The sequence below is a fragment of the Anguilla anguilla genome, chromosome 8 (genome assembly GCF_013347855.1).
Source record: "Anguilla anguilla isolate fAngAng1 chromosome 8, fAngAng1.pri, whole genome shotgun sequence".
Taxonomy (NCBI): Eukaryota; Metazoa; Chordata; class Actinopteri; order Anguilliformes; family Anguillidae; genus Anguilla; species Anguilla anguilla.
Window position 1 is genome coordinate 46,635,179 of NC_049208.1, and position 71,699 is coordinate 46,706,877.

Consider the following 71,699-nt stretch of genomic DNA (forward strand, 5'->3'; position numbering starts at 1 on the left):
AATGGTGTGAGTACTGGGGTGCAGGTTGGGTGGTGCATTTTGGGTGGTGTGGGTCAGGTGGTGTGGGTTGGGCGGTGCAGTTTGGATGGTGTGGGTTGGGCAGTGAAGGTTGGATGGTGTGGGTTGTGGGGTGCAGGTTGGGCGGCGCAGGTAGGATGGTGTGAGTTGTGGGGTGCAAGTTTGGTGGTGCAGGTTGGGTGGTGTGGGTTGAGCGGTGCAGGTTGGATGGTGTGAGTTGTGGGGTGCAGGTTTGGTGGTGCAGGTTGGGTGTTGCAGATTGGATGGTGCAGGTTGGGTGGTGTGGGTTGTGTGGTGTAGGTTGAATGGGGTGATTTCTAGGGTGCAGATTGTGGGGTGCAGGTTGTGCGGCACAGGTTGTGGGGTGCAGGTTGTGGGGTACAAGATGGGCGGTGCAGGTTGTGGGGTGCATGTTGGGTGGTGCAGATTGGGTACTCGCCCTGTCTCCCAGGTGGTTCATGCCCAGCTTATAGGAGTGCGTGCCCTGCTCATACTCCAGGTTGTGGGCCTCGATCAGCAGCGTGTTCTTCTCCCAGACTGACCTGCGCTGCTCCTCCTCCTCCTACAGGTTCAAAGGTGACTGTGTTCTGTTAATGACACTGGTTTTTGTTTTCAACTTAAAATCAGCACCCAGTTCAGACCCAAGACACCAAGAGCATGAGATAACTGCATATTTAAATGCTCTAATTAATTAAGTGAAGAGCAACAATGAAAACCAGCAGAGCCTGTGCATCTCTAGGGCCCAGGTTACAGACCCCTGTGCTACACCCTGACGAGATATAACTGATGCTATCACAGACAAACCACTAACTGGATTTCACGTTCTTTTTGTCTTACTTTTCCTTAACTACAGAATGCTTTGTAGTTAAGTAACAGAAGTGTCTGAGGATTCTAACATACATTTTGATTCTACATGGTATATTTCAGAAGTTACGTCAAACTGTAATATTTGCCGTCAATGGAGACCCCACTTTTAATGTTTAGATTGCAGAGTTGAAAATCTGGTCAATCTATAGCACGACCGTCCAGTCTCACCTGAAAAGGGTCAATGTGGATGCGGGTTTTTGTTTTAGCCCAGCTTTACGACACCTGATGCAACTCAACAAATCATGGTCTTCAATCAAGACCTAATGTAGAATCAGGTGATTTAGTACTGGGCTAAAGCAAAATGTGAGGCCACTCTGGCACTTTTTGATTGGACCCCTGGTCTACAGTAATATCTGTGTCGTTATTCAGATCAGTAGCCGCTGTGTTGAAACCCACTGTTGAAGTTCAAGTTGATATCTTTGACTCCCCAGACAGGAAAGACTGCGATCCTCTGACGTCCAGCCAAGACGGTATGTTGCCGGGCAACGGTCACACCCTTTACCGGAATCACGTTCCCTGTTCGGTGCATAACTCAGTGCAGTGGCGTCACTAGGGTCGGTGCTGGTGGGTATGGCTGCAAAGGATTGCATGTCATGCATTCAAACGACAAAGCGCTTCTCGTCACATTAATACAGCTAATAAAATAAACAGGTAGTAATTTGCATCGGAGGAATTAGCTGTTTCAACTCGTGATGGTGTCACCCAGTGCGGTCCGTACGCACTGCACCCTCCTGGTCAGGCCCCTAAACTCAGGAGAGATCGATAACGCAGTGAGGAAAAGGGCAAATTAATCCTCACGCTTAATTTTACATTTTATACTTCCAGAGAAACTTCCCCAGCAGGGTACAACAGAAGTCATGTGACTCACAGGGAAGGAGCGGGATCCCAGAGGCTCAAAATTGCCTGTCCCATCAAATCAATATTCCATCCCCCCCAAATTCAAGGACCCATAAAAAATTATAGTTGGCTATATCACAACTGCCTCAGACCATCCTTAAAGCTGTATAAAAATGGCTGCAGCGCCCCTGAAAATGACTGCTCTCCCCAGGGAGAGGCCCTAAAGAAGAGTTTTTAAGGGAATTTACAGCAAAGGGAGCAGAACTCCGGTCCTGGATTGCCGGTCTGCGTGCTGGTTTTTGTTCCAACTGTAACCCAGGGTTCCAAGACACAAATTGAATAGATAGTGAAACAAAGAAAATTTGTAAATAACCAGTAGCAAGTAAATAAATAAATTATCATTCAAAATAGAGACAAAACAAAATGATTATTAATAAGGAAAAATACATTATCTTTACGTGCAGAAAGATAAGTTGATAGAAGGATTAGACAACCAATGCGGATAACGATACTTGTTGTAAATTTTGTGATTGGTCAGTCTAATGACAAGCCCGCCCTAACTTCCTCTGGTCAAGATGGCTTGAGTGACAGCAGACGTGCAAAAGATTCTCTGAACAGATTAAGCTAATTCGAAGTGAATTACAAGTGAATTTAGGATACAATTGCAGATATTTTATGGACGAGTGACAGTAACTTGAAAAGAACCAGAGATTTATAAAGAAATAACGAAGGTTTGCAACGTTTTTCTATCGCCCTGGGCGACGATCGCGTGAAAGAAAATTTTCTGCCTTCGCCATAAAGATCGTTGAAAACTGAACTTTGAACAACTTTGGACATATTCACTTGGTGAGTCCCCATTCTAAGACTATCTATCTTATTTCACTGCTGTAGTATCAGTTAGTTTGGGTGTGTTCAGAAACGATAACGTTAAATGTAGTCGTAATACAAAAAAATCCGAAAATGAAGGTCGCTAAGTAGCTAGCTTCATGTGATTTAAAGCTCTGGTAGTAGTAGCTAGCTAAGTTGGGTAGCTATAGCAACTCGCGGCTAAACAGGCAAATGTGTATAATTGTTGTGTGGGGGGGGTAGGCCGGGCTAACAGCAGGGCTGTTTCCTGCTTTGTGACAGTGGTGGTAGACAAACCAGGCAGTTCGCCACATAGCAAGCTGAAAATATATTGAAGCGGGGACAATGTGATGTAACGCTAACTTGCTGCTAGCTATCTTTGCAGGGCGGCTATCTAGCTAACGTTAGCTAGAATAAGGGCATTGAGAATTCTCCGGTTGTGTTCTGAAAGTGTATCTCCTGTGTAATCGCATATCGAAGCCACATCGGCGTAGGCTTACTCTCTGTTTAACGTTACTTAAAACGAGTGTATGTCGTGGTACCGTCTGTTAGAAAGCTAACGTAACTAACTAACTAGCTAGCTAGCTAGTGCTGCGAGGAAACGTCAGTGGGTGAGCTTGGAAGCACTGCAAGATATGAGTAGTGAATTGAGTGAGCTAATGGTGGCTAATTCTACTTCCAGTTAATCGGAGTCTAGATATGCTGACAGAATGAGAACAGGTTGACAATTGATATGGGCTTTCACCAAGTTTATTTAACAGAGTAAATGGGAAGTTGCAAGTGTTATACAATTTAGATGTTCACAGTGTATACTATGTCTTAATAATCTGAATGTACAGACTACTGATGAGTCTTTTGGCTTTGTGTTGCAAGGCCGGGTTTTTCTTTTTGTGTGTGTTGGTTTTTGGTTGTTGTTCGATTTGAACTGCTGTGCTGGATCCTGGATTCGTCTGCCCCTGCTTGCCTTCCCCGGAGAGCTACAGCGGCGCGCGGACTGGCGAGCCACCCATGTGATCGACCTGCAATTTTAAAGAGAAGAAAAGAGTTAAATTGTGCCTTCTACAACGGTGGTAGGACAAGTATTTGAATTCTACGAACTGGAACTCAGCAACAAGTGGTCCAACAACCACACGGACTGATTTGCAGTTAGGCCTAGTATTTTAGAAAAGTGTTTTGGTGTTATAGTGTGATAAGTTTCCTTTACATAGGTACTTTCAATAGTACTACATAAGGGTTTTGGTTTCAAAATAAAAGACCTGGTTCCCAAATAAAAGTCCTAAAGTCAAATTAGTGACAAATTATACTAGAACCAAATAACTAAAAATATGGGTTAGACCGAAACACATCAAAGAAATACTAAAAGTATGGTTAAGGTATAAAAATGGGAAAAATAGTCAAAAATTAGTGGAACCAGAGAAAATATAAATACAGACACAAAGTAAAAGGTCTTGGGACCAACTTGTATTTTTTTTTCTTTTCCCATTTTGTATATATGTGTACTGTTGTTGTTTAATGCTTTCTACTTTGTAACAAAAACAAGGTACAGAGAACCAAAAAGGGAAAATTTAATTTTTAAAAATCATTCTCTTACCTTTGAAATATAGATCCTGCTTCCATGTGCTTCATTCTTGATGTGCAAACCGCCTCTCTCTCGAGTTGAATCTGTTGTCTTCTGATCTGGTCCATACTTACCTGATTTTATCCATTCTAGTAACGGTGTTAGCATTGAAACACTTGTTACAGAGGAAATCATTTGGCGAGCCAGCCAGGAGAGAGATTGGCTGTGTCCCAAACCGCAAACTTCCATGCTCCACACTACCGTGCTCCGGAATACCCACTCCAGGCAATGCTTGGGACTACGCACTCCAAACCATGGAAGTGCAGTAGCGTGGAGAAACAGTTAAATGAGTGGGATGCACTTCGTGATGACATCTGACCCATAACCTTTAACCTTTGCCGTAACTATCGGTAAAATTCCGGTAATAAACCTGAGGGGAATAACGTGAGAGTGAGAGGACATATTATCGACCATCTGAAATGGTACCTCATTTATTTCATATTTAATCAAGCGGACCGGACTCCGTTACCTATTTAAATGCAAGTCTTGTAAAAATTACACATAACTGTCTAAATGGGAAAAAATCCAACTTAATACATATACATTTTAGTTATATTGATATACTAATTAATTCCATAATCGCGAACATTAAGTAGTGCAAATGTCGCTTCTTCTTAATGGCTATTTTGCTTCCTGCTACTTGGGTTACAACTGAATATGTAACGGATCGCTAGAAATGCTAGTAGGGACCAGCCTTTTTCATATTAACCTGAAATACACAAGACGGGACACTTCTACAATATGATCTCAAGTAAAGACAAGTTCCATTAATCTCTATGCAGTGGCAGATACACGTCCCCGTAGCAACTAAAGCTAGCACTGGGCGACCTCTGACATATTTCCCGGCACAGAAAAAAATTGCGAAAGTACTGAAAAAATTACCTCCGGAGGATAACAAGGACGTTTTTTTCTAGGTACAGGTTGTTAGTTATATTTCGCCTATTTTATATAGACTACAGTTGAAAATCTGATGTTTTTCTGTCTACCTAGCGAACCCGGTCGATAGATGCTCACACTAAAGTAGTAGGCTACTGAAATATTATGATCTAGACTAACCAGTAGGCTAATATCAGCAACTTTTTGCGAGCTAGCCACTTCAATTAAATTCTTCTTTTTGCTGTCAGAAGAGCAGTGGAAGGCAACGATAGCTTGGAAAATATTAATTGCAGTTTGGATAGCTTTCAGTGCACTGTCAACCCCATAATAAAGTTGCCATTTCATTGTAAACAGTCGTGTCTGTTTTTTCATTATTTTCGCGCTGTATACTTTCGCGCTGGGTACTCAGTTAGGCAACATTTATGGAGCCGGTCATGTTTGTGGTGGCTACTCCATAGGCAAGGGGTGTATTTCAAATTAAATGAAAAGATGGGCAGTGGCGAGGATAAAACGGCAGTTTGTAATTCAAAACGGGACCCGACGATTAGCACCGATGTATTCAATATAGCTCGTTACACTCGTTAAAAGTACATATCTTTAAACTAAAAAAAACAACTGATACTTTACATATTGCGTTATTCATTAACACTGTACCACTTTATTTATATACCAACTCCTGTGTACCATTTCCCTATGACATGATTTCAGTTTCCAATCCGAGAGAGTAGCCTACACTAGACTGTCATCCGCCATTACCGTTGTTTTTGACCGTTTTCGCGAAAGGAATTATGGTATTTTTTCCCAGGCGGAGCATGCACGGATGCACACTTCAAATTTTGATCAAATGGAGTGCGCATCCGGGTACTTTATCCGTGCTCCGCACTACCGAACTTTGGTTTGGACTCGCACTCCAAGATGGAGGCATGCTCGCTATGTGCACTCGGAGCATGGAAGTATGCCGTTTGGGACACGGCAATTGTGTTTGCACCAAGAGTGATCCCACCAAAAAAATGCCAAAAGTAGATAAAAGCCATTTAAAAGACTTTCACAATGGATATACTGAAAATTGAAAAAGCAGACATCCCTAACTCTGTAATTGTTAGTGGCATTACCCAAACTAGCCTAGACACAGAGCTTGAGGAAAGTTTAGTGATCCATGGCCCTATTAATCGCCACTTGCTAATTGATGACCCAAACTCAGAATACCACCGTCATGTAATTATTGAGTTTGATGGCAGCTCTGCCATGCAGACATTAAGGCCCCGACTGCCCCTAGTTTACAAGAGCCCCCGTGACCCTGAAGCCACGTTCCCAACAGGAACAGATGGTGTCGATTCCCCCGTGATAATCCACCCAGCCCTCCCCATGAACACAGTTAACCCTCCTAGTGTACAAAAGATGGTAATAGAACACATTGTGAAGAACGAAGCTGCCGTCTCCCACCAGGTCTCGTTTCGTCTTCGAGTCTACTCTGGGAAGAGCCCCCGCCCTAATGGTGAACCAGACTACGACACCTGGCGTGCGAGTGTTGAATTCCTGATGACTGATCCATCCATTTCTGACCTGCATAGAACACAGAAAATCATAGACAGTTTACTGCCTCCTGCCACAGACGTTATCAAGCAGGTGAGTCCTCGAGCCTTACCCACAGTGTATCTTGAGCTCCTAGATTCAGTCTATGGCTCAGTAGAAGATGGAGATGATTTGGTTGCCAAGTTCATGGGCACCTTGCAGAATGAGGGTGAGAAGCCCTAAAGCTACCTGCACAGATTGCGAGTTATCCTGAGTACAGCCATCAGAAGAGGTGGCATTGCAGAGGAGGAGCGAAGTCGCTGTCTTCTGAGCGAAGTCGCTGCCGAGGCTGTTGGAACCATGAGCTGATCACAGACCTACAACTGGAACGGAAAAAAACACAACTACCTTCCTTTGCTGAATTGGTGTTCCTCATCAGGATGGAAGAAGACACGCTTCAAAGGAAGATCGCATGAGGAAACACCGTGGCCTATACAAGCAAGTTCCCATTGCTCCCAAGCTACGAACTGCAGCACACCGCCAAACAGCCCACTCCTGTGATGCTTCCGATGCCGCAGATGCTGAAACTGACACCCTAGAGGGGCAAGTCGCAGAACTGCAAGCTCAAGTTACCGCAATGCAAACACCGCTTTAACCAAAGACTAAGACCAAACACCACGATGCGACTGAGATCAATGCACTGAAGAGACAGGTCACAGAGATCCAAGCCCAAGTTGCTGTTGTGAAGGCGGCTCCTCAGAAAGTTACAGTCAACAGTCCTGAAGATGAAACCACTGCACTAAAGAGACAAGTCGCCGAGCTCCAAGCTCAGATGACCACACTTCGAGCGCAGAACCATCAGATAGGGAGGAAACCACGCTCAAAGGAGCCCGTAACCAAAGTTGAACCCCAACCTACTGATCAGGGAACAGTAGATCAGCCAAATCGCAGTGGGCCAACCTCAAACAGGCCTCGCCCTTGGTACTGTTTCCGTTGTGGACAAGATGGGCATATCGCGTCAGGCTGTGAGAATGAACCAAACCCTGCCCTGGTCGAAGAAAAGAGACACCAGTGTAAAGAGAAGCAACTTCAATGGGATTGTTTAAACTACCGACAGTCTCTGTTGAAGGGCAAACCGGGACTAAAAAAAGAGAAACATGCCCTAGAAGAATTGAAAGAGTGATCAACAAGTGTGCCCAAAATGGAACGTCATCCATTGAACTGCCAAAAGGACTAGTAGGAATGAAGTGCACAGCTCAGATCATTATAGGAGGAAAAGAGATCAACTGCCTTCTAGATACCGGATCTCAAGTCACCACGATCCCCCTGTTGTTCTATGAGAACAACTTGTCAAGCCACCCCATGAAGTCGCTGTATGATCTGCTAGAAGTCGAAGGAGCAAATGGACAGGCTGTGCCTTACCTTGGATATGTGGAGCTGAGCCTGACGTTTCCCAGAGAGTTTCTGGGAACTGAAGTTGAAGTACCTACGTTAGCACTAGTGGTTCCAGATATGACCAACATGCCCCAGATCCTCATTGGTACTAACTATCTAGACACCCTGTATACCAATTACACTCAGAAGAACACAGCCAGTCCTCGGTCAGCACTTCACGGTTATAGAGCAGTTCTTAAGACTCTTGAGATAAGACAGAAACAAGCATGCACTGGTACCCTGGGGAGGGTAACTGTGAAGGGAAACACACCAGAAGGCGTGTCAGCGGGCTGCACAGTGGTCCTTGATGGGCTAATTCACGTGAATGGTGGCTACACAGAGAAATGGGTCACCGTAGAGCCAACGTCAAGGTGCTCCCTGCCTGGAGGGTTGCTGGTGGGCAGCTGCTTGCACACCTTACCTGTAAAATGCCCCAGCCACTTGCCAGTCCTGCTCAAGAACGAGACAAAAAATGACATTGTGATCCACCCCAGGACCGTGTTAGCCGAGATGCACTCTGTCCAGCGAGTGATGGAGAAGGAGCCCCCTACAACCTCAAGTAACTCCATTGACAGAACGACCAAACCTGTCAAACCCAAGATGAAATTCGACTTTGGTGACTCTCCCGTACCATCTGAGTGTAAAGACAGAATAACAGAGCAGTTGAACTCTATGCCTGAAGTGTTCACCTTAAACGATCTTGACTATGGCCATACCGATAAAGCGAAACATCACATCAAACTCAGTGATGAGACTCCCTTCAAAAATAGAGCCAGACCTATTCATCCTCAGGATGTGGATGCCGTAAGGAAGCACCTTCAGGAGTTGCTGGCAGCCAGCATCATCCGTGAATCAGAATCTCCCTTTGCATCACCTATAGTTGTGGTTCGGAAGAAGAATAACTCAGTACGCCTGTGCATTGACTTCAGGAAGCTAAATTCCCAGACTGTAAAAGACACATATGCTCTGCCCAATCTGGAAAAGGTCTTCTCAGTGTTGACTGGCTCGAAGTGGTTCTCAGTTCTCGACCTGAAGTCGGGTTATTACCAGATCGAGATGGAAGAGGCTGATAAGCAAAAAACTGCCTTTGTGTGTCCTCTCGGGTTCTGGGAATTCAATAGAATGCCACAAGGGATCACGAATGTGCCCAGCTCGTTCCAGAGGCTAATGGGGAGGTGTATGGGGGATCTCAACAGGAAAGAAGCACTCATTTTCATTGGCGACCTCATAGTCTTCTCTGACACCCTCGAGGAACACGAATCCCGACTGATACAAGTCCTTCGACGGTTGAAGGAATATGGACTGAAACTGTCTCCGGAGAAATGCATGTTTTTCCAAACATCTGTCAGGTACTTGGGCCACATAGTGTCCCAGCATGGAGTCGAGACAGACCCAGGGAAGATCGAAGCTTTAAAGACTTAGCCAAGGCCCACAAACCTTCAAGAGTTGAGATCCTTCCTACGGTTTTCCGGGTACCACCAAAGGTTCGTTCAAGACTATGCCAAGATCACCAGACTTCTAAATGACCTCACCACAGGATATCCCCCTCTCCGAAAGAACAATAAAAAAGGGAAGGAGAGGAGCAGCCAGTACTTTGATCCCAGAGGGTCTTTTGGCGACAGATGGACACCATCTTGTCAACAGGCATTCGAGACTCTCATTGAAAAGCTCACCTCTGCTCCTGTCTTGGGGTTCGCAGACCCCAAACGTCCGTACATAATGCACACAGACGCCAGCACCGCTGGGCGCAGCACTATACCAGGAGCAGGATGGAAAGAAAAGAGCGATAGCCTTTGCAAGCAGAGGGCTGACCAAGAGCGAAGCCAAATACCCCGCTCGCAAACTTGAATTCCTAGCTCTCAAATGGGCTGTCACTGCAAAGTTTAGTGACTACCTTTATGGGACGGACTTCACGGTCATAACCGACAGTAACCCCCTAACCTATATCCTGACATCAGCCAAACTGGATGCCACAAGTTATAGGTGGCTGTCAAGTCTGTCAACATACTCCTTCAAACTCCAGTACAGAGCGGGAAAACAGAATCAGGATGCGGATGGACTTTCTCGACGACCCCATGGTGAGCTCACGGACGACCGGGCGTCACAGAAAGAGAGAGAGAGAATCAAGCAATTCACCCTTCACCATATGACAAATACAGAGCATACTGATGTCGTCCTTCCGAAGGTAGTGACCGCCATTTGTGAAAAACATCTTGTCCATCAACTTAATGCAAACTTTGGATCCTCGCACCCATCCGTGACCTTAGTGGAATCCCTTGCTCTCCACTCTGATGCCTTACCTAGTGGTTTCCAACATGAAGATAACCACGGTCTCCCTGTGATCCCTCATCTGTCTGAAGAGGACTTGACGGAGCAGCAAAGGGCAGATCCAGATCTTAGGGCAGTCATAGAGCACCTGCAGTCTCGAGAAAAGCCCTCTCCTACCCTGTTACGGAATGAAATATACCTGCGTTGCGATAACCAGGTGTACAATATCAGACGTAACACTAAGCCACTTAATCAACAACCACAACCCGAAAGGAGTACCAGTGAAGCAGTATTATAGAAATGATTAAATGTATATTTATTAATATGTACACATTTAATGATTAGTTCTCTCTATCTATAACTAAAGTCCTTTAAAAAACAGTAGTAGGCTGCGAGGTCTCACCGGGCAGCCAGCTAGCAGTTCCAGACCCTCGAAGATGACAGGGGAGGTCTTCTCCTCGGAGTTCCCAAATTAATTACGATTAGTAATAATAATAATTAATTATAATAGTTAATTAACAACTAGGCGGTCAAACAAAGTAACGCATTAACAAAGCTGTAATTAACAATGTCGTAAAGGGAACTGATGGCATTCAGATGGCAACAGCTATATATAGTCCGGCATCTCCTAAAAGCTTCTCGGCGACGGTAGTCAGAATCTGTAAACGTGTCTCCCCAGTGACGTTGCCTAGCGATGTCCTCATCGCGTCACGTAGACAGCAGGGTTCCCCTGGAAACCACGTGTCTCGCTCCAGCAGGGCCGTGACGTCATCTCCACTTAAAGGGGACACACAAAGCACGCAAAACCAAAAGGAAAAAGGAAGCAGTGCTAATACAAAATAGAGGGACGTAACATACCCTAAGAAAAGAACTCCCTGACATAGGCTTGTGGTTGCGAGAATGGAACCGGTTGGTTGAGAGATGGAGTACTATATAGAAGAAGACAAGACAGAGGGGACCTAACATATCAACTGGCGCTCCCCACAGATCTAAGAGCTACTGTGCTGAAAAGTTTACATGATGACTTGGGCCACTTAGGTGTGGAACGAACTCTCGACCTTACAAGATCCGGATTTTATTGGCCAAGAATGTCTGCAGACGTAGATGAAAAAATAAAGACGTGAACACTGTGTCCGCAGGAAAACTCCTCAGGTCCTTCCAGTCCTTCCACTGACCATTCAGAGTCAGGTTGAGATGGGAGGAGGCGTGGCTAATGATCCCGAGGACCAATAGAAAGAAGTTCTTCAGGACATGCATCCTAACGCTACTTTTTGAAGAAGGGAGTAGGTGGGTGGGGGAGGGGGGAAGTGAGTTCAAGGCAAACAAAAGATAAAAAAAAAACAGACATACATCCAGTACAAAAAGAAGTCACAAAATTTCCAAGGCATTGCCAACATATTGACTCCAGCAAATTGTACAGAATCTTTTTGAAGATGTCAGTCAGGACCTCAGTCAGCTGCCCAGCGCAGGCCCTGAGCACGCGTCCGGGGATGCCATCAGGGCCAGCAGGCTTGCGTGCATTGATCCTGCTCAGTGCAGCACACGTCGGTGGGGGCGAGTGTAAGCGGCTGGTGGTCTGTAGGGAGTACAGCCTTGATGGTCGCCTCCTGGATGTCCCTGTTAAAGCGAGCGTAGAAGTTATTAAGCTCATCAGGGAGGGAGGTGTCGCTGGTTGGGGGGGAGGTGTAGGTGGGTTTGTAGTCCGTGATGGCCTGGATGCCCTGCCACATGCGTTGGGGGTTGGAGATGCAAGTGAAGTGCTCCTCACTCCTTAGCTTGTGGCTGTGCTTGGCCCTCTTGATGCCCCTTTTCAGGTTAGCCCTTGCTGAACTGTAGGCCTGCGCGTCACCTGATCTAAAAGCAGCGTCGCAGTGTTATGTGGGTGGGGTTGATTCACGGCTGCGTTTAATTGGCTGAGCTGACTGATTTGAAGCGTAACTGCCTCCCAGCTCCGCGGCAGAGCGCTTGGAGATACGCTCCGAGCGTCGAGCTCCTTGTAAAACACATTGTCTGTCAGCTGCGTACTCTTTCCGGACCAGGGCGTGTCAAGGGGTCACCTGTTCTTAACGATCCAGAACTTCTTGCAGGTGGGAGTGATGCCATAGCCGACCACCAGCACGGCATGGTTCAGGTCGTCCCGGCTAAACTTGGGGTCGTGGTAAACACCTGCAGAGGAGACGGCGGGACAGGTGAGCTGCTCTTACCTGTGGTAAACTGCCACTACACTGTTGTGTCCTTACCCACAAAGCCACTTTTGCGTCATTACCCACGATGGCACTTTTCTGTCATTATCCACAATGCCACTTTTGTGTCATTACCCACAATGTCACTTTTACTTTCTGACCCATGGACTTTCCACTTCTGCATTACACCGGAGAGTTTGTTTTAGTTTCAGAGCTTGAAAGATTTCATCCAATTGTGCGGGGGGTCAGAAAGAGGTCAGCCAATAAGAACCGCCGAGATCTCACACTGTACCAGTGAAACCTTCAACTGCCCGACTGGCTCTACAGTTCAGCCAATCACTTGCAGGGAGACAATATACTTCCAGGTCAACGGGTCAGTGCTTCCCCATGGTTCCCTCCCAGCAGAAGGCTCTGGCCTTACCGCTCTTGTAGAAGATAAAGTTTGTGGATCTGGCTTGGATCCCCATGGAAACGGGCCCATGCACGACCACGACTGCCCGCAAGACCCGCTCGTTCCCCTCAGGGAGCTCCATAAAGTCCCAGATCTGGGCCACCCTGTCTGATCTGTTAAAGGCAAACTTCTGCTCCTGAGGAGGCATACACAGACACACACACACACACACAGGCACATACACCCACACACACCCATAAACAGGCACATATACAAACACACGTACACACACAGGCACACACACACTCACATACATACACACATACACACACACATAAACAGGCACACACACATACACGCGCACACGCACCCGCACAGGCACACACGCACACACACACACACACACACACACACACACACATAAGACCACAGGTGGGCAATGGGAGCCGTATCTGTTTCTGGTTTTCTTGCAGGTTCTGGCCTAAATTATTCAATCAGCCCTGACATTAGCTACATTTGTTGAAATGTGGTGTGTAAATTACTGTTTTTGTGTCACTAAGTGAAACATTTGCTGTGATCTAATTTACAAGAGAACCAGTGTTGGTGTATGCAGCCATTTATCTAATTTAGCCAGAGTGGAAACAGAAACCTACATATAGACCAGCTCTCCAGGCCCAGAACTGCCCACCCAGCACTAAACTCAGCCCCAAGGTTTTAAGGTATTTTCTACTAGAGATCTCCCATCCAAGCACAAAACAAGCCAATACCCACTTAGCTACAGCAGTTTGACTCAATAAGGGTACCGGGCAGTACGGCTGAGGTTCGTATTTCTTAAAAAAAAATAAAAAAAAAAAGCTGTTTGGTTACAGTGCCCTGTGAGTATGTTTTATGAGGAAGTGGGGGTTTATGTACCAAGCCCATGTAGGGATATTTCCTCTCAGAGCTGATGCCTTTCTTCATTGCGTACTTGTAGGCGTTGGTCATGTAGCCGCCCATGCAGCCGTAGTTGCTCCTGACGCAGTCCACCAGGTTCTGGGGGCTGAGGGGCACCAGCTTCCTCCGGCTCCTCATTAGCTGACCATCCAGAGCCCCCGCGGCGCTGATGGGCCAACAGGACCAGCAGGAGCCCTGGGGAGGAACCGTGGCGCTGTCATTCCACCCGTGTCCACCAGAGGGGAGCGTTACTCCTGATCGCGGTTTATCTTTGGAACATGTGGGCGTTTCCTGTTTTTTAAACAGCGTTTGTGAAATGTATTTTTATCCTACATTGACTTTTCACATCAGATCGTGTGAACATGACGGATCTTTAATCTGATGGGTTGATCCTTCGCGGACGTGAAAAATCACCTCCCATTGAAATGGACTGAGACGATTAGAGTAGCTCCTTATCGGAGGATGTGTGGCTTCACCCTTAGCCTTACAAATTTTCAGTGGTTTGAATAAGGCAATGATTGACAACTCGTTGTTGCTCCGCCCATTACGGGGGTTCGTGAAGTGTCACTCTCCCATCGCTAGTTTCAGCACTCTCAGAGCGTTCTGTCTCTAAATACACTAAATAATCCAAGTTATCTGACACAGGTGTACAGAACATCACTAGGAGCTATCTATTGACAAGTCTGCCATGATTGTTCAGACTGAAAGGAGGAGACCAAACAGGTTGGGCGGTGCAGGATGAGTGGTGTAGGTTAGGTGGTGTGGGACGGGCGGTTCAGGTTGGGTGGTGTGAATTGTGGGGAGCAGGTTGAGCAGTGCAGGATTGGCGGTGCAGGTTGGATGGTGTGAGTTGTGGGGTGCGGGTTGGGTGGTGCAGGTTGGATGGTGTGAGTTGTGGGGTACAGGTTGGGTGGTGCAGGATCAGTGGTATGGGTTGGGTGGCGTGGGACGGGCGGTGCAGGTTGGATGGTGTGGATTGGGCGATGCAGGTTGGGTGGTGTGAATTGTGTGGTGCAGGTCGGGCAGTGCAGATTAGATAGTACAGGTTTTGCAGTACAGGTTGGATGGTGTGGATTGGGCAGTGCAGGTTGGGTGGTGTGAGTTGTGGGGTGCAGGTCAAGTGGTGCGGGTTGAGTGGTGCAGGTTGGATGGTGTGGATTAAGCAGTGCAGGTTGGATGGTGTGGTGTGGGTTGGGCAGTGAAGTTTGGATGGTGGGGGTTGCGTGGTGTGGGTAGGGCGGTGCAGGTTGGATGGTGCAGGTTGGGCGGTGCAAGTTGGATGGTGCAATGTGAATGGTGTGAGTTGAGAGGTGCAGATTGGATGGACGTTGGATGTGTGAGTTGTCGGTGCAGGTTAGGCGGTGCATTTTGGGTGGTGTGCGTCAGGTGGTGTGGGTTGAGCAGTGAAGGTTGGATGGTGTGGGTTGGGCTGTGCAGGTTGGATGGTGCAGGTTGGGGGGTGCAGGCTGGGTGGTGTGGGTTGTGGGGTGTGGGTTGGGCAGTGAAGTTTGGATGGTGTGGGTTGGGTGGTGTGGACTGGGCACTGCAGATTATATGTGTGGGCTGGGCGATGCAGGTTGGGCAGTGCAGGTTGGGTGATGCAAATTGGGTGGTGCAGATTGGATGGTGGAGGCTGGATGGTGTGAGTTGTGGGGTGCAGATTGGGTGGTGCAGGTTGGATGATATGAGTTGTGGGGTGCAGGTTGGATTGCCTGGTTGGTCGGTGCAGGTTGGATGGTGCAACTTGTATTGTGTGAGTTGAGAGGTGTAGATTGGATGGTGGAGGTTGGATGGTGTGAGTTGGTGTGTGCAGGTTGGGTGGTGCATTTTGGGTGGTGTGGGTCAGTTGGTGGGGGTTGGGCGGTGCAGTTTGGATGGTATGGGTTGGGTGGTGTGGGTAGGGCGGTGCAGGTTGGATGGTGCAGGTTGGGCTGAGCAAGTTGGATGGTGCAATTTGGATGGTGGAGGTTGGATGGTGTGAGTTGTCGGGTGCAGGTTGGGTGGTGCATTTTGGGTGGTGTGGGTTGGGTGGTGCTGGTTGGATGGTGTGGGTTGTGGGGTTCAGGTTGGGCGGCGCAGGTTGGATGGTGTGGGTAGTGGGGTGCAGGGTTGGGTGGTGCAGGTTGGATGGTGTGAGTTGTGGGGTGCAGGTTGGGCGGTGCAGGTTGGATGGTGTGGGTTGTGTTGGTGCAGGTTTGGTGGTGCAGGTTGGGTGGTGTGGGTTGTAGGGTGCAGGTTGATGGTGTGGGTTGTGGGGTGCAGGTTTGGCGGTGTGTGTTGAGCCGCGTTTCCACCGCAGGAACTAGGGTCTAAATTTAGTTGTGGGGGCTTTATTTTACCCCCCAAAAAGTTCCTGCTCGGGGGGTAGTACTTTCCGAAAGTACAGGAACCTTTTGGGTGGAGCTTGCAGCGCTGAACATTTCTGATTGGTCGAGTACTCGCAGCATTTTTTTGTGTTTATTTTCAGCCGCCATGTTTAAAAATATGCAGCCGCAAACCAGTTATGTTATGCGGCGCAGTAGCCTAGTTTTGGTTATAGCCTGCCAACGTCTTGGAATTATAACGTGTGCTCTTCTGTTTTTTTTCTTGCTTTAGTATTCGTTTTATATTTTTTTATAAAAAGCATTCGTGCTGGGACAGCATAGCCTGTTACGTACCAAAACATTCAAACGGATTAATTCGGTTGCTGAATGTTTTTCGGTTTTCTTTGTTAGCCCGTTGTAATTGACTCAAAGCGTTTGATACAGTTATGTGAGGTATGCGGTAGTTCTGCGTAATTCACATTGGTGATACAGTAAAAGCAAACTGGAAATCACCTTCCGCACTTTTTGTCAGGGTAAAATAACAGGTTAATTCTAGTAATCGTCCCTTTAGCTTTTTCAGACTGCCGTAATTTTACTCTGCCATTCTTCAATTCCACAAAAAGACCAGGAAGACTATGGACTAATTTATGGTGCATGGTTCGCATCTGGAGGGCACACTTCGCTGCTCGGCTAGCAGTAACTTTGAAGGAAAGCAAACGGTGGCTGTAGCCTACCACTACTAATTTACATTTTCACGCAAGTCCGAGTTTTCGTTCTATTCTTGTCATTTTGCGATTAGCCTATATGAAATTGACGATGAGAAAGTAATCAAACAGCAAATTGTTTACAACGTGTGCATGTTTTCTGCTGTTGTTGCCAGTTATACATATAAATGTGAATGCATTCTGTCGCTTCGGATGTCAAGACATGAAAGCGAATGTTCGCATAAAAACATAATGAATGTGTTTGAGAGGATATATAAAACAGTTACAATCTGACTATTGGCCTGTTATATCCTATTTGTTGCATAACAACGGTCCAAGTTCAACTACCAACGACAGTTTTGCTTGACAACGGTAAAATATGCCCAAACGGCTGTAGAAGAATATTTCAATTCCAGGTGATTAAATCGATAAAAAAAATAAATACAAAAGTAACCATATATAATCATTGGTAACCCGTTGTATATAAGTGGAATAAACCCCTCCGGGCTGTCCCGGTTATTAGAAAGTAATGTAGGCTACTTCGGTGGTAGTATGGGGTTACAGAAGAAATCATAGGACAGATGGACCGACGACAACGTCGCTTTTTCATACGTCAGTGGGCTAATTTGCCTAATCTTCGCAGGACTTTAGACCGCGGTGGAAACGCAGACAACCATGGGCTGAAGGAACCTTTTAGTTCCTTGAAAAGTAGTTCCTGGGACTAAAAGTACTTTTGGTGGAAACGCGGCTTTGGATGGTGCAGATTGGATGGTGTGGGTACTGGGATGCAGGCTGGGGTGCAGGTTGGATGGTGTGAGTTGTGGGGTGCAGGTTTGGTAGTGCATGTTGGGTGATGTAGGTTGTGGGGTGTAGGTTGGATGGTGTGGGTTGTGAGGTGCAGGTTGGGCGGCGCAGGTTATGGGATGTAGGTTGGGTGGTGCTGGTTTTGGGGTGTAGGTTGGATTGTGTAGGTTGTGGGGTGGAGGTTGAGCGGTGCAGGTTGGATGGTGTGAGTTGTGGGGTGCAGGTTTGGTGGTGCATGTTGGGTGGTGTGGGTTGTGGGGTGCAGGTTTGGCGGTGCAGGTTGGGTGTTGCAGATTGGATGGTGCAGGTTGGGTGTTGTGGTTCGTGGGGTGTAGGTTGAATGGTGTGAGTACTGAGCTGCATGTTAGGTGGTGCAGGTTGGGCGGTTATGTTTGAGTGGTGCAGGTTGAATGGTGTGAGTTCCGGGGTGCAGGTTGGGTGGGCATGTTGAGCGGTGCATGTTGGGAGGTGTAGGTTGGGTGGTACAGGTTGTGGGATGCAGGTTTGGTGGTGTGGGTTGTGGGGTGCAGGTTGGGTGGTGTGGGTTGTGGGGTGTATGTTGGGAGGTACATATTGGGAGGTGTAGGTTGGATGGTGCAGGTTGGGTGGTGCAGGTTGTGGGGTGCAGGTTGGGTACTCACCATGTCTCCCAGGTGGTTCATGCCCAGCTGATAGGAGTGCATGCCCTGCTCATACTCCAGGTTGTGGGCCTCGATCAGCAGCGTGTTCTTCTCCCAGATTGACCTGCGCTGCTCCTCCTCCTCCTACAGGTTCAAAGGTGACTGTGTTCTGTTAATGACACTCTACGCCAGGGATCTGCGACCCTGGTCCTGGAGAGCCACAAGATGTGCTGGTTTTTGTTTTCAACTTAAAATCAGCACTCAGTTCAGACCCAAGAGCATGAGATAACTGCATATTTAAATGCTCTAACTAATTAAGTGAAGAGCAACAATGAAAACCAGCAGAGCCTGTGCATCTCTAGGGCCCAGGTTACAGAACCCTGTGCTACACCCTGGCGAGATATAACTGATGCTATCACAGACAAACCACTAACCGGATTTCACGTTCTTTTTGTCTCACTTTTCCTTAACTACAGAATGCTTTGTAGTTATGTAACAGAAGTGTCTGAGGATTCTAACACACATTTTGAATCTGCATGGTACGTTTTCATAAGTTATATCAAATTGTAATATTTGCCGTCAATGGAGACGTCGCTTTCAATGTTTAGATTGCAGAGTTGAAAATCTGGTCAGTCTATAGCACGGCTGTCCAGTCTCATCTGAAAAGGGCCAATGCGGACGCAGGTTTTTGTTTTAGCCCAGCTTTACGACACCTGATGCAACTGAACAAATCATGGTCTTCAATCACGACCTAAAGTAGAATCAGGTGATTTAGTACTGGGCTAAAGCAAAATCTGTGGCCACTCTGGCACTTTTTGATTGGACCCCTGGTGAGCCAGTGCCTGTGGCAGCCATGCATACCCAAACCACAGCACTCCCACACCCACCACTTCCTTGGCCTACTCGACCATTTGGGATTACTAAGCTTACCAGTGCTCTCTTTCTTCTCAACGATGTTCCAAACAGTTCATTTTGGTAAGCCTAAGGTTTGGCCTATGTCTCTGACTGTTGTTTTCTTCTTCATAATTCTCAGGCTCATAATGGGTTTCTTGGCACAGCTCTGGTCCTTATGCTGAAAACACCAATAACAGAACCCATAGCAATCAAAAGCCTAGAATCAAAACTAAATGCTGTTCACTCCAATGTCCTGCACAGTCCCCAGATCTCAATCCAATAGAGCACCTTTGGGATGAGGTGGAATGAGAGGTTTTCAGCATGAAATCTGCAGGAACTGTGTGATGCTATCGAGTCAGCCTCCACCAAATCCCAAAGGAATGTTTCCAGCAACTGGTCGAATCCGAGTCAATAGGAATTTAAGCCGTTCAACCCGATGCTAGATACAGTAGGTGTACCACAGTGCTGTCACCAATAACTATGACTCCAAAGGCAATTGAAAACCTAGAAGCAAGACTAGATACTGAAACTTATCTTATACCTGCACTAAGGAAGTTATTGAGCACACCAGACTCATCAGAAACACCCGTGAAGCCATTTGTCCCAAACATTGTGGTGCCCTAACTCAGGGGGGTGGGGGGGAGGGTTATGTAAAAAAAAAAAAAGTTCTGTAATTTCTACATGGCGAAACCAAGATGTTTAACAATACCCTTTAAAAAAACAGAGAATATGTTCTTTAACCACATGTGAATTGTCCGATGACAAATCTAAAATGCAGAGTTCAGAGCCAAATCAAAGAATAAAATATGTAGCTCACTGTATACATATATATCATTTATGACCACCTTGTTCAACAGCACAACTTCAGTGTCCTGTTGGGAATTAAACCTTTAAGCAACTTTAAGCGATTCTGTTGTTTACATAATCCTCAATGTGTAATGTTTCCCCGTCAGATTCTGTCCAAAGTACCATCTTACAACTGCATCACGCCCGCACACACACATGTATACGTACGCACACGCACACACACACGCATACACACACTCTCTCACCCACACACACACACACACAAACACACACACGCATACGCGCACACACACATACGCACGCACGCACACACGCATACACACACACTCTCTCACACACACGCACACACGCATACACACACACTCTCTCACACACGCACACATGCGTGCGCACGCATGTACACATACACGCACACACACACACTCACGACAAAGTACACAAAGTAACACCTACAGCATTTTACAATGAACATTTTGTAAAAGCAATGTTTATTTGTATGCATTTAAAAAACTTTGACCTGTAAGTACGAAATTCTTTAATACAATTCCAAAACGTGCAGGTTAAACCTGTTCAACCTGTTACACTTTTAAAGAGCAATCATTGCAGATATTTATACATTTCAATAAAGATTGCAATTAGCATGCAGATCAGAGGTGGGCAATGAGGGCCGTATCGGTTTCTGTGCTTCTGGCCTTAATGACTTAATCAGCTCTAATATTTACGCCAATTTAACATTTTAGCTGTGCTTCTTGATACGTGCACGAATGACAACCTAAGTCTGTTCTTGTGTTTCTACACAAATTGTTCGCTGTGATCTAATCTACACATGAAACCAGTGTTGGCGCATACAGCCAGTTAGCTCATTTAAGCAGGGTAACTGGTGGAAACAAAGACCTGCATGCACACACCAGCCCTCCATAACCAGAATTGCCCACATCTGATGTAGATATATGCATATTTCATGCAGTTTGCTTTCTGTTGTCTAAATTAAGATTAAGAGGTGATTAACAGCCTGAGATTAGCTTTAGCGTAGTCTGGTACACTGATGGTTTCACATGGTGGGATATATGGGCAAGTTAGCAATTCCACACTGGTTATTCCTGTTCCTGGCCATTCGGACGAATCCGCTTTCACCCCAATCTGTTCCCCAGCTAGAAAACAAGCAAACACGTGAGAAGTCATTATTCAATACATCCATCCATTATCTAACCCGCTTACTCCTGGTCAGGGTCGTAGGGGGGTGTTGTAGCCTATCCCAGCATGCATTGAGTGAGAGGCAGGAATAGACCCCAGTACAATTCAGTACCCGGAGAATCTGAACAAAACTAAACCGCACAAATAACAATTTTCATTGTTCAGTGCTTAAGCATTTTATAAAACAAAGACAAAGAGGAAATCTAGCAATAATGTAATTTTTCTGTGATTTCCAGGCTAATGAAATCAGACAATTGGACTAGCATTTAACAGCTGTTGGCAAAAAAAAGCCATGGATGATGTAATGTCAGTAAATGGTCACTAGATGACAACATTTATAGTGAGGAAGGCGCTGCATCCGTTCATCCTGTTGTGAGGATTCTTTTTTTCTTCTCTAACTGACACGTGCTTCTTGTGACTGATTTTCAGCTGAGAACCAGTAATCCCCCTCCCCTCCCTTCTCCACACCTCTCCTCCTTTTGTTCCAAAATCATGGGATACCTTTCCAAATGCTGTGTGCCTCTATGTCACTGGTTTTGTTTTTTTATATATGTAGTATTACATCTTACATGGAATTTTCCATGCGTCTATACATTGCATATGACTTATTTATTAATAAGAGCCTGTGACAAAATATTTCAATGCAACAATTACCAAAGCCCAGTTCATTCTATATTTTCAACTTTGAGCATGATCCTGTAGGAGACCACCCGGATGCATTATAAAGAGGAACGGGATGAGATGTTTACCTGTTCTTCACCAGCCAGAAGTCCTTCCCCCTGTCCGTCCCATACCCAACCACAAGCACTGCGTGATTGGTCTCCGCTGAGCTGCACGAGGGGTCATCGTACACGCCTGCCGAGAGACACAGTGGGGTGTGGTGCAGCGGTCAGAGTGATGGACCTTTACACCAGAGGGTGTGGTGCAGTGGTCAGAGCGATGGACCTTTATACCAGATGGTGTGGTGCAGTGGTCAGAGCGATGGACCTTTACACCAGAGTGTGTGGTGCAGTGGTCAGAGCGACGGACCTTTACACCAGAGGGTGTGGTGCAGCGGTCAGAGCGATGGACCTTTACACCAGAGTGTGTGGTGCAGTGGTCAGAGCGATGGACCTTTACACCAGAGTGTGTGGTGCAGTGGTCAGAGCGACGGAACTTTACACCAGATGGTGTGGTGCAGTGGTCAGAGCGATGGACCTTTACACCAGAGTGTGTGGTGCAGTGGTCAGAGCGACAGACCTTTACACCAGAGGGTGTGGGGCAGCGGTCAGAGCGATGGACCTTCACACCAGAGGGTGCTGAAGCCAAGTCCAGGACTCTTGCATTCATGGATCTTTCGATGCATTTTCCAGAAAAATGTAACCTCAGCTGTTTAAATAGTTAACAGCCCATTTGGAAAAGTTAGCCAGGTACAACTGTTCTACTGTCCAGCTAGCTGGCTGGGGCTAGTCAGTAATACAGCTCAATATCTAGCTTGTGAAACATAATAGTTATTTAATTATATATATTTAGGGATTTTGTACGTTGGTTGTCCGCTAATGAGAATTGTGATCTGATGTTAATTTTGATGCGATGTTACTTAACCTACGTTTACCTCCTGTACGCATGCCTGCACAAAGTCATTTCATTACCAGGGGTATAAAACCTACAACACTCCGGTGTGGTGCGGAACACTCCAACGTTGATTCTACATGGCTACCTGGTCAAAATAAGGTGAAGGAGAGGTTTTGTCCGAAGTCTAAAATGATATGGCCTTCGTCAAGAGATTTATTTAGAACTTCTTTTCACATTACGGATAAAAAAATGCTGCAAAAACAGCAGCAGAACCTGCTGTTCCATTCGTATGCATGTGTAATTTTCCTTGATTACTCCATACAGAGTTACTCGATACAGTGTTACTCTATACAGTGTTACTCTATACAGTGTTACTCTATACAGGATTACTCTATACAGAGTTACTCTATACAGGATTACTCCATACAGAGTTACTCTATACAGTGTTACTCTATACAGAGATACTCTATACAGTGTTACTCTATACAGAGTTACTCTATACAGAGTTACTCTATACAGGATTACTCTATACAGAGTTACTCTATACAGTGTTACTCTATATAGAGTTACTCGATACAGTGTTACTCTATACAGTGTTAGTGCCAGCATGACAAGAACAGAATAGTCTATTCTTCAATTCTATTCTACTCCAAATTCCATTTTATTCTATCCCGTTTGATTATATTCAATTATGAGTAACAGCATTGCTCATTTAAGGTACTGCCTGAAAATTCTGCCAAAAATCTGCCTCAGCCCCAAATACCCCCCCCTCCCCCAACACACACACACACACACAAATAGTAATTCATCATATCTTGGTTTTGTGGTGTTTTTTCTGCATCAAACATGTTATTTTCCTATGTGAGTGCAGTAGAGTGGAGAGCAAATGTAATGGGGGGGGGGGGGGGGGCTTCACCTCCTCTGTAGCTGTTGAAGGATGGCAGGACATTGATGCTCACAGAAACGGGGCCCACGTTGGCAACTGCCACCTGCAGTGCCCTCTCGTCGCCCCGCCGGAGGATCTGGAACCCCCAGCAGTACCCGGCTCTGCCTTGTACTGAGTAACGGCACTTCCCCTCCTGGGATGAAGAGAGAGACGTTACCACCATTACGCATTCATTACGCGATGATGTTTTCCACATCATTACCGCCGTTACGCATTCACCGATGTAGCGCTTCTCCACATCATTACCGCCATTACTCATTCGCCGATGTAGCGCTTCTCCACATCATTACCGCCATTACTCATTCGCCGATGTAGCGCTTCTCCACATCATTACCGCCATTACGCATTCACCAATGTAGTGCTTCTCTACCTCAGTTCTGGGGCACTCACACACACTGGCCTTTGTTCCATCCTTAACTGCCATGTCTGAAGTACAAAGAGGCTATTCACTGTTATATAAATAGTTATATAAAGTAATACTTATATTAATTTAATGAGGGATGGTTTACCCTCTCACTGCCATAAATATTTAAAAATAATTCATGTTTCAAAGAATGATTAGGAAGCCAGACTGCTTCGAGGAGACAAGAACGGATAAAAATATGCAATCGGGAAAGAGCCCCAAGTCTCCTCTTCCACCCGCTCCCATGATGCTTTGAGGCAGTTCTTCCTCTCCTCCCCTTCTCCCTGTCCTTACCCTGGACTCGTAGGGATAGGACCTGTCAGAGTCGATGCCCTTGTTCTCGATGATGTAACGGAAGGTGTAGGAGCGGTAGCCACCGTTGCAGCCCAGGTTGCCATAGCTGCTGCTGCAGTCCAGCAGATTCTGGGGGCTGAGGGGGACCAGCTTGCCCGTCTGCCTCTTCATCAGTCCCTCCATGGCCCCTGAAACACTGAATGCCCAGCAAGACCCGCAGAGTCCCTGAGGGAGACGCACGATTGGCTGTGAGACTGCCTACCAGGCTACGCTCAGGCTATGTAACTGCCAGGCTAAGTGAATTCTGTGCTAATGCTATGTTACCACCAGGATAAGGCAAGGCCACTGTTAAGCAAATTCTAGGCTAATGCTATGTTACCACCAGGCTAATGCTAGGTTAATGCTAAGCAAATTCTAGATTACTGATATTTTACTACTAGGCTAATGCTAAGCAAATGCTAGGTTACTGCTATTTTACCACCAGGCTAATGTTAGGCTACTGCTAAGCAAATTCCAGGCAAATGCTATGTTAATGCTATGTTACCACCGAATGCCAAGACAATGTTAAGCTGATGGTATATTTCTGCCAGGCGAATACTAGGCTAATGCTAGACCAATGTTAGGCTAATGTTATGGTGTAATTTGTTTACAGTTGTGCAAGGTTGTTACTGTATACAGATATGATCAGATTCTTTAAGATCACAGAATGTATTTTCCTTTGCCTATTTCTCTGGATAAAAAATTCAATGTCAGGTGAGAGTGGGTAAGCTGTTTGTGTACAGTATGATACGCACTGGGTTACAAGTCCCTTCTCCAAAAGTGGCCTCTCCAAAAAAAAGAGGGGGGGAGCAGGGCCGGCCCGTGGCATAAACGGTTGTTTAGGACCACAACCGCTAGGGGGGGCCACACAATCCAATGTTAATATTTTTGTAATAACGTTATTCATTCCCTATTGTGGAACTTGCAATATAAATTTAAAATGGAATGATAACAGAACATTTAATAACAACGTAATGTAATAAGGATTTTACCAAGCTAGCCCCCCCCCCCCCCCCCCCCCCGCTTGACAGAATCCAGCAGCAGAAGCACCCAAACCCCCCCTCCCCCCCCGACAGAATCCAGCAAACCACAATCCCCCCCCCGCTTGGACAGATTTGCTTAGGGCCACCTAAATCCTCGGATCGTGCCTGGGGGGGGAGGGTAATAGAAGCCTATGTTCATGCACGTTCAGTCTCTCCCATCAGCATTTAATTGCTTTGTGCCTCTCCTTTCCCCCACCCTCTGTAACCAATAGAAGAGCTCACCTGGTCTCGGACTGGGCTGACCATGCCTTTCCTCCTCCAGTCCACCGACGGGGGCAGGGGGACCTTGTCTGGCAAGGTGAACGTCAGGTTGCCATGACGATGGAGCTCCTCCACCACCTCTTCCTCGTCCCTCAGCCCGTTGAGGACAGCGTTGACCTCCTCTGCCATCTGAACAGGTCACAGTTTGGGGGGTGGGGGGGGGGAGTGATGGGGTGGGTTGGACGTAAAGGAGCACACTCAGGAAGAGTTTTCCCCTCGTTGTCATGGCAACCCGTTTTACGGGCGGGTCATTAGATCAGGCCAGTGTCATCCCACCACATGTGGTGCTGCAAGCGTGAGGCCCCAGACAGAGCTGCAGTTGTCCAACAGGCCCCCTGCAGTCATCGAGTTTGACCCGAAATCTAAAACACTGACTCTTAATCACGTGGTAAAACCGCGCTCTGTTACTCTGTTTCTCTGTGGGGCTGAAACATGGGCATGGCTAACCAGCTCACTCGTCGAAAGTGATTTGCCGCGTGGCAACATAACGGCAGCATGCCCGTTACCTAGCGACAAACAACCTCACAGAACTTCTGAACAGCAAGGAGTTCATCGGGGTCTCACATGACAAGCCCATTTTAAACAGCCTTCTTCACATTAAAGTTTAATTTTATCTTGTTACCAGTAATTATAAGAAGGTCACTGTGAAGCACAAGATGTTCAGATTCTCATAAGCCGCGTTTCCACCGCAGGAACTTTACCCCGGAACTAGGAACCTTTTGAGGAACTCAGTGCGTTTCCACCGCAGGAACTAGGGTCTACATTTAGTTCCTGGGGCTTTATTTTACCCCCCAAAAGGTTCCTGCTCGGGGGGTAGTACTTTCCGAAAGTACAGGAACCTTTTGGGTGGAGCTTGCAGCGCTGAACATTACTGATTGGTCGAGTACTCGCAGCATTTCTTGGTATTTATTTTCCGCCATTACCCGCCATGTTTGAAAATATGCAGCCGCAAACCAATTTATTTTCATAATAACTTCAAGTCAAACTTGTATGTTATGCGGCGCAGTAGCCTAGTTTTGGTTATAGCCTGCCAACGTCTTGGAATTATAACGTGTGCTCTTCTGTTCTTTTCTTGCTTTAGAATTTGTTTTATAAAATGCTAAGCATTCGTGCTGGGACAGCATATTACGTAGGCTACCAAAACATTCAAACGGATTAATTCGGTTGCTGAATATTTTCTTCCCATTGTAATTGACTCAAAACGTTTGATACAGTTATGTGAGGTATGCGGTAGTTCTGCGTAATTAACATTGGTGATACAGTACAAGCAAACTGGAAATCACCTTCCGCACTTTTTGTCAGGGTAAAATAACAGGTTAATTCTAGTAATCGTCCCTTTAGCTTTTTCAGACTGCCGTAATTTTACTCAATTTTACTGCCATTTTTCAATTCCACGAAAAGACCAGGAAGACTATGGACTAATTCATGGTGCATGGTTCGCATCTGGAGGGCACACTTCGCTGCTCGGCTAGCAGTAACTTCGAAGGAAAGCAAACGGTGGCTGTACCACTACTAATTTAAATGTTCACGCAAGTCCGAGTTTTCGTTCTATTCTTATCATTTTGCGATTAGCCTATATGGAATTGACGATGAGAAAGTAATCAAACAGCAAATTGTTTACAACGTGTGCATGTTTTCTGCTGTTGTTGCCAGATATATTGGAAATGTGAATGCATTCTGTCGCTTCGGATGTCAAGACATGAAAGCGAATGTTTGCATAAAAACATAATGAATGTGTTTGAGAGCATATATAATCTGACTATTGGCCTGTTACATATACTATTGGCCTTGTTGCATAACAACGGTCCAAGTTCAACTACGAACGACATTTTTGCTTGACAACGGTAAAATATGCCCAAACGGCTGCAGAAGAATATTTCAATTCCAGGTGATTAAATCGATAAAAATCAATAAATACAAAAGTAACCATATACAGTTATTGTTGGTAGCCCGTTGTATATAAGTGGAATAAACCCCTCCGGGCTGTCCCGGTTATTATAAAATAATGTAGGCTACTTCGGTGGTAGTATGGGGTTACAGAAGAAATCATAGGACAGATGGACGGACGACAACGTCGCTTTTTCATACGTCAGTGGGCTAATTTGCCTAATCTTCGCGGGACTTTAGACCGCGGTGGAAACACAGACAACCATGGGCTGAAGGAACCTTTTAGTTCCTTGAAAAGTAGTTCCTGGGACTAAAAGTTCCGGGTAATTTTGGTGGAAACGCGGCTATAGAAGGGTAGATTTTATCCCAGCTTGACTATGTAATATAAATTACTTTAGGGTTGAATTCAGTTTTGGACAGTTGATTTAAAATTGAACCTTTTGCCAAGCACAAATAATTAAGTTGGATAATGTTGAAAAAAAGAAATAGTGCCAAAACTTCAGTCCAAAAAGTTTCCAGATTAGCCTGAGAAAGCCTGAAAAGTTTTACTGATGTTGCTCAGGGTAGGACTGACACGTACATGAACAGATGCATGTTGTCTGTTTAAACATCACTGGAGTCATTAAGTCTTTCTATCAGGCATCAGAATCAATGAAGGATGGAAGTATACGGGATATAATCAACACACTGAGATGGAACTGTACCTCAATATGAGGCAAGTCACCATGAGGACTGTACCTCAATATGAGGCAAGTCACCGTGAGGACTGTACCTCTGTATGAGGCAAGTCACCGTGAGCACTGTACCTCTATATGAGGCAAGTCACTGTGAGGACTGTACCTCTATATGAGGCAAGTCACCATGAGGACTGTACCTCTATATGAGGCAAGTCACCGTGAGGACTGTACCTCTATATGAGGCAAGACATTGTGAGGACTGTACCACTTTTGGAGGGAATCTTTCAGAGAACTGTACCACTCTATGGGTGAATATCTTAGAGAACTGCACCTCTGTGTGGGTGAATCTATTGGAGGAATGACTGACTTTAGGGGGGAATATGTTAGAGGACTGTACCACTGTATAAATGAATCTGTTAGAGAACTTTAGGTAGGGGAATATGTTAGAGGACTGTACCACTGTATAAATGAATCTGTTAGAGAACTTTAGGTAGGGGAATATGTTAGAGGACTGTACCACTGTATGGGTGAATCGACCAGAGGACTATACTACTCAATGGAAGGATCTAAAGGACTATACCAGCGTGTGGATGAATCTGTTAGAGGTCTGTACCATTTTATGTGGAATCAGGTTGTAAGACTGTACCACTTTAGGGTTTAATCTGTTACAAGACTGTACCACTCTAGAGGGGGGGGGGATCTGTTAGAGATATGTACCACTTTAGGGGGGAATCTGTTGCAGAACTGTACCACTTTAGGGGGGAAGCTGTTGGAGGTCTGTACCAGTTAAAGGGGGAATCTGTTAAAGGACTGTACCACATTCGGGGCAAATCTGTTAGAGTACTGTACCAATTTAGGGGGAATCTGTTAGAGGATTGTACCACTTTAGGGGGATCTGTTAGTGGACTGTACCACTTTAGGGGGATCTGTTAGTAGACTGTACCATGTCTGAGAGGTGGTTGAGGCCCATGGTGAAGGAGTGCAGGCCATGCGAAGCCTCCATGTTGTGTTTCTCCACCATCCTCAGGTTCTTCTCCCAGATCTGCCTCCTCTGTGACTCCTCCCCCTGATCAATATTTTAAACAGATAATCAATCACTTACATGCATGCACACACTTACATGAGCACACGTTTGCATAAACGCATGTACACGCACACACACACACACACACACACCACAGAGACATATAGACACAAACACAATTTACATGCAATCCACGCATAAACACACATTCACATTCACTTGTACTCTCTCTCTCTCTCTCTCTCTCTCTCTCGCTCTCTCTCTCTCTCACACACACACACACACACACACACAGGCAAACACACCACAGAGACATACAGACACAAACACAGTTTACACGCAATCTACACATACACGCATGAATGCATACATACACACACACACATGCATAAATGCATACACACACATGCACACACACATGCATAAATGCATACACACACGCACGCACACACAGGTCAGGTGACCCTTGCAATACGCAGTGGAAGAGGAACACAGTGAAAGCGGAAGCCCACAAATACTCTGCATTTTTACAGAGCTTCCCTGTTTCACACCGCAGCCTTCACACCTTAATGGCTTTAACTTTAAACCTACGGACCACAGAACTGCATTACAACTGGAGCATCTATCCAAAGCAATAAAAAAGGACTAGCTGTACCAGGTGTAATGCAGTTCTGTCGTTTACAGGTTTAAACTCCAGCTAAGCACACTGCAATTAAGCCATTGTGTTCACACTCAGGGGGGAGAAACAACACAAATCATGCTAGCTGCCAGATGTTAGCTTAGCCCCCATTTGTGCAGCTGTAGATATCTCTTTCAGAGGCATTTCTACATGTTTACGTAGACATTTTAGGATGACGCACTGTGTGTTACAGCTGCCACCAATTCCCCAGAATATGCACAGGATTTCACTCAAGAAGCAAGTTTCCCAATTGGGCTCCGAGGTAAAATATTTTTTTCCTACCACACAGACAAAGATATGATTATTTTATTTATTATTTATTTTAGCCAATGTCTGCGCTAGCCTCGTTGTACATGTGATTTAGGGACAAAACTGAGCATGTTTGTTGAGCAAAAAAAAATGGTACTTCCTGGTGTGCTCCCCATAGGTTTCTATCGGGATCGCTGTCCCTACATATTTTTACTCTAATGTCTGGGCCTCTGTGTCTGCAGGTTTTTACTCTAAGGTCTGGGCCTCTGTGTCTGCAGGTTTTTACTCTAAGGTCTGGGCCTCTGTGTCTGCAGGTTTTTACTCCAAGGTCTGGGCCTCTGTGTCTGCAGGTTTTTACTCTAAGGTCTGGGCCTCTGTGTCTGCAGGTTTGTACTCTAAGGTCTGGGCCTCTGTGTCTGCAGGTTTTCTCCTCTAAGGTCTGGGCCTCTGTGTCTGCAGGTTTTTACTCTAAGGTCTGGGCCACTGTGTCTGCAGGTTTTTACTCTAAGGTCTGGGCCTCTGTGTCTGCAGGTTTTTGTGGGCTCTTTTCAATCAGCGGCCAATCAAGGCCCTGGAAACAAGGCGTGTGGACTTTGACACGCTTACCTGGCTGCCATACTCTTTATTGTAATGGTCCTTCCAGTCCTTCCACTGACCATTCAGAGTCAGGTTGAGATGGGAGGAGCCGTGGCTAATGATCCCGAGGACCAATAGAAAGAAGTTCTGCAGGGCATGCATCCTAACAATACTTTCTGAAGAAGAAGGGAGTAGGTGGGTGGGGGAGGGGGGTAGTGAGTTCAAGGCAAACAAAAAATGAAAAAAAAACAGACATACAGTGCAAAAAGAAGTCACAAAATGTTCAAGGCAACCATAGGTATAGATTTCGGGGGGGAGGTGGGGGCGGGGGGGGGACGCAGGGGATATGTCCCCCTCAATATTTGGAACACGTGCATTTGTCCCCCTGAATTTTGTGTTTTCCTTTACACAGGCATTGGGTTTGAGATCAGAGGACAGTGGCTTTAATATCCACACAGACCCGCTGCCAGTCTATCCCTGAACAAGGTGTTTATCTTGAAATAAATGCTTTATCTTTGGTCTCGTTGCATCACAGAGTTTACCATCGCTCTGACTCCAGGTCTCTCAAGCTCACTTCCTCTTTCTACACAAAGAATAACCACAAATGAAAAACAAGGTAGTGCTGTGCAACCGGTAATAGTACACTCAAGTATTTCCTGTAAAAAAAAAACATTGAATACTTCAGAAATAATAAATGTAGCTCTATACTACAATCACTGCACAGATGCCGGTAGGCTGCTTTATTGGTGACACAAAGGCGTAAGCCACAGAGTAAAATACATCTCATGCTTGAAATCCATACATGCAAATATGTTTCAAATATATGCATTTGAAATACGGCCTATCCCTGTAGTTACTCTTCATTACCTTACGGGCTGCCCCCATTTACATATACTGAGCACAGCAGATCAAAACCGGCCCAGGGATAAACATTATGTGTTAAATCACTCAGTGCAGGACACCGGTTGAGCGTTTAAACTCTCTCCGCAAAAGGACCCGTTCTGACGGCTCGGGGACAGAGAGCGCTCTTACCGCTGCGTCTGACGGTGAGACCAGGATCACCCAACACTCCCCACCGAACCGTGTCCCGTCGAAAAGAGGACCTGTCTCCGCGCAGTCGCCTGGCAACAGGAGAAGATGGGGCCCGAAGTCTGCCCTCCTTGATGTCGCGATCAACAATCTACGAGCTCTTTCTCTCCCTCTTTCTCTTTTTTCTTTCCCTGTCTGTCCCTCTTTCGCTCTCCCCCTTTCTCTCTCTCCCTCTCTTTCTCTCTCTCTTTCACTTTATGCAGCTCTCTCACGTCCTTTTATTGTCAGTCATCCGAAAGTTATTTCGGGCCGATAACCGCGCAGGAAAGGCTTGAGGCTGCTGGGACACTGGTCTCTATTTCCTCATTCTGTTCCATGAAAGTATTTTTATCTGCTACACCTAAATGACCCTTAATCAACATGCATCCCCCCCCCCCCCCCAACACCCTGATCGTGTACAGAATCAATTCAAGTTGCGAGACTTTAAGGTAACACTCTGATTCCTCAAAGTATATTGAATAAGGGATAATTGGCTTTAAATACAAACACAAGACATGTACACTTCAGATCAACACAGCTTTTGGAGCGTTACTCTAATGGTAAGCAGTATACACTGACTATAGCTTCAGGGATAAAAACAAACGCAAAAAAACTCATTTTAATTTCAAGTTTTGTTTCTTTTTTATTTTTTGCAGCAAATGTTGCTATGTGGTCATTACCCGGGTGTTTTCTGAAAACATTTTGTTCAAAACACAGACAATCTTTTAGCTCTGACGAGCTCTTGATACAAGGAATATCAGTTTGCAAGAGCTAAAAAGTAGTTTCAGATGTACTTTAAAACCATAAAAGGTTTGTTAACTGTTGTATTGTTTGTAAATATTGAAGCAAAATAGGCCTGTATTTTGAGTTATGGCGGGGTGAGAACAATTAAAAGAGCACATTGTCCATCTAGAAGTTCTGTCTTCAAGAATAGAGGACTATATAACCAAAATTGATACTCAAGAAAAGTTACATATTGCACTTCTTTTAAATTATCTCAATTACCATGACAAAACAGTACTCAGAATGTTTTATCTTTTTATTTAATAATATAATTTGAGCTTGGTCCACATTCAAAGCCCTCTCTCTCTGTCTCTCTCACACTCAATGACAGAGTTTACATGCATTGTCCATGCAAAAAAAAAGGAAAAAGTGAGTAAAATGGCTCGAAGATTCTGTTCTGTTACATTCTACTGAGAAGCATGATACAAAAATTTCCTAACTAACTTAGATGCTTGATTAATGTATTTTTTATTAGGTAGTGTTATCTGTATTCATTTCTGGACAATGTAGCAGCTTGTGAGACTGCTCCTCTCGTTATAATCATAATCGTCATTAGAATGCAGCCCTCTGTCAGCTGTAGCAACTGTAGCCTAACTCTCAGTTTTGCTAGCGCACTACATTCACAAAACCTTTAAAATAAACACTTTCCCTTTCACCATGTTGTAGTATGGAAATGGAAGTAGTTGAATCACTCAAACATTTTAAATGCCCTAAAATATATATATATATATATATATATATTTAATGCGCGCTGTTTTGGCGATTTGCCAACAATTTGCGGCTGCGATATCGGATGGGTTGTTCCAGGTCACCATTTTAATCAGATGTATTGTACCATTATAACAGCAGCTCTAGATAAAAAAGAAGGTTAGGCACGTAACGTATCTCGACTGGAACAGGTTCAGCTTCGGCACAAACAAACACTGTTTATTTTCAGATAACGTTACATTTTTATCACATTTATTTTTTACTTGTCCGATCAGACAACTGCATGAGGCATTCCACTTGCCCGAACAGAGTAAGCATCCGCCAGTTGTCACCACCGAATGATAGTTAACGCCAGTGCTTGAGATGGGCAGGAGCTGTCGGGACTTGTATATGAGTACCGACTCTTCTTTTGATTACCAACATTAATTTATTTTAAACAGTATATATTTTGAGGAGTAGGTACCGGTACGCATTTTTGTCCAGTTCAAACACTGGTTAACATTATGGTATTTTGGTCATATTTGAAGCGTCGCTACCGACTGTTTCGTTGTCTTTCGGTCGCTGAAGAAAAAAAAGTAACGCTTTGAAAGACAGTGCGACCTTCGCGCGCTGCAAGTTTTCCAACCACCTCAGGAAGGAGCAAGCACGGAGCGCGCGGCCTAGAAAATAAATATGCGGACGCGACAGTATGGTTTTGAAAGCGCATTAGGCAGAAATATTAATAAAGTTTTACATTTTTAATTTATGAATTTAATATATAGGCTATATACAATGTATATATATATAATTTTTTTAATGTATAATTTTTTATTTTATTTCATTATTTTTTTATTATGTGGGGCGGCAAGGATTTTGCCGTGGCGCCACGGCACGGCAAAACCTTACCAGCAGAAACGTTGCATACACACATACACACAAACAGGCACACACACATACACACGCACACGCACACACACACACTCACATACACACACATACACACAAACAGGCACACGCACACGCACACGCACACACACACACACACTATACCACAGGTGGGCAATGGGAGCCGTATCTGTTTCTGGTTTTCTTGCAGGTTCTGGCCTAAATTATTCAATCAGCCCTGACATTAGCTCCATTTGTTGAAATGTAGCGTGTAAATTACTGTTTTTGTGTCACTAAGTGAAACATTTGCTGTGATCTAATTTACAAGAGAACCAGTGTTGGTGTATGCAGCCATTTATCTAATTTAGCCAGAGTAATTAGTGGAAACAGAAACCTACATATAGACCGGCTCTCCAGGCCCAGAACTGCCCACCCAGCACTAAACTCAGCCCCAAGGTTTTAAGGTATTTTCTACTAGAGATCTCCCATCCAAGTACAAAACAAGCCAATACCCACTTAGCTATAGCAGTTTGACTCAATAAGGGTACAGGGCAGTACGGCTGAGGTTCGTATTTCTTTAAAAAAAAAAAAATTTAAAAAAAGAAGCTGTTTGGGTACAGTGCCCTGTGAGTATGTTGTCCCATCGCTAGTTTCAGCACACTCAGAGCGTTCTGTCTCTAAATACACTAAATAATCCAAGTTATCTGACACAGGTGTACAGAACGTCACTAGGAGCTATCTATTGACAAGTCTGCTGTGATTGTTCAGACTGAAAGGAGGAGACCAAACATAACATTTTTCTTGAGTACTCAGATTATTAAATTGATTTTGTTTAGAGAGTAATGTACAGCGTGTGGATGAATCTGTTAGAGGTCTGTACCATTTTATGTGGAATCTGTTGTAAGACTGTACCACTTTAGGGTTTAATCTGTTACAAGACTGTACCACTCTAGAGGGGGGGGGGGGTCTGTTAGAGATCTGTACCAGTTAAAGGGGGAATCTGTTAAAGGACTGTACCACTTTCGGGGCAAATCTGTTAGAGGATTGTACCACTTTCGGGGCAAATCTGTTAGAGGATTGTACCACTTTAGGGGGATCTGTTAGTGGACTGTACCACTTTAGGGGGATCTGTTAGTAGACTGTACCATGTCTGAGAGGTGGTTGAGGCCCATGGTGAAGGAGTGCAGCCCATGCAAAGCCTCCATGTTGTGTTTTTCCACCATCCTCAGGTTCTTCTCCCAGATCTGCCTCCTCTGTGACTCCTCCCTCTGATCAATATTTTAAACAGATAATCAATCACTTACATGCATGCACACACTTACATGAGCACACGTTTGCATAAACGCATGTACACGCACACACACACACACACACACACCACAGAGACATATAGACACAAACACAATTTACATGCAATCCACGCATAAACACACATTCACATTCACTTGTACTCTCTCTCTCTCTCTCTCTCTCTCGCTCTCTCTCTCTCTCACACACACACACACACACACAGGCAAACACACCACAGAGACATACAGACACAAACACAGTTTACACGCAATCTACACATACACGCATGAATGCATACATACACACACACACATGCATAAATGCATACACACACATGCATAAATGCATATACACACGCACGCACACACAGGTCAGGTGACCCTTGCAATACGCAGTGGAAGAGGAACACAGTGAAAGCAGAAGCCCACAAATACTCTGCATTTCTACAGAGCTTCCCTGTTTCACACCGCAGCCTTCACACCTTAATGGCTTTAACTTTAAACCTACGGACCACAGAACTGCATTACAACTGGAGCATCTATCCAAAGCAATAAAAAAAGGACTAGCTGTACCAGGTGTAATGCAGTTCTGTCGTTTACAGGTTTAAACTCCAGCTAAGCACACTGAAATTAAGCCATTGTGTTCACACTCGGGGGAGAAACAACACAAATCATGCTAGCTGCCAGATGCTAGCTTAGCCCCCATTTGTGCAGCTGTAGATATCTCTTTCAGAGGCATTTCTACATGTTTACGTAGACATTTTAGGATGACGCACTGTGTGTTACAGCTGCCACCAATTCCCCAGAATATGCACAGGATTTCACTCAAGAAGCAAGTTTCCCAATTTGGCTCCGAGGTAAAATATTTTTTTCCTACCACACAGACAAAGATATGATTATTTTATTTATTATTTATTTTAGCCAATGTCTGCGCTAGCCTCATTGTACATGTGATTTAGGGACACAACTGAGCATGTTTGTTGAGCAAAAAAAAATGGTACTTCCTGGTTCTGATGTGCTCCCCATAGGTTTCTATCGGCATCGCTGTCCCTACATATTTTCACTCTAAGGTCTAGGCCTCTGTGTCTGCAGGTTTTTACTCTAAGGTCTGGGCCTCTGTGTCTGCAGGTTTTTACTCTAAGGTCTGGGCCGCTGTGTCTGCAGGTTTTTACTCTAAGGTCTGGGCCTCTGTGTCTGCAGGTTTTTACTCTAGGTCTGGGCCTCTGTGTCTGCAGGTTTTTACTCCAAGGTCTGGGCCTCTGTGTCTCCAGGTTTTTACTCTATGATCTGGGCCTCTGTGTCTGCAGGTTTTTACTCTATGGTCTGGGCCTCTGTGTCTGCAGGTTTTTACTCTAAGGTCTGGGCCTTTGTGTCTGCAGGTTTGTACTCTATGGTCTGGGCCTCTGTGTCTGCAGGTTTTTACTCTAAGGTCTGGGCCACTGTGTCTGCAGGTTTTTACTCTAAGGTCTGGGACTCTGTGTCTGCAGGTTTTTGTGGGCTCTTTTCAATCAGCGGCCAATCAAGGCCCTGGAAACAAGACGTGTGGACTTTGACACGCTTACCTGGCTGCCATACTCTTTATTGTAATGGTCCTTCCAGTCCTTCCACTGACCATTCAGAGTCAGGTTGAGATGGGAGGAGGCGTGGCTAATGATCCCGAGGACCAATAGAAAGACGTTTTGCAGGGCATGCATCCTAACAATACTTTCTGAAGAAGAAGGGAGGGGGGTAGTGAGTTCAAGGCAAACAAAAAATGAAAAAAAAAACAGACATACAGTGCAAAAAGAAGTCACAAAATGTCCAAGGCAACCATAGGCGTAGATTTCGGGGGTTAGGTGGGGGCGGGGGGGGGGGGGACGCAGGGGATATGTCCCCCTCAATATTTGGAACACGTGCATTTGTCCCCCTGAATTTTGTGTTTTCCTTTACATAAATAAAGACATTTCCACCATAAATTGATACAGAAAAGGCACAAATTGGTACATAAAAATTCACCAGAATGCAGGAAATTAAGTATTTGGCACTCAAAATTTCCCCCGCTTAATGTCCCCCCCAATGTAGCATAATGGGTAAGTACCCTAAAGGTTGCAGGTTCGATTCCCAGGTGTCCCGGGAGGACACCGCAGTTGTACCCTTAAGCAAGGTACTTAAACAGCATTGCTTCAGTGTATATCCAGCTGTATAAATGGATGCAATGTAAATGCTGTGTAAAATGTTGTGTAAGTCGCTCTGGATAAGAGTGTCTGCTAAATTCTTGTAATGTAATGTAATAGAATATAGGAAAGACCAGGCCTGATCACCCCCCCCCCCCCCCCCAAAAGAAAGCAAGTTTGGTAAGAAAGAAAAATTCCCCAGTGGGGAAAAAAACTTCCAGGTTTGAAGAAATCTCAAGTTCAACTTAGCTGTGGAGACGAAACCAATCCTCTGGCCAGCTCAGTGTTAGCAGTTATGCTAAATGCCAGGAAAGTAATCATAATCACAGTCGTAAAAAAGAGGCTTATACAGAAACTGGGATTTATATTGCAGCTGAGGCATTGGGTTTGAGATCAGAGGACAGTGGCTTTAATATCCACACAGACCCGCTGCCAGTCTATTCCTGAACAAGGTGTTTATCTTGAAATAAATGCTTTATCTTTGGTCTCGTTGCATCACAGAGCTTACCATCGCTCTGACTCCAGGTCTCTCAAGCTCACTTCCTCTTTCTACACAAAGAATAACCACAAATGAAAAACAAGGTAGTGCTGTGCAACCGGTAATAGTACACTCAAGTATTTCCTGTAAAAAAAAAAACATTGAATACTTCAGAAATAATAAATGTAGCTCTATACTACAATCACTGCACAGATGCCGGTAGGCTGCTTTGTTGATGACACAAAGGCGTAAGCCACAGAGTAAAATACATATCATGTTTGAAATCCATACATGCAAATATGTTTCAAATATATGCATTTGAAATACGGCCTATCCCTGTAGTTACTCTTCATTACCTTACGGGCTGCCCCCATTTACATATACTGAGCACAGCAGATCAAAACCGGCCCAGGGATAAACATTATGTGTTAAATCACTCAGTGCAGGACACCGGTTGAGCGTTTAAACTCTCTCCGCAAAAGGACCCGTTCTGACAGCTCGGGGACAGAGAGCGCTCTTACCGCTGCGTCTGACGGTGAGACCAGGGTCACCCAACACTCCCCACCGAACCGTGTCCAAACGAAAAGAGCACCTGTCTCCGCGCGGTTGCCTAGCAACGGGAGAAGATGAGGCCCGAAGTCTGCCCTCCTTGATGTCGCGATCAACAATCTACGAGCTCTTTCTCTCCCTCTTTCTCTTTTTTCTTTCCCTGTCTGTCCCTCTTTTGCTCTCCCCCTTTTTCTCTCTCCCTCTCTTTCTCTCTCTCTATCACTTTATGCAGCTCTCTCACGTCCTTTTATTGTCAGTCATCCGAAAATTATTTCGGGCCGATAACCGCGCAGGAAAGGCTTGAGGCTGCTGGAACACTGGTCTCTATTTCCTCATTCTGTTCCATGAAAGTATTTTTATCTGCTACACCTAAATGACCCTTAATCAACATGCATCCCCCCCCCCCCCCCCCACACCCTGATCGTGTACAGAATCAATTCAAGTTGTGAGACTTTAAGGTAACACTCTGATTCCTCAAAGTATATTGAATAAGGGATAATTGGCTTTAAATACAAACACAAGACATGTACACTTCAGATCAACACAGCTTTTGGAGCGTTACTCTAATGGTAAGCAGTATACACTGACTATAGCTTCAGGGATAAAAACAAACGCAAAAAAACTCATTTTAATTTCAAGTTTAGTTTCTTTTTTATTTTTTGCAGCAAATGTTGCTATGTGGTCATTACCCGGGTGTTTTCTGAAAACATTTTGTTCAAAACACAGACACAATCTTTTAGCTCTGACGAGCTCTTGATACAAGGAATATCAGTTTGCAAGAGCTAAAAAGTAGTTTCAGATGTACTTTAAAACCATAAAAGGTTTGTTAACTGTTGTATTGTTTGTAAATATTGAAGCAAAATAGGCCTGTATTTTGAGTTATGGCGGGGTGAGAACAATTAAAAGAGCACATTGTCCATCTAGAAGTTCTGTCTTCAAGAATAGAGGACTATATAACCAAAATTGATACTCAAGAAAAGTTACATATTGCACTTCTTTTAAATTAACTCAATTACCATGACAAAACAGTACTCAGTTAGAATGTTTTATCTTTTTATTTAATAATATAATTTGAGCTGGGTCCACATTCAAAGCCCTCTCTCTCTGTCTCTCTCACACTCAATGACAGAGTTTACATGCATTGTCCATGCAAAAAAAAAGGAAAAAGTGAGTAAAATGGCTCGAAGATTCTGTTCTGTTACATTCTACTGAGAAGCATGATACAAAAATTTCCTAACTAACTTAGATGCTTGATTAATGTATTTTTTATTAGGTAGTGTTATCTGTATTCATTTCTGGACAATGTAGCAGCTTGTGAGACTGCTCCTCTCGTTATAATCATAATCGTCATTAGAATGCAGCCCTCTTTGTCAGCTGTAGCAACTGTAGCCTAACTCTCAGTTTTGCTAGCGCACTACATTCACAAAACCTTTAAAATAAACACTTTCCCTTTCACCATGTTGTAGTATGGAAATGGAAGTAGTTGAATCACTCAAACATTTTAAATGCCCTAAAATATATATATATATATATATATTTAATGCGCGCTGTTTTGGCGATTTGCCAACAATTTGCGGCTGCGATATCGGATGGGTTGTTCCAGGTCACCATTTTAATCAGATGTATTGTACCATTATAACAGCAGCTCTAGATAAAAAAGAAGGTTAGGCACGTAACGTATCTCGACTGGAACAGGTTCAGCTTCGGCACAAACAAACACTGTTTATTTTCAGATAACGTTACATTTATATCACATTTATTTTTTACTTGTCCGATCAGACAACTGCATGAGGCATTCCACTTGCCCGAACAGAGTAAGGATCCGCCAGTTGTCACCTCCGAATGATAGTTAACGCCAGTGCTTGAGATGGGCAGGAGCTGTCGGGACTTGTATATGAGTACCGACTCTTCTTTTGATTACCAACATTAATTTATTTTAAACAGTATATATTTTGAGGAGTAGGTACCGGTACGCATTTTTGTCCAGTTCAAACACTGGTTAACATTATGGTATTTTGGTCATATTTGAAGCGTCGCTACCGACTGTTTCGTTGTCTTTCGGTCGCTGAAGAAAAAAAAGTAACGCTTTGAAAGACAGTGCGACCTTCGCGCGCTGCAAGTTTTCCAACCACCTCAGGAAGGAGCAAGCACGGAGCGCGCGGCCTAGAAAATAAATATGCGGACGCGACAGTATGGTTTTGAAAGCGCATTAGGCAGAAATATTAATAAAGTTTTACATTTTTAATTTATGAATTTAATATATAGGCTATATACAGTGTATATATATATAATTTTTTTAATGTATAATTTTTTATTTTATTTCATTATTTTTTTTTTATGTTTGGCGGCAAGGATTTTGCCGTGGCGCCACGGCACGGCAAAACCTTACCAGCAGAAACGTTGCATACACACACATGCACACACACACACACACACTCACATACATACACACATACACACACATACACACAAACAGGCACACGCACACACACACACACACTAGACCACAGGTGGGCAATGGGAGCCGTATCTGTTTCTGGTTTTCTTGCAGGTTCTGGCCTAAATTATTCAATCAGCCCTGACATTAGCTCCATTTGTTGAAATGTAGCGTGTAAATTACTGTTTTTGTGTCACTAAGTGAAACATTTGCTGTGATCTAATTTACAAGAGAACCAGTGTTGGTGTATGCAGCCATTTATCTAATTTAGCCAGAGTAATTAGTGGAAACAGAAACCTACATATAGACCGGCTCTCCAGGCCCAGAACTGCCCACCCAGCACTAAACTCAGCCCCAAGGTTTTAAGGTATTTTCTACTAGAGATCTCCCATCCAAGTACAAAACAAGCCAATACCCACTTAGCTATAGCAGTTTGACTCAATAAGGGTACAGGGCAGTACGGCTGAGGTTCGTATTTCTTAAAAAAAAAAAAAATTTAAAAAAAGAAGCTGTTTGGGTACAGTGCCCTGTGAGTATGTTGTCCCATCGCTAGTTTCAGCACACTCAGAGCGTTCTGTCTCTAAATACACTAAATAATCCAAGTTATCTGACACAGGTGTACAGAACGTCACTAGGAGCTATCTATTGACAAGTCTGCCGTGATTGTTCAGACTGAAAGGAGGAAACCAAACATAACATTTTTCTTGAGTACTCAGATTATTAAACAGATTTTGTTTAGAGAGTAATGTACAGCGTCAGCTACTACTTTCCATCCAGGAAAAGATGTCCCCAGAAGTGACAGAGCTAGTAGTTTTCCCCTGCTGCCACCAGAGGGCAGGTATTGCTCCTTGTGCCTCAATGCATGATCCCAGGAACCGCCTGAACTTGCTGCCCTGTGCTTTCGGTGGTTTAACAGACTGAACACTAATCTAATTTGACCTAATGTTCATTTAGATAAATCATTTAAATGTATCACTAATCCCTGTCTCTCTGGTCATGAAGCATGCAGATGAGTTCACTTCTAATCGTGGCCTCCGTTAGAAATGTTTAAACATGGCCCGGGTCTTGGTTCCTGGATCTCGGTTCCTGGTTCCTGGTTTCTTTATAAACACAGTGACCTGATTTATGACAGGCGTGACGTAGCCAAGTAGGCAGTAATCGATGGCCTTGGGCAGTTTTGTGGCGATGTCATCGAGAGCGAAGGTGTTGTTTGTCTCTCTGGCCTGAGGAACCACCAGACCGGTCATCTTCTCAGCCACTTCCTCAGGGGTGGGGGGGGGGAGAGAAGACATGGTTCAGGAGGAGAAGGGGTGCAGTTTGGATGGTGTGAGTTGTTTTGGTGCAGGTTTGGTGGTGCAGGTTGGGTGGTGTGGGTTGTGGGTTGCAGGTTTGGAGGTGCAGGTTGGGTGATGCAGGTTGGGCGGTTCAGGTTGGATGGTGTGAGTTGTGGGGTTTAGGTTGAATGGTGTGAGTACTGGGGTGCAGGTTGGGTGGGCATGTTGGGCGGTGCATGTTGGGAGGTGTAGGTTGGGTGGTGCAGGTTATGGGATGCAGGTTGGGTGGTGTGGGTTGTGGGGTGTATGTTGGGAGGTGCATATTGGGAGGTGTAGGTTGGATGGTGCAGGTTGGGTGGTGCAGGTTGTGCGATGCAGGTTGGGTGGTGTGGGTTGTGGGGTGCAGGTTGTGTGGTGCATGTTGGGAGGTGCATATTGGGAGGTCTAGGTTGGATGGTGCAGGTTGGGTGGTGCAGGTTGGGTGGTGTGGGTTGTGGGGTGAAGGTTGTGTGGTGCATGTTGGGAGGTGCATATTGGGAGGTGTAGGTTGGATGGTGCAGGTTGGATGGTGTGGGTTGTGGGGTGCAGGTTGGGTGGTGCAGGCTATGGGGTGCATGTTGAGTGGTGCATGTTGCGAGGTGCATATTAGGAGGTGTAGGTTGGATGGTGCAGGTTGGATGGTGTGGGTTGTGGGGTGCAGGTTGGGTGGTGCAGGTTATTGGGTGTAGGTTGGATAGTGCAGGTTGTGGGGTGCAGGTTGGCTGTGCAGGTTGTGGGGTGCAGGTTGGCGGTGCAGGTTGTGGGGTGCAGGTTGGGTACTCGCCATGTCTCCCATGTGGTTCATGCCCAGCTGATAGGAGTGCATGCCCTTCTCATACTCCAGGTTGTGGGCCTTGATCAGCATTGTGTTCTTCTCCCAGACTGACCTGCGCTGCTCCTCCTCCTCCTACAGGTTCATAGGTGACTGTGTTCTGTTAATGACACTCTACGCCAGGGTTCTGCGACCCTGTTCCTGGAGAGCCACAAGATGTGCTGGTTTTTGTTTTCAACTTAAAATCAGCACCCAGTTCAGACCCAAGACACCAAGAGAATGAGATAACTGCATATTTAAATGCTCTAACTAATTAATTAAGTGAAGAGCAACAATGAAAACCAGCAGAGCCTGTGCATCTCTAGGGCCCAGGTTACAGAACCCTGTGCTACACCCTGACGAGATATAACTGATGCTATCACAGACAAACCACTAACCGGATTTCACGTTCTTTTTGTCTCACTTTTCCTTAACTACAGAATGCTTTGTAGTTATGTAACAGAAGTGTCTGAGGATTCTCTCATACATTTTGAATCTGCATGGTACGTTTTCAGAAGTTATATCAAATTGTATTATTTGCCGTCAATGGAGACGTCGCTTTCAAGAGTTGAAAATCTGGTCAGTCTATAGCACGGCTGTCCAGTCTCATCTGAAATGGGCCAATGCGGACGCAGGTTTTTGTTTTAGCCCAGCTTTACGACACCTGATGCAACTGAACAAATCATGGTCTTCAATCAAGACCTAAAGTAGAATCAGGTGATTTAGTACTGGGCTAAAGCAAAATCTGTGGCCACTCTGGCACTTTTTGATTGGACCCCTGGTGAGCCAGTGCCTGTGGCAGCCATGCATACCCAAACCACAGCACTCCCACACCCACCACTTCCTTGGCCTACTCGACCATTTGGGATTACTAAGCTTACCAGTGCTCTCTTTCTTCTCAACGATGTTCCAAACAGTTCATTTTGGTAAGCCTAAGGTTTGGCCTATGTCTCTGACTGTTGTTTTCTTCTTCATAATTCTCAGGCTCATAATGGGTTTCTTGGCACAGCTCTGGTCCTTATGCTGAAAACACCAATAACAGAACCCATAGCAATCAAAAGCCTAGAATCAAAACTAAATGCTGTTCACTCCAATGTCCTGCACAGTCCCCAGATCTCAATCCAATAGAGCACCTTTGGGATGAGGTGGAATGAGAGGTTTTCAGCATGAAATCTGCAGGAACTGTGTGATGCTATCGAGTCAGCCTCCACCAAATCCCAAAGGAATGTTTCCAGCAACTGGTCGAATCCGAGTCAATAGGAATTTAAGCCGTTCAACCCGATGCTAGATACAGTAGGTGTACCACAGTGCTGTCACCAATAACTATGACTCCAAAGGCAATTGAAAACCTAGAAGCAAGACTAGATACTGAAACTTATCTTATACCTGCACTAAGGAAGTTATTGAGCACACCAGACTCATCAGAAACACCCGTGAAGCCATTTGTCCCAAACATTGTGGTGCCCTAACTCAGGGGGGTGGGGGGGTGCCCCGAAGATGACACAATAACCCCTAAAAACCGCCAACCTCAGAATCTGGACAAATACCGTCCTAATACCTTTTTCCCAAACATCAAACTGAAGTTTGAATTCGCTGTAATTCCTTGGTTCCTAAAATACTTATACCTTGCTCAAAAAAGCGACAGGGAACTGGCTAGAGCGAAACACGTTACACTCAAGCACCGTTCCACTGCCTACTGAAGCTTTAAATACCCAGCCACAGGTGTGGCTGGTAATCAGCGGAAGAGGTGAGCAACCAACAGGTGAAACAGATCAGTGGTAATCCTGCAGGAATGCAAGGAATGTTAGAGCGGGAACAATCATCCCACAGGAACCAAAAATAACGATTAGCCGAGTGGCTAATCTGAATGCTAACAACTGAGCCGGTGCAGGCACGGAAAAATGATCTACCCTGCACAGAAACCGTGACAGAATGTAACATGCTGCGAGGGAAATGTCCCCATGGGGATAAAGAAGTTCTCTATGTATGTATGTACAAAATGTATTTTACATGCAGTATGTATTGTACGTAGCAAATATACAATCACTTGTACATTTACTGAAATTCAGTTCAGAAGCAAGTGTAAACATACGTTTTCCGGAGAAATATGCTTCCTTTAGTTACTGACCAGCAGTTTTCTACATGAATTTCAATGTGTTCCATGAGGCAATTCGAAATATTCGACACTTTGGTCTGACACAAAGTGTGCATGACATTGTAAAATGGTAAGATTACAAAACACAGGGCCAAGTGACTTGAATGAACTGAGGAAATATTGGGTTGCATTGTTTTGGAATACATCTTATTTAATTTCGGTGACGCAAGATAGCCTATATTGTTTGTAGTACCGTAACTTGGCGTCATTTGGATATCAATACTTTTAATGGCAGGCCTGGATTTTGGCAGTCTGAATGAATGAGACAGTGTATGTCTTGTATGTGTGAGTAACTTGGCATTTTTGTATGTTGAAAACGTAATGTAAATGTTTTTTTATGAGATATCATTTCTTTTTTATGAGATTGAGAAATGCGAAGTGACCCTGTAAGAAACGGTTGTGGATTATGGCTATCCTTGTGTGAAGTTGTACAGTCTGATGAGCGTGTACCGTTTAGCAGTTTCGGTTTGCTATATATGTAAAACAGTGGCTGTGACAAAGGGTGCGGTGGCGTAAGCGTAAACGCATGAGAAACGCAGGTGAAATATGGCCAGCGTATGTAGGCTACTCACGGATTTGACGGCCATCCAACAAGCCTTGATTGACAAAAGAATCAGCAAGCCCGTAAAATTATAGCTCCCTAGGTCGCAACTTGTGTAGCCCTCTGTCCTGCTCCGTTGTCTGTTATTTCGTGGAGATGCACTTTTAGTGTTTGTAAGGTTCATAAGGCATTTTGATAGGCTTATCTGCAGGTAGGAATCCTCTTCGCTGTTTTGCTAAGCTAGAACCCGAAAACTTGATAGTGGAGAATAGGAGCAGACGCATATGTCACAGCAGGCTTTGCATATGAGAAAATAACAACAATGTGAGATAAATTAGGAGAAATTATGAAATTGCGTAGTTGAAACAATATGTTTTTAGCAGAATGGGAATGTAGGTGAAGGTTGACATGATCACAGACTATAGTGCGAAGTAAATGAAGTGGCCATGAGCGAGCTTAGTTTCCTTATCGAACGGTATATGTAACAGTCTGTATGAAATGTCAGTCGTTGAAGCGGAGGGTTAAGTAACATGTGTAATCTATTGCGCTGATGTGCTTTTGTCATGTTCAGTAGTAGTTGTAATTATGAGTGAGTCATGATTTTAAATGTAATGTTTTAATGCGGAGTTGCAGAACGTACATACGGAGTAATTGTTTGTATGTGGCTAGATAGAGAACAGGGCGAGGTAACATGAATGTAGAAATGTGGCGTTTGCTGATAAGGTTTTGTACGGAAGCCAAGTGAAGAAATATAGTTAGTATAAATGGCACAGTGGTGAACTGCTGTAACTTTTTAATAAAAGGAATACATTTGCATACATTTGCATAGAAATGCATATGGGTGGCCGTGAGTGAGTTTTGGTAAAGAAAATATAAGCGTAAGAAAACATTAGTGTAAAAGAGGAAACTCTGCCTGAGGGCGAGGCAGGATTCAGTCCTTCAACCAGAGGTTTACCAGTCTGTGACTTTGTTAGTGCAGCACCGTGACATAGCTATGCAATGCGTGAAATATCATTAGTAAACCTGTCCGTGGTTTTAAAGAAGAACACAGGCCAGTAAGCACAGAAGAGCTCCCGTTGAATCCATATGGCTTTGCAATATTGTAGCCAGTTAATAACCGGACGTGCAGACGGTACGTCATAATGCAGTTCAGTTCGGTATACGTTTGGTGAACGGCGGGTAGATATGGTGCAAAAGCAATACTTGAGAAGTAGTAGACAATTATTAGCATGAGTAAAAGCAGGTTAAAGATACATGTTCCTAGCTGGGCTTGAACCCACAACCTCATGTACCCAAGACTATAACCTTGCCCACTAGGCCACAGGCAGGCTAGCTGTTTTAATTGGAAATGTTTCAGAGTAAAAAGGTGTGGATATTTTGCGTGTGTATGCAAGTTTTTGATTGGGTCGTGTAGGTGAAGATTTGGCTGGTGTCGGAAACATGTTGTTACTGGGATAGGCGGCAGGAAGAAGAAGAAGGAGAAAGAGAAGAAGAAGGAGAAAACGCAAAATCCCCTTAGTTTGGGGCTTTATTGTGTGGACATGTGAAGTTGTTTATGAAATCTGTCTGTTGAAATGGGGTCAAAATGTACAGAATTTAATGTTTTTAAGGGCTGAGTGTTTGTGGCTGTTGTGGTTATTTCTGTGGGGAACCCTGAAAAGTGCCAAACTCTCGGTGCTGTATAGGTATGGGGCATGCCCCCGCCAAGGCGTAACTTGGCGGGATGGCATACCTGCCATCCCAATATATAATTTATGACCACCTTGTTCAACAGCACAACTTTAGTGTCCTGTTGGGAATTAAACCTTTAAGCAACTTTAAGCGATTCTGTTGTCTACATAATCCTCAATGTGTAATGTTTCCCCGTCAGATACTGTCCAAAGTACCATCTTACAACTGCATCACGCCCGCACACACACGCACACACACACACGCATACGCACACATACACGTGCACACACACACAGACACACTCTCACACACACACATGCTCTCACACACATACACACACACACAAACACACATATACACGCACACGCACACACGACAAAGTACACAGAGTAACACCTACAGCATTTTACAATGAACATTTTGCAAAAGCAATGTTTATTTGTATGCATTTAAAAAACCTTGACCTGTAAGTACGGAGTTCTTTAAAACAATTCCAAAAAGTGCAGATATGAATACATTTCAATAAAGATCGCGATTAGCATGCAGATCAGAGGTGGGCAATGAGGGCCGTATCGGTTTCTGTGTCTCTGGCCTTAATGACTTAATCAGCTCTAATATTTACACCAATTTAACATTTTAGCTGCGCTTCTTGATACGTGCACGAATGACAACCTAAGTCTGTTCTTGTGTTTCTACATAATTTTTTCGCTGTGATCTAATCTACACATGAAACCAGTGTTGGCGCATACAGCCAGTTAGCTCATTTAAGCAGGGTAACTGGTGGAAACAAAGACCTGCACACACACCGACCCTCTATAACCAGAATTGCCCCCATCTGATGTAGATATATGCATATTTCATGCAGTTTGCTTTCTGTTGTCTAAATTAAGATTAAGAGGTAATTAACAGCCTGAGATTAGCTTTAGCGTAGCCTGGTACACTGATGGTTTCACATGGTGGGATACATGGGCCAATTAGCAATTCCACACTGGTTATTCCTGTTCCTGGCCATTCGGATGAATCCGCTTTCACCCCAATCTGTTCCCCAGCTAGAAAACAAGCAAACACGTGAGAAGTCATTATTCAATACATCCATCCATTATCTAACCCGCTTACTCCTGGTCAGGGTCGTAGGGGGGTGTTGTAGCCTATCTCCGCATGCATTGAGTGAGAGGCAGGAATAGACCACAGTACAATTCAATACCCGGAGAATCTGAACAAAACTAAACCGCACAAATAACAATTTTCATTGTTCAGTGCTTAAGCATTTTATAAAATAAAGTCTAAGAGGAAATCTAGCAATAATGTAATTTTTCTGTGATTTCCAGTCTAATTAAATCAGACAATTGGACTAGCATTTAACAGCTGTTGGCAAAAAAAAAAAGCCATGGATGATGTAATGTCCGTAAATGGACACTAGAAGTCGCCAGCACAACATTTATTGTGAAGAAGGCGCTGCATACGTTCATCCTGTTGTGAGGATTCTTTTTTTCTTCTCTAACTGACACGTGCTTCTTGTGACTGATTTTCAGCTGAGAACCAGTAATCCCCCTCCCCTCCCTTCTCCACACCTCTCCTCCTTTTGTTCCAAAATCATGGGATACCTGTCCAAATGCTGTGTGCCTCTATGTCACTGGTTTTGTTTTTTTATATATGTAGTATTACATCTTACATGGAATTTTCCATGCGTCTATACATTGCATATGACTTATTTATTAATAAGAACCTGTGACAAAATATTTCAATGCAACAATTACTAAAGCCCAGTTCATTCTATATTTTCAACTTTGAGCATGATCCTGTAGGAGACTCACCCGGATGCATTATAAAGAGGAACGGGATGAGATGTTTACCTGTTCTTCACCAGCCAGAAGTCCTTCCCCCTGTACGTCCCATACCCAGCCACAAGCACCGCGTGATTGGTCTCCGCTGAGCTGCACGAGGGGTCATCGTACACGCCTGCCGAGAGACACAGTGGGGTGTGGTGCAGTGGTCAGAGCGACGGACCTTTACACCAGATGGTGTGGTGCAGCGGTCAGAGCGATGGACCTTTACACCAGAGGGTGTGGTGCAGTGGTCAGAGCGATGGACCTTTACACTAGAGGGTGTGGTGCAGTGGTCAGAGTGATGGAACTTTACACCAGAGTGTGTGGTGCAGTGGTCAGAGCGATGGACCTTTACACCAGAGTGTGTGGTGCAGCGGTCAGAGCGATGGACCTTTACACCAGAGGGTGTGGTGCAGTGGTCAGAGCGATGGACCTTTACACCAGAGGGTGTGGTGCAGCGGTCAGAGCGATGGACCTTCACACCAGAGGGTGCTGAAGCCAAGTCCAGGACTCTTGCATTCATGGATCTTTCAATGCATTTTCCAGAAAAATGTAACCTCAGCTGTTTAAATAGTTAACAGCCCGTTTGGAAAAGTTAGCCAGGTACAACTGTTCTACTGTCCAACTAGCTGGCTGGGGCTAGTCAGTAATACAGCTCAATATCTAGCTTGTGAAACATAATAGTTATTTAATTATATATATTTAGGGATTTTGTACGTTGGTTGTCCGCTAATGAGAATTTTGATCTGATGTTAATTTTGATGCGATGTTACTTAACCTACGTTTACCTCCTGTACGCATGCCTGCACAAACTCATTTCATTACCAGGGGTATAAAACCTACAACACTCCGGTGTGGTGCGGAACACTCCAACGTTGATTCTACATGGCTACCTGGTCAAAATAAGGTGAAGGAGAGGTTTTGTCCGAAGTCTAAAATGATTTGGCCTTCGTCAAGAGATTTATTTAGAACTTCTTTTCACATTACGGATAAAAAAATGCTGCAAAAACAGCAGCAGAACCTGCTGTTCCATTCGTATGCATGTGTAATTTTCCTTGATTACTCCATGCAGAGTTACTCTATACAGTGTTACTCTATACAGAGATACTCTATACAGTGTTACTCTATACAGAGTTACTCGATACAGTGTTACTCTATACAGGATTACTCTATACAGAGTTACTCTATATAGAGTTACTCGATACAGTGTTACTCTATACAGAGTTACTCTATACAAAGATACTCTATACAGTGTTACTCTATACGGAGTTACTCTATACAGAGATACTCTATACAGTGTTACTCTATACAGAGTTACTCTATACAGTGTTAGTGCCAGCATGGCAAGAACAGAATAGTCCATTCTTCAATTCTATTTTACTTCTAATTCCATTGTATTATATCCCATTTGATTATATTCAATTATGAGTAAGAGCATTGCTCATTTAAGGTACTGCCTGAAAATTCTGCCAAAAATCTGCCTCAGCCCCAAATACCCCCCCCTCCCCCAACACACACACACACACACACACACAAATAGTAATTCATCATATCAAACATCAAACATGTTATTTTCCTATGTGAGTGCAGTAGAGTGGAGAGCAAATGTAATGGGGGGGGGCCTTTCACCTCCTCTGTAGCTGTTGAAGGATGGCAGGGCATTGATTCTCACGGAAACGGGGCCCACGTTGGCAACCGCCACCTGCAGTGCCCTCTCGTCGCCCCGCTGGAGGATCTGGAACCCCGAGCAGTACCCAGCTCTGCCTTGTACCGAGTAACGGCACTTCCCCTCCTGGGATGAAGAGAGAGCCGTTACCACCATTACGCATTCATTACGCGCTTCTCCACATCATTACCGCCGTTACGCATTCGCCGATGTAGCGCTTCTCCACATCATCACCGCCATTACTCATTCGCCGATGTAGCGCTTCTCCACATCATTACCGCCATTACTCATTCGCCGATGTAACGCTTCTCCACATCATTACCGCCAGTACTCATTCACCGATGTATTGCTTCTCTACCTCAGTTCTGGGGCACTCACACACACTGGCCTTTGTTCCATCCTTAACTGCCATATCTGAAGTACAAAGAGGCTATTCACTGTTATATAAATAGTTTATAAAGTAATACTTATATTAATTTAATGAGGGATGGTTTACCCTCTCACTGCCATAAATATTTCAAAATAATTCATATTTCAAAGAATGATTAGGAAGCCAGACTGCTTCGAGGAGACAAGAACGGATAAAAACATGCAATCAGGAAAGAGCCCCAAGTCTCCTCTTCCACCCGCTCCCATGATGCTTTGAGGCAGTTCTTCCTCTCCTCCCCTTCTCCCTGTCCTTACCCTGGACTCGTAGGGGTAGGAGCTGTCAGAGTCGATGCCCTTGTTCTCGATGATGTAACGGAAGGTCTTGGAGAGGTAGCCACCATTGCAGCCCAGGTTGCCATAGCTGCTGCTGCAGTCCAGCAGATTCTGGGGGCTGAGGGGGACCAGCTTGCCCGTCTGCCTCTTCATCAGTCCCTCCATGGCCCCCGAAACACTGAATGCCCAGCAAGACCCGCAGTGTCCCTGAGGGAGACGCACGATTGGCTGTGAGACTGCCTACCAGGCTACGCTTACGCTATGTAACTGCCAGGCTACGTGAATTCTGGGCTAATGCTGTGTTACCACCAGGCTAATGCTAGGTTAATGCTAAGCAAATTCTAGATTACTGATATTTTACTACTAGGCTAATGCTAAGCAAATGCTAGGTTACTGCTATTTTACCACCAGGCTAATGTTAGGCTACTGCTAAGCAAATTCCAGGCAAATGCTATGGTAATGCTATGTTACCACCGAATGCCAAGACAATTTTAAGCTGATGGTATATTACTGCCAGGCGAATACTTGGCTAATGCTAGACCAATGTTAGGCTAATGTTATGGTGTAATTTGTTTACAGTTGTGCAAGGTTGTTACTGTATACAGATATGATCAGATTCTTTAAGTTCACAGAATGTATTTTCCTTTGCCTATTTCTCTGGATAAAAAATTCAATGTCAGGTGAGAGTGGGTAAGCTGTTAGTGTACAGTATGATACGCACTGGGTTACAAGTCCCTTCTCCAAAAGTGGCCTCTCCAAAAAAAAGAGGGGGGGAGCAGGGCCGGCCCGTGGCATAAACGGTCTATGCGGTTGTTTAGGGCCACAACCGCTAGGGGGGGCCACACGACCACGAGCGGGAGCCACACAATCCAATGTTAATATTTTTGTAATAACGTTATTCATTCCCTATTGCGGAACTTGCGATATAAATTAAAAATGGAATGATAACAGAACATTTCATAACAACGTAATGCAATAAGGATTTTACCAAGCAAGCCCCCCCCCCACCCTCCCCCCCGACAGAATCCAGCAAACCACAATCCCCCCCCGCTTGGGCAGATTTGCTTAGGGCCACCTAAATCCTTGGATCGGGCCTGGGGGGGAGGGTAATAGAAGCCTATCTTCATGCACGTTCAGTCTCTCCCATCAGTGTTTAATTGCTTTGTGCCTCTCCTTTCCCCCACCCTCTGTAACCAATAGAAGAGCTCACCTGGTCTCGGACTGGGCTGACCATGCCTTTCCTCCTCCAGTCCACCGACCGGGGCAGGGGGACCTTGCCGTCGTCTGGCAAGGTGAACGTCAGGTTGCCATGACGATGGAGCTCCTCCACCACCTCTTCCTCGTCCCTCAGCCCGTTGAGGACAGCGTTGACCTCCTCTGCCATCTGAACAGGTCACAGTTTGGGGGGTGGGGGGAGTGGTGGGGTGGGTTGGACATAAAGGAGCACACTCAGGAAGAGTTTTCCCCTCGTTGTCATGGCAACCCGTTTGACGGGCGGGTCATTAGATCAGGCCAGTGTCATCCCACCACATGTGGTGCTGCAAGCGTGAGGCCCCAGACAGAGCTGCAGTTCTCCAACAGGCCCCCTGCAGTCATCGAGTTTGACCCGAAATATAAAACGCTGACTCTTAATCACGTGGCAAAACCGCGCTCTGTTACTCTGTTTCTCTGTGGGGCTGAAACATGGGCATGGCTAACCAGCTCACTCGTCGAAAGTGATTTGCCGCGTGGCAACATAACGGCAGCATGCCCGTTACCTAGCGACAAACAACCTCACAGAACTTCTGAACACCGAGGAGTTCATCGGGGTCTCACACAACCAGCCCCTTTTTAAACAGCCTTCTTCACATTAAAGTTTAATTTTATCTTGTTACCAGTAATTATAAGAAGGTCACTGTGAAATGTTCAGATCCTCATAGAAGGGTAGATTTTTTCCCAGCTTGACTATGTAATATAAATTACTTTAGGGTTGAATTCATTTTTGGACAGTTGATTTAAAATTGAACCTTTTGCCAAGCACAAATAATTCAGTTGGATAATGTTGTAAAAAAGCAATAGTGCCAAAACTTCAGTCCAAAAAGTTTCCAGATTAGCCTGAGAAAGCCTGAAAAGTTTTACTGATGTTGCTCAGGGTAGGACTGACACGTACATGAACAGATGCATGTTGTCTGTTTAAACATCACTGGAGTCATTAAGTCTTTCTATCAGGCATCAGAATCAATGAAGGATGGCAGTATACGGGATACAATCAACACACTGAGATGGAACTGTACCTCAGTATGAGGCAAGTCACCGTGAGGACAGTACCTCTATATGAGGCAAGTCACCATGAGGACTGTACCTCTATATGAGGGCAAGACACTGTGAGGACTGCACCACTTTTGGAGGGAATCTTTCAGAGAACTGTACCACTCTATGGGTGAATATCTTAGAGGACTGCACCTCTGTGTGGGTGAATCTATTGGAGGAATGTATGACTTTAGGGGGGAATATGTTAGAGGACTGTGCCACTATGTGGATGAATCTATTAGAGGACTTTAGGGGGGAATATGTTAGAGGACTGTACCACTGTATAAATGAATCTGTTAGAGGACTTTAGGTAGGGGAATATGTTAGAGGACTGTACCACTGTATAAATTAATCTGTTAAAGGACTGTACCACTGTATGGGTGAATCGACCAGAGGACTATACTACTCAATGGAAGGATCTAAAGGACTATACCAACGTGTGGATGAATCTGTTAGAGGTCTGTACCATTTTAGGTGGAATCTGTTATGAGACTGTACCACTTTAGGGTGTAATCTGTTACAAGACTGTACCACTTTAGGGGGGAAGCTGATGGAGGTCTGTACCAGTTAAAGGGGGAATCTGTTAGTGGGCTGTACCACTTTAGGGGGATCTGTTAGTAGACTGTACCATGTCTGAGAGGTGGTTGAGGCCCATGGTGAAGGAGTGCAGGCCATGCGAAGCATCCATGTTGTGTTTCTCCACCATCCTCAGGTTCTTCTCCCAGATCTGTCTCCTCTGTAACTCCTCCCCCTGATCAATATTTTAAACAGATAATCAATCACCTACATGCATGCACACACTTACATGAGCACACAATTGCATGTACACGCACACGCACACACACACACCACAGAGACATACAGGCAAAACACAATTTACATGCAATCCACACATAAACACACATTCACATTCACTTGTGCTTTCTCTCTCTCTCTCTCTCTCGCTCTCTCTCTCTCTCACACACACAGGCACACACACCAGAGAGACATACAGACACAAACACAGTTTACACGCAATCTACACATACATGCATGAATGCATACATACACACACACACACACATACAGGTCAGGTGACCCTCGCAATACGCAGTGGAAGAGGAACACAGTGAGAGCGGAAAACCACAAATACTCTGCATTTCTATAGAGCTTCCCTGTTTCTCACTGCAGCCTATACACCTTAATGGCTTTAACTTTAAACCTACGGACCACAGAAGTGCATTACAACTGGAGCATCTACCCAAAGCAATAAAAAGAGGACTAGCTGTTCCAGGTGTAATGCAGTTCTGTCGTTTACAGGTTTAAATTCCAGCTAAGCACACTGCAATTAAGCCATTGTGTTTAAACTCAGGGGGGAAAAACAACACAAATCATGCTAGCTGCCAGATGCTAGCTTAGCCCCCATTTGTGCAGCTGTAGATATCTCTTTCAGAGGCATTTCTACATGTTTACGTAGACATTTCTGGATGACGCACTGTGTGTTACAGCTGCCACCAATTCCCCAGAATATGCATCAGAGGTGCTACACTGTGACTGGGCCACCTTTTGGTTCTCAACCTCAGCACCGGATGTAATGTCGCCCCCTGTTGATATCTATGTTTTCACTCAAGAAGCAAGTTTCCCAATTGGGCTCAAAAATATTTTTTTCCTACCACACAGACAAAGATATGAATTTTTTATTTATTATTTATTTTAGCCAATGTGTGCTAGCCTCGTTGTACATGTGATTTAGGGACACAACTGAGCATGTCTGTTGAGTGAAAAAAATGGTACTTCCTGGTTCTGATGTGCTCCCCATAGGTTTCTATCGGCATCGCTGTCCCTACATATTTTTACTCTAAGGTCTGGGCCACTGTGTCTGCAGGTTTTTACTCTAAGGTCTGGGCCTCTGTGTCTGCAGGTTTTCTCCTCTAAGGTCTGGGCCTCTGTGTCTGCAGGTTTTTACTCTAAGGTCTGGGCCACTGTGTCTGCAGGTTTTTACTCTAAGGTCTGGGCCTCTGTGTCTGCAGGTTTTTGTGGGCTCTTTTCAATCAGCGGCCAATCAAGGCCCTGGAAACAAGGCGTGTGGACTTTGACACGCTTACCTGGCTGCCATACTCTTTATTGTAATGGTCCTTCCAGTCCTTCCACTGACCATTCAGAGTCAGGTTGAGATGGGAGGAGGCGTGGCTAATGATCCCGAGGACCAATAGAAAGACGTTCTGCAGGGCATGCATCCTAACAATACTTTCTGAAGAAGAAGGGAGTAGGTGGGTGGGGGAGGGGGGTAGTGAGTTCAAGGCAAACAAAAAATGAAAAAAAAACAGACATACAGTGCAAAAAGAAGTCACAAAATGTTCAAGGCAACCATAGGTATAGATTTCGGGGGGAGGTGGGGGCGGGGGGGGGGACGCAGGGGATATGTCCCCCTCAATATTTGGAACACGTGCATTTGTCCCCCTGAATTTTGTGTTGTCCTTTACATAAATAAAGACATTTCTCACATAAATTGATACAGAAAAGGCACAAATTGGTGCATAAAAATTCACCAGAATGCAGGAAATTAAGTATTTGGCACTCAAAATTTCCCCCACTTAATGCCCCCCCCCCAATGTTCAAACGAAACCTACGCCACTGATGGCAACATATTGACTCCAGCAAATTGTATAGAATCTTTTCTACCGAGACACCATCACCAAGACATTTTATGGGAAACCAGGAAGGATATAGTGTAGTATATCTGGGGCAGGAGTGTAGTATAATGGGTAAGTACCCTAAAGGTTGCAGGTTCCATTCCCAGGTGTCCCGGGAGGACACCGCAGTTGTACCCTTAAGCAAGGTACTTAAACAGCATTGCTTCAGTATATATCCAGCTGTATAAATGGATGCAATGTAAATGCTGTGTAAAATGTTGTGTAAGTCGCTCTGGATAAGAGTGTCTGCTAAATTCTTGTAATGTAATGTAATAGAATATAGGAAAGACCAGGCCTGATCACCCCCCCCCCCCCCCCCCCCCAAAAAAAAGCTAGTTTGGTAAGAAAAAAAAATTCCCCAGTGGGGAAAAAGACTTCCAGGTTTGAAGAAATCTCAAGTTCAACTCAGCTGTGGAGACGAAACCAATCCTCTGGCCAGCTCAGTGTTAGCAGTTATGCTAAATGCCAGGAAAGTAATCATAATCACAGTCGTAAAAAAGAGGCTTATACAGAAACTGGGATTTGTATTGCAGCTGAGGCATTGGGTTTGAGATCAGAGGACAGTGGCTTTAATATCCACACAGACCCGCTGCCAGTCTATCCCTGAACAAGGTGTTTATCTTGAAATAAATGCTTTATCTTTGGTCTCGTTGCATCACAGAGTTTACCATCGCTCTGACTCCAGGTGTCTCAAGCTCACTTCCTCTTTCTACTCAAAGAATAACCACAAATTAAAAACAAGGAAGTGCTGTGCAACCGGTAATAGTACACTGAAGTATTTCCTGTAAAAAGAAAACATTGAATACTGCAGAAATAATAAATGTAGCTCTATACTACAATCACTGCACAGATGCCGGTAGGCTGCTTTATTGGTGACACAAAGGCGTAAGCCACAGAGTAAAATACATCTCATGCTTGAAATCCATACATGCAAATATGTTTCAAATATATGCATTTGAAATACGGCCTATCCCTGTAGTTACTCTTCATTACCTTACGGGCTGCCCCCATTTACATATACTGAGCACAGCAGATCAAAACCGGCCCAGGGATGAACATTATGTGTTAAATCACTCAGTGCAGGACACCGGTTGAGCGTTTAAACTCTCTCCGCAAAAGGACCCGTTCTGACAGCTCGGGGACAGAGAGCGCTCTTACCGCTGCGTCTGACGGTGAGACCAGGGTCACCCAACACTCCTCACTGGACCGTGTCCCGACGAAAAGAGCACCTGTCTCCGCGCGGTCGCCTAGCAACGGGAGAAGATGAGGCCCGAAGTCTGCCCTCCTTGATGTCGCGATCAACAATCTACGAGCTCTTTCTCTCCCTCTTTCTCTTTTTTCTTTCCCTGTCTGTCCCTCTTTCGCTCTCCCCCTTTCTCTCTCTCCCTCTCTTTCTCTCTCTCTTTCACTTTATGCAGCTCTCTCACGTCCTTTTATTGTCAGTCATCCGAAAGTTATTTCGGGCCGATAACCGCGCAGGAAAGGCTTGAGGCTGCCGGAACACTGGTCTCTATTTCCTCATTCTGTTCCATTAAAGTATTTTTATCTGCTACACCTAAATGACCCTTAATCAACATGCATCCCCCCCAACACCCTGATCGTGTACAGAATCAATTCAAGTTTTGAATTGAGACTTTAAGATAACACTGATTCCTCAAAGTATATTGAATAAGGGATAATTGGCTTTAAATACAAACACAAGACATGTACACTTCAGATCAACACAGCTTTTTGAGCGTTACTCTAGTGGTAAGCAGTATACACTGACTATAGCTTCAGGGATAAAAACAAACGCAAAAAAACTCATTTTAATTTCAAGTTTAGTTTCTTTTTTATTTTTTGCAGCAGATGTCGCTATGTGGTCATTACCCAGGTGTTTTCGGAAAACATTTTGTTCCAAACACAGACACAATGGAATGGCACAGGCGAGAAAGTTTAAGACTATGAAAACATAACCTCTTGAGACTTCTTAAAGGTTTTTTAAAAATATCTAAATCTATCTTTTAGCTCTGACGAGCTCTTGATACAAGGAATAGCAGTTTGCAAGAGCTAAAAAGTAGTTTCAGATGTACTTTAAAACCATAAAAGGTTTGTTAACTGTTGTATTGTTTGTAAATATTGAAGCAAAATAGGCCTGTATTTTGAGTTATGGCGGGGTGAGAACAATTAAAAGAGCACATTGTCCATCTAGTTCTATCTTCAAGAATAGAGGACTATATAACCAAAATTGATACTCAAGAAAAGTTACATATTGCACTTCTTTTAAATTAACTCAATTACCATGACAAAACAGTACTTAGTTAGAATGTTTTATCTTTTTATTTAACAATATAATTTGAGCTGGGTCCACATTCAAAGCCCTCTCTCTCTGTTTCTCTCACACTCAATGACAGAGTTTACATGCATTGTCCATGCAAAAAAAAAAGAGGAAAAAGTGAGGAAAATGGCTTTAAAGATTCTGTTCTGTTACATTCTACTGAGAAGCATGATACAAAAATTTCCTAACTAACTTAGATGCTTGATTAATGTATTTTTTATTAGGTAGTGTCATCTGTATTCATTTCTGGACAATGTAGCAGCTTGTGAGACTGCTCCTCTCGTTATAATCATAATCATCATTAGAATGCAGCCCTCTTTGTCAGCTGTAGCAACTGTAGCCTAACTCTCAGTTTTGCTAGCGCACTACATTCACAAAACCTTAAAAATAAACACTTTCCCATTCACCATGTTGTAGTATGGAAATGGAAGTAGTTGAATCACTCAAACATTTTAAATGCCCTAAAATATATATATATATATATATATATATTTTTTTTTTTAATGCGCGCTGTTTTGGCGATTTGCCAACAATTTGCTGCTGCGATATCGGATGGGTTTTTCCAGGTCACCATTTTAATCAGATGTATTGTACCATTATAACAGCAGCTCTAGATAAAAAAGAAGGTTAGGCACGTAACGTATCTCGACTGGAACAGGTTCAGCTTCGGCACAAACAAACACTGTTTATTTTCAGATAACGTTACATATTTATCACATTTATTTTTTACTTGTCCCATCAGACAACTGCATGAGGCATTCCATTTGCCCGAACAGAGTAAGGATCCGCCAGTTTTCACCACCGAATGATAGTTGAGATGGGCAGGAGCTGTCGGGACTTGTATATGAGTACCGACTCTTCTGGTTAACACTGGTTAACATTATGGTATTTTGGTCATATTTGAAGCGTCGCTACCGACTGTTTCGTTGTCTTTCGGTCGCTGAAGAAAAAAAAGTAACGCTTTGAAAGACAGTGCGACCTTCGCGCGCTGCAAGTTTTCCAACCACCTCAGGAAGGAGCAAGCACGGAGCGCGCGGCCTAGAAAATAAATATGCGGACGCGACAGTATGGTTTTGAAAGCGCATTAGGCAGAAATATTAATAAAGTTTTACATTTTTAATTTATGAATTTAATATATAGGCTATATACAGTGTATATATATATATAATTTTTTTAATGTATAATTTTTTATTTTATTTCGTTCTTTTTTTATTATGTGTGGCGGAAAGGATTTTGCCGTGGCGCCACGCCACGGCAAAACCTTACCAGCAGAAACGTTGCATACACACATACACACAAACAGGCACACACACATACACACGCACACGCACACACACACACACACACACTTACACACATACACACATACACACACATACACACAAACAGGCACACGCACGCACACACACACACACACACACACACACATTAGACCACAGATGGGCAATGGAAGCCGTATCTGTTTCTGGTTTTCTTGCAGGTTCTGGGCTAAATTATTTAATCAGCCCTGACATTAGCTCCATTTGTTGAAATGTAGCGTGTAAATGACTGTTTTTGTGTCACTAAGTGAAACATTTGCTGTGATCTAATTTACAAGAGAACCAGTGTTGGTGTATGCAGCCATTTATCTAATTTAGCCAGAGTAATTAGTGGAAACAGAAACCTACATATAGACCGGCTCTCCAGGCCCAGAACTGCCCACCCAGCACTAAACTCAGCCCCAAGGTTTTAAGGTATTTTCTACTAGAGATCTCCCATCCAAGTACAAAACAAGCCAATACCCACTTAGCTATAGCAGTTTGACTCAATAAGGGTACAGGGCAGTACGGCTGAGGTTCGTATTTCTTAAAAAAAAAAAAAAATTTTTTTAAAAGAAGCTCTTTGGGTACAGTGCCCTGTGAGTATGTTGTCCCATCGCTAGTTTCAGCACACTCAGAGCGTTCTGTCTCTAAATACACTAAATAATCCAAGTTATCTGACACAGGTGTACAGAACGTCACTAGGAGCTATCTATTGACAAGTCTGCCGTGATTGTTCAGACTGAAAGGAGGAGACCAAACATAACATTTTTCTTGAGTACTCAGATTATTAAACAGATTTTGTTTAGAGAGTAATGTACAGCGTCAGCTACTACTTTCCATCCAGGAAAAGATGTCCCCAGAAGTGACAGAGCCCCAAGGTTTTAAGGTATTTTCTACTAGAGATCTCCCATCTAAGTACAAAACAAGCCAATTGTCATGGTTCTGTGTTTTCCTGTCTGTGTTTCCCTTGTTGGGCCGCCAGATGGCGGCACTTCTGTTTTGTGTCCTGCTCCCCCCTGTTAATTGTATTATTGTTTGTCTCGTTATTCTATCATTGTTCCCACCTGTGTCTTGTTATCCCCTCCTTCTGGTTTGATTGTTTTTTGAGTTCACCTGTGTCTTGTTACCCCCTGTCTATTTAAGTTCTTTGTTCCCTTGACTCGGGTGCTGGTTCCTTGTGTCTGCTCCCGACTTGCGTTTGTTTCAGACCGTATGTACCTGCCTGTGTTTTTGACCTGTTTGTGTTTGTTTGACCTTCATGTATCTGCCTGCCTGTGCTTTGACCTGCTTGTGTGTGTGACTGAGTTTCCGCCTGTGTGTTCTGCCTGTTAGTTCCTGCCTGGTTTCTGTCCTACCTGTGTTCTGCCCTGTGTGTGTTTTGAATTTTGAGTTTTCTGTTTTGTGTTTTTGGTAGTGCCCTGCGTGGCCTTTTGGTTTCCTGTTTTTTTGTCCCCTGTCATGTAAGTAAAATCTTTGTTAATTTTCCCTTTTTGAGTTTGTGTTTTTTTCTATCTGCGTTTGGGTCCCCCCTACCCGTACCGTGACACCAATACCCACTTAGCTACAGCAGTTTGACTCAATAAGGGTACAGGCCAGTACAGCTGAGGTTCGTATTTCTTAAAAAAAAAAAAAAAAAAGAAAAAAAAAAGCTGTTTGGGTACAGTGCCCTGTGAGTTTTATGAGGAAGTGGGGGTTTATGTACCACGCCCATGTAGCGATATTTCCTCTCAGAGCTGATGCCTATCTTCATTGCATACTTGTAGGCGTTGGTCATGTAGCCGCCCATGCAGCCGTAGTTGCTCCTGACGCAGTCCACCAGGTTCTTGGGGCTGAGGGGCACCAGCTTCCTCCGGCTCCTCATTAGCTGACCCTCCAGAGCCCCCGCGGCACTGATGGCCCAACAGGACCGGCAGGAGCCCTGGGGAGGAACCATGGCGCTGTCATTCCACCCGTGTCCACCAGAGCGTTACTCCTGATCGCGGTTTTTGGTGGGCGAGCAAGGGTAAAGCCACACATCCTCTGACGTGATCAGCTGGCTTCACTCTCGCCTCTCCCAATATCTTCGGAGCATGTGGGCGTTTCCTGTTTTTTAAACAGCGTTCGTCAAATGTATTTTTATCCTACATTGACTTTTCACATCAGATCGTGTGAACATGACGGATCTTTAATCTGATGAGTTGATCCTTCGCGGACGTGAAAAATCACCTCCCATTGACATGGACTGAGATGATTACGGAGTAGCTCCTTATCGGAGGATGTGTGGCTTCACCCTTAGCCTTACAAATTTTCAGTGGTTTGAACAAAGCGACGATTGACAACTCGTTGTTGCTCCGCCGATTACGGGGTTCGTGAAGTGTCACTCTCCCATCGCTAGTTTCAGCACACTCAGAGCGTTCTGTCTCTAAATACACTAAATAATCCAAGTTATCTGACACAGATGTACAGAACGTCACTAAGAGCTATCTATTGACAAGTCTGCCGTGATTGTTCAGACTGAAAGGAGAAGACCAAACATAACATTTTTCTTGAGTACTCAGATTATTAAACAGATTTTGTTTAGAGAGTAATGTACAGCATCAGCTACTACTTTCCATCCAGGAAAAGATGTCCCCAGAAGTGACAGAGCTAGTAGTTTTCCCCTGCTGCCACCATGTGAAATAGCAGTGCAGAGATCTCAGTACTGTGATTTGAGAGGTGCAGATTGGATGGTGGAGGTTGGATGGTGTGAGTTGTCGGGTGCAGGTTGGGTGGTGTATTTTGGGTGGTGTGGGTCAGTTGGTGTTGGTTGGGCGGTGCAGTTTGGATGGTGTGGGTTGGGTGGTGTGGGTTGGGCAGTGAAGGTTGGATGGTGGAGGTTGGGTGGTTTTGGTAGGACCGTGCAGGTTTGGCGGTGCAGGTTGGGTGTTGTGTATTGGATGGTGCAGGTTGGGTGGTGTGAGTTGTGTGGTGTAGGTTGTGGGGTGTAGGTTAAATGGTGAGAGTACTGGGGTGCAGGTTGGGTGGTGCAGGTTGGGCGGTGTGGGTTGTGGGGTGCAGGTTGGGTGGTGCAGGTTATGGGGTGTAGATTGGATGTTGCAGGTTGTGGGGCGCAGGTTGGCTGTGCAGGTTGGCGGTGCAGGTTGTGGGGTGCAGGTTGGGCGGTGCAGGTTGGGTACTCGCCATGTCTCCCATGTGGTTCATGCCCAGCTGATAGGAGTGCATGCCCTGCTCATACTCCAGGTTGTGGGCCTCGATCAGCAGTGTGTTCTTCTCCCAGACTGACCTGCGCTGCTCCTCCTCCTCCTACAGGTTCAAAGGTGACTGTGTTCTGTTAATGACACTCTACGCCAGGGGTCTGCGACCCTGGTCCTGGAGAGCCACAAGATGTGCTGGTTTTTGTTTTCAACTTAAAATCAGCACCCAGTTCAGACCAGAGATGGGTAGAGTAGCCAAAAACTGTACTCAAGTAAAAGTATTGTTACTTTAAAATAATAATGACTCAAGTAGAAGTAGTCATCCAAATAATTACTTGAGTAAGAAGTATCTCGTGAAAAGACTACTCAAGTACTGAGTTACTTCATATTATCTGATTTAATGTAATAAGCAGAGCAATGTAAATGAACGTGCCAGCAGCCATACCTCCATGCACTCTGCCCCTGCCAAATGGCTGAAGCTAAGCAGGTGTGGGCTTGGTTAGTACTTGGATGGGAGACCACCAGGGAATACTGAGTTGCTGTTGGAAGTGGTGTTGGGTGGGCCAGCAGGGGGCAATCTTCCCTCTGGTACAAATAAGCCCCAATGCCCCAGTGCAGTGACAGGGACACTGTGCTGTAGGAGATGCCGTCTTTCGGATGAGACGTTAAACCGAGGTCCTGACTCTCTGTGGTCATTAAAGATCCCATGACACTTATCGCTAAGAGTAGGGGGTTCCCCGGTGTCGGGGCCAAATCCCAGATCTGGCTCTCGCAAACTTGCTAAAATCATCCCCAGACTTAATTGGCTAAATAAATGTTCTCTCCCTCTCCACCTTCGCTAATGTGTGGTGAGCGTTCTGGCGCAAATTGGCTGCCGTGCATCACCCAGGTGGATGCTACAGATTGGTGGTGGGTGAGGTGAGTTCCCCTTCACTGTAAAGCACTTTGAGCATTTGGAAAAGTGCTATATAAATGTAATTAGTAAAGTAAAGTAACGTAAAAATCCAAAATATAAAATTGTAAATGCTTGTCCAATAGAAATAAACAAAATATAAAATAGCCAAGTGCAAATTCAAATATGGCCTAAATCATATCCCTTTAAATAAAACAATACACAGGAGATTTGTCAGAAGAGGAGGATTTTCGCTTTCTGTTGGACTCTATTAAGTCTGTATACCCCATCAGTTTGTTGGGGTGAACCCTCCGTTGACAGAAAAAATATCAATGAGGCTACAGGGATTTATCCATTCAAATAGACTCATCATCACAACAAAGATGAGCCTGCTCAAATTCAAACAGAAACTTTATATGTGGGAAACATAATTCTTTGTAGCACCATTATTGTACCTTATGATGCACTTCTCCACGATATTCCAAAGTCCCATGATGCTTTGCGCGAAATATGTGCAGAACTTCCGGTTTAGCGTAAACAAACGTTATGTATGCTATGCAATGTTCCAGCGCTCACGTCATGACTGTTGCATGCTTCAAAAAAACTATTACACTACTAACTAACGCTTACATTACAGTGTGAAATATCCACATTAATACCAGTAACCTATTTAAACACACTCAATTTCAAAAATAACGTATATAACCGAAGTATTTTGAGCAATAATAGCCTACTTACATAGCAATGATGAAATCTTATCTGTGTTCAGTAGATGGAGACAGAAATCAACAATACAGTTCAATCCGCTTCTGTTTTGCTCCAGAAAACGATGTCAGCTAGGTCTATCAGCAAACATACGGCTTAGCTATGCCCAGAAGTCCTCAATAATAATAGTATTTCCCAAGAAATTATGGATAATCATTGACCACGTTCTGTGCTGCATCTTTTACTGCTACCACAGAGTGAATAAGTGAATGCGATAAGTGAATGCGATGATAAGAAAAATTCTGGTTATGCTGACCTAAACAACGCTATTCCAAAAGTAAAATTAGACATGTTATACATCGTTAGAAAGCTTATACTCTCACCTACTGAATAAATGAATTGTCAATCAAGCCAGACTGTACTAAAAAGGGCGACACCGCCGTAAACAATGCCTGTGGTATTACGCACAGCTATTTTGGAAGGTACCCAGGCATCACAAATGCGCGTATATTTCACAAACGGATTGTCCAAGACAATAAATGACCACTCAGTCAAATAGTTATCTATCCACAGCCAAAACTAACATACAACTTACCGCCACATATTTTATGTTGAGTTCTTGTAGGCTGAAATGTCCACATTTCTAGGCAGACAAAGAAGGCAGCGCATAATGTAACTACTGTTTTTGGTAGTCTGTAAGTAAAACGTAGTTTGAATGTGAGGCCAGGGGTGTTCTGCCTCCTACAAATCACCCGCCGTTGTTTCAGCCATTGTTGTCGCCCACTCATCCTTCTGTGTGCTGTGACTAGCTACGTCTGATTGGTGAAACGGAGTCATGTGGGGCTATGACAGCGCCAAAGCAAAGACTAGTCAGCCTCTTTGGCTGAAGTCTCTCTCAGAGAAAGAAACAAACAGAACGTGCATTGAATAAAAAATGGGTAAAAAATAAAAGTAACAAGCGGAATGTAGCCGAATATAACAGAGTAAAAGTAACATTTTTTCTTCACAAATATACTTGAGTAAAAGTGAAAAGTATGTTGCATTAAAAATTTAAAATAAAAATTTAAATGCTCTAACTAATTAATTAAGTGAAGAGCAACAATGAAAACCAGCAGAGCCTGTGCATCTCTAGGGCCCAGGTTACAGAACCCTGTGCTACACCCTGACGAGATATAACTGATGCTATCACAGACAAACCACTAATCGGATTTCACGTTCTTTTGGTCTTACTTTTCCTTAACTACAGAATGCTTTGTAGTTAAGTAACAGAAGTGTCTGAGGATTCTAACATACATTTTGAATCTGCATGGTACGTTTTCAGAAGTTATATCAAATTGTAATATTTGCTGTCAATGGAGACGTCGCTTTCAATGTTTAGATTGCAGAGTTGAAAATCTCGTCAGTCTATAGCACGGCCGTCCAGTCTCTTCTGTCCCCAACCAACCCACGAGAGCACAAATCGCTGCCCTGAGCTGTGTAACCCGGAGCTGACTTGTGGAAGGAAACGCTCCCCCCTCTCCTGGACAGAGTAGTGCTTGACCGATGCACCCGGGCCAAGAGGTACGTTGGCCAGCAGGGGCCGCAAAGTATTGACCTTTTAATTGCGTTGTTGGAAAATCACCAGGTCACACAAGAGATGCTGCGGACCAGCCGAGCCGAACCCCTAAGAGGCAACGCCGGGACATCCAGGACAGAGAAGGGTTACGGCAGGAGAATGATCGGAACCCCGGAGCCGCGACGACCCGGACCCACCCCAGGAGAACAGGGAAAGACGACGGTGCTATACCTGTGTAAGGGAAGGCCACTTCGCACGAGACTGCCCCGACAGAGACGAACCCATGCCAGCGGCGGAGACATCGGAACCCCCGGTGTTCCCCTGCTGGTACATCACCACATGCTGGGCACCCGATGGCCCAAGGCGCTCGCTGCTCAATTCTCTCCCCAGGTCACACCCGAGGTAACCATGGGGAAGCAGCTGACGACTCACCAGGTCCAGGACCTCCGAGAACTCCTGGATCGGAAGAGATGTGTTCTCTGACCTACCAGGGTGGACCTCGATAACAGAGCACGACATCGTCACCGAACCGGGGAAGAAGGTTAGACTGAGGCCGTACCAAATCCCCGAGGCCCAGCGTGAGGCCATCAGGGAAGAGGTCAGAAAGATGCTACAGATGGGGGTCATTGAAGAGTCACGCAGTTCCTGGAGCAGTCCAATAGTTATTGTACCCAAACCAGATGGTAGCCATAGGTTTTGCCATGACTTTAGGAAATTAAACGAAATTTCGCGTTTTGATGCTTACCCCATGCCCAGGGTAGATGAGCTGATCGAATGGCTGGGGCCGGCCAGATTCCTCAGCACATTGGATCTCACCCATAGGTATTGGCAGGTTCCACTTCCCCCCAGGCTAAAGAGAAGACCGCCTTTGTGATACCGGTGGCCTTTTCCAGTACCGAGTCCTGCCCTTTGGGGTCCACGGGGCACCGGTGACCTTTCAACGCCTTATGGATCAAGTTCTCCGACCCCATCAGGAGTATGCGGCTGCATACCTCGATGACATTGTGGTCCATATTGCCAACTGGAAGGTCCATCTGGCCAGGCTGGAGGCAGTACTGGGCGCCCTCTGGGAGGCAGAGCTGATGGCCAACGCAACCAAATGTCGTTTGGGGTCAGAAGAGGCGGACTACCATGGGTACACCGTCGGACGAGGGTGTGTGAAACCCCAACCAACGAAGGTGGAGTCAATTGCAACGTGGCCCAAGCCCCTGACCAAGAAGCAGGTGAGAACCTTTCTAGGTCTAGTTGGCTATTACCGACAATTCATCCCCAATTTTGCATCCATAGCCGCACCATTGCATGACCTGACTTCAAAGAGTCGTCCCAACCGAGTCAGCTGGACAGCAGAAGCCGAGGCCGCCTTTGACACCCTGAGACAGACCCTCTGCAGCGAGTCAGTTCTGGTAACCCCGGCCTTTGACCAGACATTTGTCCTACAGACGGATGCTTCCATGGGGGGGATTGAGGCCGTGCTCTCGCAGATACGCTAAGGGGCCGAACACCCGGTCACGTACATAAGCCGTAAGTTAATGAAGCATGAACTGAATTACGCTACGGTAGAAAAAGAATGTTTGGCAGTCAAATGGGCTATGGACAAGCTGCGTTATCATCTACTGGATAGAGAGTTTGTGCTGGTCACCGATCATGCCCCGCTAAAATGGATGGCTGTTAATAAGGGTAACAATTCTCGTGCCACTAGGTGGTTTCTGAGCCTACAGAACTTCCGCTTCAAGGTCGAACATCGGTCCGGGAAGCTCCCTGGGAATGCTGACGCCCTCTCCAGACGGGGGGGATGCCTATGGTCCGGCACTCCAGATGACAGCTTGGAGCTGAGGGGAGGGGTATGTGGAGCCCCGAGGCCCTATCGGTGCTCCACAGGAGAGCACAAGAAGCACCAGGGCGGCCGGGCCTACCGCCACCGCCGACCACTGGGGCAAGTGGTGACTGGGCATTACCTTCCGAATGAGATATTGGAAGATTTCAGGACCCGGGACAGCAATCCGCAGACCAGGTGAACTTCCAAGGACCAGCACCAAGGACAGGGCTACAGCAGAGTGCAGGTATGTGGAATTTTCCACTCTGCTGCAGCACACCTGAGACTGCTTGAGTAGATTGCCTCACAGAATATAAGAAGCAGCACAAAGAAGTGAGAGGCTGGCTGGGGCTAGGGAGAGAAATTACGCCTGGCTTCTCTCCTCACCTGTTCCTGGGGCGGTAAGCGGCTGTGAGCCAACGTAAAGCATAGGAATTATATGATTGCAACTTTCAACCTTTTTCTGACTGGGGGAGTGGTCTCCCCGTGCTGAAAAGGATAGAGGGCTGGAGGAAAAGTCCTACAAGGCCGAAAGGAGAAAGGAGAAAGGAGAGGAGACAGACCTGGAGCGGGCTGGCCAGTGCCCAATCACACGCTCCTAACCATTGTTCACTTTGTCTCTCCAGGAGGATCGTACTCACCCTGGAGAGGAAGATTGATACCCCGACCGGGAAGAAGTTTCAGTTATTTTTTGCTTCCCCTTCCCCCAAAATTTAATACAAATAAATGCTTTTTTTTTTAACTGACCCTGGGACTCACTGCACTGGTTCTTATACTGCTTTGGCAACTGCAACCTCTGTTGACGAGGAAGGTCACTAATATATATATATATATATATATATATATATATATATATATATATATATATATATATATAGGTTCCGATCAGTTTGTGTCTCAGAGTTTGAATCTGAGTTTTAATTCCGAGTTTGAAGGTGTGAAGAGTTCTCTGTCTGTTTACTCCAGTTTCCTCCCACAGTCCAAAGACACACAGGATAGGTTAACTAGAGAGTCTAAATTGTCTTTGGGGTGTGAATGGTGTGTGGGTCCTGCAATGGATTGGTGACCAGTCCTCTCACCCAATGTCTGCTGAGGCAACCTTGACCAGTAAAACAACCACAGAACTGCATTACAACTGGAGCATCTATCCAAAGTAATAAAAAAAGGACTAGGTGTTCCAGGTGTAGTGCAGTTCTGTGGTTTACAGGTTTAAACTCCAGTTAAGCACACCGCAATTGAGCCATTGTGTTTACATTCAGGGGGGAGAAACAACACAAATCATGCTAGCTGCCAGATGCTAGCTTAGCCCCCATTTGTGCAGCTGTAGATATCTCTTTCAGAGGCATTTCTACATGTATACGTAGACATTTCAGGATGACGCACTGTGTGTTATAGCTGCCACCAGTTCCCCAGAATATGCATAGTATTTTGGGAAAGATAGGGAGACACCTCACCCCCAATATTTTCATACAAATAGGTCCCTAGACAAGCTTGTATGGTTGTGAGGCTTAACGTTTGGCTACGCAAAGGATTTGTTCCCCTGGCGAAAGACTGAAACAGTCCTAAAATTAGCTGATTCAAAACAGACCAACAAAATGAAATTTAAAAGACAAAGCGAGATGCAGTTATGATAAGGGCTCCATCTAGGAAATCATTTGTGAACCACAACCTCAAATCAAAACAGAATATTCTCAGTCTTTGTTCACCATCTGCATCAGAGGTGCAATTTTTCAGAATTTGTTTAAGATAAAAAATGAAAATAGGTCTAACACTTATTCGAGTGAACTGATTCGAGACAGAACACCAGAAGCCATCGCTGCCCTCAAGGTGGACTTAAGGAAACAGAACTGGAACGAGGTTTATGCTAATGATGATCCTAACAAAACCTATGAGGCTTTTTTGTCCACATTAATTGTGTTCTATGAAAAAAACTGTCCGTTAAGAAAACTCACAAGGAAGCACAAATATGTGGACAAGCCATGAATTACCAAGGGGACAGAGAACGCATGTAAAAAGAAAAATGTATTATATAGGAGATTTTTAGAACATAGAACAATAGAAGCAGAAAACAAATATAAGATACATAAAAATAAATTAGTAAGTATTATGACATCTAATAAGAAAGAGCATTATCACAAACTATTGGAGCAGTATAGGAGTAACACTCCTAGGAACACGGAGAGTGCTTAACAGCCTAATTAAAAAGGGTACTGGAAAAGCAGACAAACCAAATTACTTTGTAAAAGATAACAGTACAATTATAAATAACACAAAAGAAATTGCCAATGAATTTAACAATTATTTTGTAAATGTTGGATACAATTTAGCAAACGAGATTGCGGAGCCGAGAAATATGGATGGTGTAGATGAAGACATTGTTCATAAAAACTCCTACTCCATCTTTACTAGAGGTGCTGGTGAAAAGGAAATACTTGACATTGTTAAAAAATGTAAGAATAAAAAGTCCACTGATTGGACTGAAATTAATATGTCGTTAGTAAAAGATATTATAGAATGTACAGTGAAACCATTGACACATATCTGCAATCAATCCTTCCAAACAGGTATATTTCCCAGCAAAATGAAAACAGCAAAAGTCATTCCTATTTATAAAAGTGGAGATAGACGTCTATTCTCTAATTATAGACCAATTTCTCTGCTTTCCCAGTTCTCAAAAATTTTAGAAAAAATATTTGTGCAAAGATTGGATAATTTCATAGAAAAACACAATTTATTGAGTGACCATCAGTATGGCTTTAGAGCTAATAGGCCCACCTCAATGGCAGTGATGGAAGTGGTAGAATAGATTTCTATTGCAATGGACAACAAGAAATATACTGTGGGGGTGTTTCTAGACCTAAAAAAAGCATTTGATACCATTGACCATGGCTTATTAATGAAGAAACTGGAGAGATATGGTATTAGAGGAATAGCACACTCATGACTAAGTAGTTACCTCGATGATAGACATCAATATGTACAAATAAATAACGTTGAATCTGATTTGTTGAAGGTTACTTGTGGGGTTCCACAAGGTTCTGTGCTAGGCCCTAAACCGTTTATATTGTATATAAATGATATTTGTAAAGTGTCTAAATTGTTAAAATTTGTTTTATTTGCTGATGACACTAATTTATATTTCTCCGGAAAAAGTTTGGAAGGGCTTCTGATTACAGTGGAAAGGGAATTGAAAGTCTTAAAGAAATGGTTTGATGTTAACAAGTTGT

At 44.6% G+C, this 71,699-nt stretch overlaps 3 protein-coding genes and 1 long non-coding RNA gene across 5 annotated transcripts; all 4 read right to left on the bottom strand.

Moving 5' to 3' along the window:
* Positions 1-3,300: 3,300 nt before the first annotated feature.
* LOC118233661 lies at positions 3,301-4,434 on the bottom strand. Its single transcript, XR_004766546.1, has 2 exons — positions 4,160-4,434; positions 3,301-3,587 (listed from the first exon to the last, which is right to left on the bottom strand). It is a non-coding gene; the product is annotated as an uncharacterized LOC118233661 (long non-coding RNA).
* Positions 4,435-11,772: 7,338 nt separating this feature from the next.
* Positions 11,773-19,706, bottom strand: LOC118234220 (cathepsin K-like). The gene is made up of 6 exons (XM_035430628.1): positions 19,677-19,706; positions 18,236-18,358; positions 13,763-13,978; positions 12,881-13,046; positions 12,334-12,442; positions 11,773-12,130 (listed from the first exon to the last, which is right to left on the bottom strand). The coding sequence occupies exons 1-6, from the start codon at positions 19,704-19,706 to the stop codon at positions 11,773-11,775; spliced, it is 1,002 nt and encodes a 333-aa protein (XP_035286519.1).
* An 835-nt stretch (positions 19,707-20,541) lies between these two features.
* Positions 20,542-38,811, bottom strand: LOC118233656 (cathepsin L1-like). 2 transcript variants are annotated; one of them, XM_035429464.1, is made up of 8 exons: positions 38,606-38,811; positions 30,772-30,917; positions 29,157-29,279; positions 25,611-25,778; positions 24,307-24,531; positions 23,580-23,742; positions 21,859-21,964; positions 20,542-21,066 (listed from the first exon to the last, which is right to left on the bottom strand). In XM_035429464.1, the coding sequence occupies exons 2-8, from the start codon at positions 30,901-30,903 to the stop codon at positions 20,967-20,969; spliced, it is 1,017 nt and encodes a 338-aa protein (XP_035285355.1). In that variant the 5' UTR covers positions 30,904-30,917; positions 38,606-38,811; the 3' UTR covers positions 20,542-20,966. The 2 variants fall into 2 exon arrangements, with proteins under 2 accessions (XP_035285355.1, XP_035285354.1); XM_035429463.1 differs by lacking the exon at positions 38,606-38,811 and adding an exon at positions 31,774-32,101.
* A 9,176-nt stretch (positions 38,812-47,987) lies between these two features.
* Positions 47,988-58,233, bottom strand: LOC118233652 (cathepsin L1-like). The gene is made up of 8 exons (XM_035429458.1): positions 57,875-58,233; positions 56,129-56,274; positions 54,673-54,795; positions 52,966-53,139; positions 51,738-51,962; positions 51,017-51,179; positions 49,415-49,520; positions 47,988-48,610 (listed from the first exon to the last, which is right to left on the bottom strand). The coding sequence occupies exons 2-8, from the start codon at positions 56,258-56,260 to the stop codon at positions 48,511-48,513; spliced, it is 1,023 nt and encodes a 340-aa protein (XP_035285349.1). The 5' UTR covers positions 56,261-56,274; positions 57,875-58,233; the 3' UTR covers positions 47,988-48,510.
* Positions 58,234-71,699: the final 13,466 nt, after the last annotated feature.

Coding starts and splice junctions, on each gene's coding strand:
- LOC118233652 (XM_035429458.1), bottom strand. CDS start 56,260: ATGCATGCCCTGCAGAACGTCTTTCTATTGGTCCTCGGGATCATTAGC. Junction 51,963..52,965: donor TCAGCCCAGTCCGAGACCAG/GTGAGCTCTTCT, acceptor CGTCTCCCTCAG/GGACACTGCGGGTCTTGCTG. Junction 49,521..51,016: donor CTTCAACAGCTACAGAGGAG/GTGAAAGGCCCC, acceptor GTCTCTCGGCAG/GCGTGTACGATGACCCCTCG.
- LOC118234220 (XM_035430628.1), bottom strand. CDS start 19,706: ATGGCTTCACGGGTGTTTCTGATGAGTCTG. Junction 18,359..19,676: donor GGGTGTTTCTGATGAGTCTG/GTGTGCTCAATA, acceptor TTGAACCTGTAG/GAGGAGGAGGAGCAGCGCAG. Junction 13,979..18,235: donor TGAACCACCTGGGAGACATG/GTGAGTACCCAA, acceptor GTTCCTCCCCAG/GGCTCCTGCTGGTCCTGTTG.
- LOC118233656 (XM_035429464.1), bottom strand. CDS start 30,903: ATGCATGCCCTGCAGAACTTCTTTCTATTGGTCCTCGGGATCATTAGC. Junction 29,280..30,771: donor ATAAAGAGTATGGCAGCCAG/GTAAGCGTGTCA, acceptor AATATTGATCAG/GGGGAGGAGTCACAGAGGAG. Junction 24,532..25,610: donor TCAGCCCAGTCCGAGACCAG/GTGAGCTCTTCT, acceptor CGTCTCCCTCAG/GGACTCTGCGGGTCTTGCTG.